The following is a 72,089-nucleotide window of genomic DNA, read 5'->3' on the forward strand; positions in this document are numbered from 1 at the left end:
AGTCAATAATAAATGTATCAGCATTGGCCCATCAACTGCAACAAATGTACCACACTACTAATTTGAGATGTTAGGAAAACTGTGTGTGTGTTTGTGCATGTACTGGAGCAGAGTGGTAAATACAAGGGTATATGGGAACTCTGTACTTTATGCTGGATTTTCTGTAAACCTAAAACTGATCTAAAAATTAAGCCTATTAATTAGGACAAATATACTGCTTCAGATTTCTCAGGTGATTTTATTTACATTACAAATTAGTTGAAATGTATGAAGAACATTTTTTAAAAGGTAAAAACAATAACAAAAGTTAAAGACATCAATTCATAAGGTAGAAAGCTAAGATGATTATTTGGATAATTTAATATGATGTTGAATACACACCTTGACAACTGGCCTTTCCCCTACCCCCTACAATCCTGTTCTTTACTAAAATGACTCAACTAACATAGAAGGAGAAATGTCATCCCCTCCAGTGGAAACTGGAAAGGATTCTTACACGTCTGAGATAGTGAAAGGCAGAATTCTAAGAGGGTTTCCCCCTAAGAGTCCCACCTTCGGTATACATGGCTTGGATAATCTCTACTCTTTTGGAATGTGGAATGAACCTTTGCATATGATGGGTAGTTACTCCCTTGGTTAAATGATGCCATATGGCAAATGGTGATGGAAGAGTCACTCCGTTGATTGCATTACATTTTATAAGGCCCTCTTATAGAGACTGGAAGGAGACTGGAAGTCAGAGAAACGTGCTTCTGCGGGCCTGGAGAAATGCAGATAGCCAGGTTGTGAACTGCCTTTTGGGGCCATGCGATAAGAGACCACAAGGGGCTTTATGAACTGAGAGTGCTTCCCAGCAAGAAAATAGGAACCTCAGTCACATGGCTGCAAGGAGCAGAATGATGCCAAAAACTCGACTAAGCTTGCGGGAGGACCGAGAGCCCTATATGAGAACGGCAGTTGTGGCCAACATCGTAATTGTGGCTTTGTGAGACCAGCAGAGGATCCACCTAAGCCATGACCGGAATCTTGACCCATGGAAACTATGAGATAATGGGATGTGTTAATTTAAGGCATTAAGTTTGTGGCAATTTGTTATGTAGTAATAGAAAACTAATACAGAGTTTGCACACGGGAGAGTCAGGTTACAAGAAAGACCATCTGGTTTTGTTCACCTCTCCTATGGGAAGCCTTTGGACTCTGTGGTCAGAGCATTGTCTAAAGGAGTGCCCTCACCGGTCTGAATCTCTCCAGTTGGCCAGAAGAATAGATCCAATTCCAGTTGTCACCTTGACACCATTGCTTCCTGTCTTGATAGAAAAGAATCAGCATGCCAGACCAGTTTGCTCTGTACACTTAGAAGGGAAACCACCTGCACCTTGCCGTCATCACCAATCCATCTAACGAAAGGCTCAATGACTCTGATTTGTCAACTCTCAGACCATTTCCTCCTCGGAAATCCCAGAAGCACATTTCTCTGACTTTTAATCTTGCAATCTGCTGTAGGAATTATGAAAGTACCAGAGACTCATACCAGCTAACAATACTAAATAAGCTAGACAATAGCACCAAATCGCTAACTACATAAGTAGAATCATCTGGTCAAAAGGAAAGCACCAAGGTGATTGTTTAGAACAAATGAACCTCTATGAAAGAACCAGGAGAGAGTCTGGAAGAAACATTCTTATTCATATTCACAGTGAAACTGGAGAGGATATCACATCAATTACAACAAACAAACCAGGGCACCTGGCTGACTCGGTTGGTAAAGCACACAACTCTTGTTCTCGGGGCTCTTGGTTCAAGCCCCACGTTGGGCATGGAGCCTACATACATACTTACATGCGTACATCTATCAAACCAACCACGCTTTCCTGAAAAAGAAACGCTCTGAAATAAAGAAATAATTCTTTGAGAGGCACTTGGGTGGCTTAGTCATTTAAGCATCAGACTCTTGGTTTCCGCTCAGATCGTGGACTCAGAGTTTGTGAGCTCAAGCCCTGAGTTGGGCTCTCTGCTGACAGTGCGGATCCTGCCTGGTATTCTCTCTCTCTCTCTCTCTCTCTCTCTCTCTGACCCTCCCCTGCTCACACTCTCAAACTCAAAAATAAATAAACTTAAAAAAAAAAAAGAAATAGTTCTTTGAAAAAAATTTCAACCATAATTAACAAAATGAAAATCTGAATGACACTGAAGAAACAATTCCAAAAACCAAATGACGTTGACAGAGCACACACATAAGGAGAAAGATCACGAGAAAAGAGGAGCATCTTGGAGAACAGATTTGGAAGTCTAATTTAAAAATAATCAGAGTTCTAAATGCAAGGAAAGGAAGCAAGGGAAAATGAGTAATTAATGAACTAATAAAATATAATTCTTCAGAGCTGGAGAAAGGATTGTGTTTGCAGACTGAAAATGTTCACCAACCAAAGATGGAATTGTTTTTCGAAAGCTCATTTTTGATATCAGGAACTATGAGGGATGCCAGGTTTTACCAGGGCTATAAGTTAACAAGGAAAAGAATTATAATTCAGAATCCTAGATATTCAGAGATTCACAATGTAATAGTATACCAACCAGGTACACTTTTTGGATAAATAAAAACTGAATCACAGTAAAAATCCCAGGAAATTAGGGGCGCCTGGGTGGCGCAGTCGGTTAAGCGTCCGACTTCAGCCAGGTCATGATCTCGCGGTCCGTGAGTTTGAGCCCCGCGTCAGGCTCTGGGCTGATGGCTCAGAGCCTGGATCCTGTTTCCGATTCTGTGTCTCCCTCTCTCTCTGCCCCTCCCCCGTTCATGCTCTGTCTCTCTCTGTCCCAAAAATAAATAAACGTTGAAAAAAAAAATTAAAAAAAAAAAATTAAAAAAAAAAATCCCAGGAAATTAAAAAGTTACAATATACAAGAAAGGGCAGCACTAGGACAAATTCAATAAAACTCAAATCTAAAAAAAAAATTTATTATTACATTTTTATTTATTTTTGAGAGAGAGAGGGTGCAAGTGAGCAAGGGGCAGAAAAGGAGAATCCCACGAGGGGCAGAGAGAGAGAGAGAGGATCCCACACAGCCTCCACACCCTCAGCATGGAGCCCAAAATGGGGCTCAAGCTCACCTGATGTGGGGCTCGAACTCACGAACTGTGAGATCATGACCTGAGCTGAAGTCGGATGCTTAACTGACTGAGCCACCCAGGTGCTCCAAATCTAAATTTTTGATAAATGAAGTATGTTGCAATTAAAGTAATCTTGAAAAATAAATCATGCTGTAAAATAATTATTAAAGCATCTGGAAAATTGGGCAGATTATTCAATAAAGCCTGGTAAAGGAAAATGTAAGGGAGGGAGGGAAAAGTGAAAGCTTGCAAAATGTCCCAATTGAGGTCTCCAAGTAGGAGAGAACATAATTCTGATGTGATGTTAGAATCTGACAGAGAAATGTGGGCCCACATTTCTTTGTTAAAATATAATAATGATTACTAGTAGAATTAAAATAACATGTAGAACTGCCTAGCCAATAAAAAGAGAAAAGAACACATGAAACCTGGTCTAACAAAGAATCAATCAAGAGAGGAGGAGGAGGAAGCAACGTTAACGGAGGGGGAATTTCTGCAGTGCTCCCTCGGGTTGACCTGCTGTCAACCATGGCCTTCCTAGCTTCCTCTCCAGAAGAGTTCTCTGTGCCAAATGTACTTGTGGACAGAGGAAGCACTGGCTGTTAGATGATCAAATGGTTGACTTCATCTCATCCACCTTATCTTTTTCCTGCATCTGGTAGGGAACCTGACTACAGGCCTGAGGAGGCCCTGCCAGCCCTCTCTCTGCATGCTTGTTACTGCTTCAGCACACTCAGAAAAGCGGGTGGGAACCCCACCATTCAGATTTGGGTGTGAGGAGGGTGGCTCATGTCTAAACTACGCTCTGGATACCAACCAGCTTTTCCAGAGTTCTGTATTTAGGTGCTTGTGTAGCAAATAGCAAAGGGAACACTGTTTTCCATTTGCCTGCTAGGGGAAGCCCATGGAAAGGGAACTGATTGGCTGGATCAGATGATTCATTTGGGGAGGGGTCTTTGATCATAAGAACATAATGCTAAATGGTTAAAATGTCAATCATACCTTAACCAGAATGGCTCCAGGAGCAGAGACAACGGCTACAGAAAACGGACACATACAATGTAGTAGGTGGGTACATGAAATATTTTTGAAGGAAGGAAGAGCAATTGAAACTATAACAGTATTTTTAAAGTGTATAAACTTTGACCCAGAAATTTCTCTTATGTAATTTACCTTTGCGGGGATAGTTAGTCCTGGGTAAGCAAAAATTCAAAGATGTTCACGGCAGCATTTCCCACAACAGGGAAACCACTGAGGGGACTCTTAAAACTTCAAGAGGAGACAGATTAAATACATTGTCGTGTATTCTGTCAATGGCTGCAGTCAATACAAGGAATGGGGTTGATCTATATATATTACTCTATAAAGTTACATAAAAGTCATTGCAGAACATTATCTTATGACCATACGGAAATGTACATGCATGTGTGTGGGGGAGTGTGTGTCTATCCTTAGAAAGAGGTCTGGCAGGATATTCTCTCTCTGGTCTCCCAGGAGAGTGGAACTATAAAGTGATACTCACATTTGTCTTTGTGCCTTTCTGAATTGTTTAAAATTTCCCCAATGAGAATGTTAACTTCTGTTTAAAAAATTAAAGATAGTCTATGTAGTGGAAAAATATTGTTTCAGAGGAAAACATTTTTTTCCTCCCTATTTTATGCAAAAAAAGATGCTCCCTGGGTGATTATTTGGCTTCCTATGTATGTCACCTTACTCAGTCTTATCAGCGGTTTAGAAGGATTTTTCTAGTTGATTTGCACAGAATAGATACTCCTATTTTCCCAGCTTTATGGAATCCAAGAATAAACCCATGGGCTCATGCTGGTTATTTAGTATGATGTTTAAACTTCCCAGTGACAGACTTATTATAATCTGATAATCAATATAGCCATATAAATATGTATATGCAACCTGTATATTAATTATTATCACTTGATAATATAACTATATGTAAGTTTTAAAAATGAGAATTTATTGCTTCCAAGGGGTTCAAAAAACCCTAGGGGCATAATTACATATTTTAATAGAGTGCTAAAAAATAAGTAGAGACAAATGTTACGACCATTTTATGAGTGGAAAAGTGAGGTAGTGTGAGGTACGCACATGCTTGCAAAACAGAAGAGTCAGGAACAGACAGACACAAAAGCTTTCTACTCTTTTCCAAACATTCATCCAAAAGTCCTTTCCCTCCTCTTGAGAACATTCTGGTCAAAATCCTTGGTAGTTCTAGTTTTTGGTTGCCAGTAACTATCACCTCGCAAACATCAAAGCCATTACTATACATATTTATAATAAACGTTTGGACTTGCCAGCAAGGTTGTTTTATGGCTATATTTGCATTATTTTTATACGTATAGCAATGCTTCAAAGGCACAGACATTTTGTCGTAGATCATAAGCTGGAATGCTTCTATTTAGAATATTTCTTTTTTTTTTTTTCAATAAAAAGTGAAACAAACATAGGGATAAAGGTAGTAACAATTATCATTTTTAAACATCAAGGTTGAGCAAAGTCTATCTTTCAAGTTCTCCAGAATTTTAATAACTTTAACTGACTGTTTTATAACTCATGCCAGTTGGATTTCCCTGAGTGCGCTGGCATTTGCAACACTTCCGTTTTCTGATCTGTCTTTTGAATCATCTGCAGACTTAACAGGTTAGTAATCATGTCTGCTGAAGGGCAGATTTCGCCCTGTCCCTCCCAGCAGGCACTCCTACTTAATGCCACTGACTCAGACTTCTCTGGAGCTCTTTTTTTCACCAGACACTTTTCTCCCTATATATGGTAATACTGCTCACACAGATGATCTTGCCTTGCTAGGAAAGCTGGAAAGTGAAATCACACCAAACCTTGAGACGACCATAGGCCACGGTAGTTTGTCTTCTAATAACGGTGAGAGTCGGTTACGAAAGCAGGGAGACTGACCCCGAGTTCCCCGGAAAGCCGCGTGCCCCGGCCGCGGTCCCGGGAGGGCGCGCGAACGGCGGGTGGCGGGGCGCGGCCGAGCAGCGCGCGCTCAGGCCGGCCGCACGCCCCGAAGCCGCCTGCTCCTGGGGCCGAGCTGCGCGCCGGATCCAAGCCGGGTCGCGCGAGCTCCGAAGTGTCAGAGCGGGCTGGGCGGTTCTCTTCTCAGCGAGCTTGCTGTCACTCCGTGCTGCCTGTTAGTAGGGCCTCATGGCACTGCCTTCATCTAAGAAACAGCCATTCCACTTGAAATAGAGCACAAAGAGGAAGTTCAAAGGGGGACAGCAAGCATGTGGAGGTCCCATTGCGTGCAGGCATACCTTGAAATAACCTGGAGGCTTTTTCCTAGTAGAGTTGGTCAGGAAAAAGCTATTTATTCACAACGACCAGAGATTTTAGGAAATGCGTAGAAATAAGTCTTCAATAGGAGCTTATTAGCTTTAAATAGCTGTCTCTTCCTTGACTTTTTTGGAGGAAAAACTGGATAACTAAAAATATCATAAGGAGCTTTTTCATCCGAATTTTATACTAAATAAAATATTTATTTTACTTTCTAGATACAGTTAGAAAACATGCAGGAGGAGGTTGAATGTTCTTCAATTATTGAAAAATATTTCAGTGGAAATATTTCAGGCTTCAGTGGATTTTAAGTTCCTTTGGGGTAGACGTGATAGCTACTATACAATGTAAAGGTAGGACTCACTGTATAGTGTGTTGCACAAAATAGACACAAAGGATGTTGACTAAACCTAGTTTTACAAAGGATGTTGACTAAAGCCACTTTTCCAAGTGATTTAAAATTAGTCAGGTTTGAAGTTCACTGTTAGTTTCTTTCTACTAAGTTGATTAAGTACAGTTGTATCCAGGAGCAGAAACATAACCTAAATGTCTCCTTAAAGTAACTTTTGATAATGTTTCTCAACCCTGGGGTGTCTGGGCACTTTTGAATGGCTGGCAAAGGTTCTTTGGTGGTGATGGTGTGTGGCTTTTGGTAATAATCTCATTGCTATTCATCATGATCGTGTGTACCTTCCACCTATAAATTCCCACTGTGCCCTTCCTACCCGATCTCCCCTACCCTGCCCTGCAAAAATTAATAAAATTAATAAATTAATAAAATTTAATAAAATTTTATTAATAAATTAATAAAAATTAATAAATTAATAAATAATGCATTATAATCAATATGGTCTCACTTCATAATGTCTTCATTACCACTTTCATTATCTGTTCCCTCCACCATTTCCTACATGGACAAAATAAAACAAAGTTAATTAAACAGAAAACTTGAAAAAACAAAAACAAAAACCACCAAAACCACCAAACCCCCCAAAAGCAAAGCATACTTATTCAGATCTGAGTATACTGAACCCCTCTCTCCCCCAATCACTTTCAGTGGAATGTGGATAGCTGTTATGTATAAAAGTTGAGTTTTCTTATATAAGCTTTGAGGACAAACAGAAATATGTGAGCCATAATGCTTCTTTTTTTCCATACTGTGGCTTTCATTTTTTTTTTTTTTTTAATGGGATGGAGAGAAAGTAGTTATTCCCTGCCATCTAGTGTACTAAGTTGGAATTGTGTTTTGCCACTAAGATCCAGTAACTAAAATTCATAAAGATCGTGTACTGATTCAAAAAAGGATGGATGGATTCTACAAACAATTGTGCTTCCAAGCTTCAGAAATCCACATATTAAGAAAAAACACACAGAAAAAGGACACAATGATAAACATTTATTGCAAAACTGGAGAGCAGGAGTTGATGCTGGAAAGAATAAAAAAACCCCACTTACAGAACCATGTAATGAATAGCTGTTTGTGGTGAGGAAATATTGTTGTAATTGATGAATTGATAGCATTCAGAATTCTCTGTGGAACAATTACTTGAAATGATCCTCCGAAAAATTTGTCAGTGTATACTGTCTTTCAAAGACCCATGACTTTGCTGACCACTTGCATGAGCTTTAATCCCTTGTATCTCTATAAGCATGCATCTGTATCCCTTGTATCCAGTCAGCTAGTCTTTCCAGTTTTTTCCTTCATGTTTCCATTACCACTACTAAGAGTGGGTAATAGAATTTTTTCCATATTGCTTTCCATCTTCTTAGCTCTTACCAGCTTACATAATAATTGCTATACAATCTTCCTTAAACACTGGGTCACTGTTGCTTGAAAAGCCCCTGGACCCCTATTTCTCTTTTTGCTTACATACCTCCTTCACCTGGTTGCATTGTTGCGTTAATCAGATCTCTTCCTACCTGCAAATTTCTTTTCCCTTTCTTTTTGAACATTTGTGCCAATCTCTTCATGGTCCCTTGAATAGCCCTGCTCATTGTTCCAGTCTTCACTGGTGCAGTTTCTCTAATGGGGAACGCCTGTCCTTCCTTTCTTTCTCCAGCCAACTTTGCTTCATCTTTCAGGATCCAGCCCAGCCGTAGCCCCTCCATGGATACCCTCCCTTGCCTGTGAAACCTTAGGGGAATTATAGGTTATATTCTGTAACTGAACACTTGTGCAAATACTACGCTATGGTTTACCATTATTTCACAGGTTTTAGCTCCAAGTCTTCCAAAATCTATTGTGAAATACTCTGGGCCACGTATTTTCTTAACTCTCTTTAAGCCCCCCTTCGGGTCTACACTTCTGGGAGCACTGGGAGCTCTTGGATACTTGTTGACTGGTTTTTTTCATCCTCAGCACAATTCTGCAAGGCAGATGGAGCTGGTATTGTTATTTCCATTTTATGAACGAAGATAGCAAGGCCCAGAACATTTGCAAGACTTGCTCTTGTCAATGATACTGCCAGGACAGGGGCTCTGGGGTCTTCTGTCTAGCACATCTCTTGGCACACTTTGCTGCAATTGGACTGGCAGGGGTAGATGAAGCAATGCATTAAACCCTTCTTTATTTTCAGCTACACATGCTATAGATAACTGTCATGAACTCATATTGTAGGAAGCAACCAAGCAACAGATTATAATCAGGGCGTGTAGTTGTGTCTCCTGCTTGGCAATTTCAGTTCTATCTTGGTGGTTATGCCACATTTTCAGCCCACACCCATTTGTCCTGTTTGAAAACCACAAACTGGTGTCCCGGGGTATATGACATTCTTCCACACAGCCCGAGGATTAAATGATTTGTTGGGACCTTAAAACAACTGTGACTCTGACTGTCTCTTGACATTTCTCACCCAGTGAAAGAAATCCTGGGGCACCCAGTCTCACACTGCTGCTGAACAGTTAAAAAAGTCACTACTATTAGTGTCTTAATCAGAGTTGTTAAGGGAGGATTTCTAGGTAGTTCCAACTCTGGCCACAGGATGGATTCATTTTCCTTGCTGTGTGCACCTTGGGTGACTTGCCAGCACAGCAGCAGAGTCTGCCTCCTTCCACAGACTTACACACAGGGGTCCCTCCACTATGCATTCGTTCTCTCCAGCCTGCTTAGCGTGGTGGGAGGACTCAGTAGCAAAATGAAAATATCATATCTACACGAGTCAAGCAGTTCAGAGGGATGGCATTGATGAAATCTGCCCTATTAAAGATCTGGAAAATAAATGCTACCTAGATTGTTAAACAGTTCTACCAGTTTAAAGTAACTGTGTATTAATTGAACAAAAAGCAGCAGGAGAAGGTTTAGATTCTGTAAAGAAAGTCTACATTCATAGGTGTAAGAAGGGACTTTTATAACTGCATGTCTGAGGAAATGATCAGAACTAATCTAAAAGTGTCATGAAATGCAATATTATTACCTTTATTTTATGATAACACTGTTAACACATAAAGAAGATTGGTTTCTACCTGAGCTATAAGACATTTTCATGATTGTAGTGGTGGGAAATTTTAAGCTAAAAATTAGATCCAGAAGTTTCAGTTTTACAAGATGAATCAGTCCTAGAGATCTGCTGTACAGCATGGAGTTTACAGTTAATACTGTATTATATGTTTTAAAAATATTTGTTAAGAAGGTAGATTTTATGTTAAGTGTTCTTATCACATACATGTAGATAAATAAAGAGGGCAGGAGGAAAGTTCTGGAGGTGATGGACATGCTTATGGCATGGATTGTGGTGATGGTTTCATGGGTGTGCACTTATCTTCAAACTCATCAAGTTAGATACATTAACTATGCACACCAATGAAATGGTTAAATTTTTTTAATGTTTATTTTTGTTTTTGAGAGAGAGAGAGAGAGAGAGAGAGAGAGAGAGAGAATGAGTGGGGTAGGGACAGAGAGAGAGGGAGACACAGAATCCATAGCAGGCTCCAGGCTCTGAGCTGTCAGCACAGAGCCCAACGTGGGGTTCAAACCCATGAATAGTGAGATCATGACAACTGACTGAGCCACCAGGTACCCACCCCTAACATGTTTTTTTTTTTTAAAGATAATTAGATCCAACTAGGAAACTGGCATATAAAGCATTAGATGCAGAATACTCATGAAGAGCCCAGAATTACCACCACTAACTACCTAAAAAACAATGACATCCCTTCTAACGCACACAAAAGATAAGCACAAACTTCATTGCCATCAGTTCTCCCAGGAGGCATGCGGAAAGGTGGACCAGCTCTTCTGATGCCCGTTTTGCAGGTTTAGAAAGTTAAAAAGCCTCCAGTTCTTACATGTCTCATACTATGGTGGTGGTGGTGTGGGGTGGGGCTGAGATCTGAAGCCAGGCCTTAAAACTTTTCTTCCATTAACTACCCATATACCAGTGTGTTAAGATATGAACTGCATCAGGATGTCATATTGACTATTCAGCCCTTGGAATATGTTTGCATAGAAGATTATTTTTCTAGTCTCGCGAAAATTTGAGTGTTCCCTGAGCAAATTTCTAATATGGCATCTTGGGGGAGAAAAGCATTACGAAATGCTTGTACTATAAATTTCACTTTGTGAGTCATCTAGATTTTATGAATCTTCCTACCGCTTCACACAAAACTTTATTAATGAAGAAAAAGAGGATTGGAATCATGCCCATGGTTTCTGACTCTTTTATTGGCCAATGATATCTGCAAAGCCACTTGCTCTCATAAGTAACTAGAATCAGAACCCCTAATGCCCAGAATTTCTCATCAGTCAACTTCGGACACAGTTCTCACAAAGCAATATAACCCAAGATGTGAGGTTGGACACACACTGGGGGCTATTGCTTGTCTTTGGTTCTTCACAAATTTATCAGAAACTCTATTCCTGAAGTCCTGGATGCAAACCACATCGTTTCCATTTAATGTGACAGATTGGCACTGATAGATGGTGTTGACATCACATGATATATTGAAACACCAGATTTCCTGCTGAGAAAATCCTGGGTAGGTTTGTAGGACCAAGTCAACTTAGTAGAAAATACTGTATTGACTTTTCATGTACTAAGGCTCTAGTTTCTGATTTCTTGAGTGCCTAGGGAAGCTTATTGCCATTGGAAATGAAAGCTTGATTGATTAGAACAGAGATGTGCCTTTTAAAAGATTGAATTGCTCGCCTTAAAGGATCAAATTCAACTCTCAAGAGGGAGACTGGCCTTATGATTCTTTTTTCTCCCTAGGCAGTTGTGATTCTTTTTTTTTTTTTTTTTTCATGCCTTGAAACAGCAAATTGTGGAAGATCATTCTGTGAGGATAATCTTGTGTAAATTGTCCCTCAGGTGTAGGTCTAGAGATTATAATCTATGAGAAGAAAGCTAAAAAAATCCACAAAATACAGGCAAAGCAGGAAATGTTTTCTCACTTCAAATGATGTTTGCAGGAGGGCATTCTCAGTGGGAGTGGACATTCAGTTATAAAGTTAAAAATTGAAGAGTACTTAATAATAGCTTCACAGCTTGTCCTAGAGTGCTCCTGGACACATCACCCCTCTAACTATAACTATGACTTCAATCTGATTTAACTCAGTTTCCTTGTGTCTGATCAGCATGCTCACAAATGATGGGCATTCTCTACCCTTCCCTCGAAGCAGGTGTTAGCTGGTGATCTGGACCATTTCTATCTAGATGATGGTGACATCTGCGTTCAAGTCCCTTCTAAGTCAAGTTCTGAAAGTGGGTCCAAGGCAAAATAAAATCTTATCTTTTAATGGGACACAAGCAAACTGGATACTCAGAGATGTTCTAGGTAGGGAATCATGTTGATGCCCAACCTATTATAAATTGGCACTTGCATAATAGGGTCAACAATTTGGTAATTGATATGATTTTGGTTAGACAGAATCTGCACACATACACCGTTTGGGAAGTGTAGAGGAGTACATGAGAAGTACTCTTCTGGCCTTCATCTTCCACTGACCCAATTTACCTGTCTGGTCACATCTGTTTTTACAAATTTCCTTGTTCTTCCAAAGATGGTATGTATCTACACTCATACACACATACACAGATTATATGTTATGTGTGCATATAATTTTTGTACAAATGGTTGTGTATTCTATACCTTATTTTTAAACCTAACATTATGATTTTGAAGCTGTGTCAATCTTTCTGTCTGTTGTATAGTATTCCATTTTGTGGTATAATTTATTGAATCAGTTGCTATTAATCAACTTTTAAATTGCTCCCAGGCTTTTGCTGTTACAAACAGCTGTGCAGTAGACATCTCTGTACATACCTCGTTCACATATATATGAATATATTTGGAAGATACATTTCTTAAAGTGGATTTGATGGATCTTATTTTTTGTCATAATTAATGATACACTTCTGTTTTTTTATTGACCTTTTTATTTCTACATTTCACTATGTGGTCTGTGTTTTTTCTTGCTTTTTGCTGATTATATGAAAAATATAAATTTTTCTCTAGTGGTTTGTTTTAATAAGCATGTGGTATACTTTATTTAAGACCTCTATTTCTTTGATCAGCATTCTTTGACTCGTTACCATATTAATGGTGAAATCAGCAATTTCCACTTCTCCCTAGTACTCCTTCTAGTAGCTGATTTTGATTTTTATTACTTTATTATATTTGTATATTTTAAAAAGTTGTATTAGGTGGTTTGTCAGCTTTGCTGCCTGGCTGTGAAAGTTAAGGAAGTCTCTATCCTTACATTACCTTCCTTTTTTTTTTTTTTTTTTTTTTTTTCTCTGAATTGTGCTGTTTATATAATGTTTCCATTGTTAGGAAATCTCTATCTTGGATATTCAGGGCTTCACTACGCTATGCCTTAGTGTTGACAATCTGATGTAACTTTGTATTCCCTTGAATAAGATGTGCCATTTAGGATTTAGAGTCCTCTCTCATTAATTCTGGATCCAATGAATGTGTCTTCTTTATTGATCATTTATCTACATTCCCTTCCAATTCTTGTTTATTGTCATTTCACTTTCTCGCTCTTGTCCACTGTCCTTATGTGTTCTCAGCAGTGTCTATTCTCCTTGGTGCTGCTTCCAAAATAACCCTCATATTTCCCTAAGGGCTTGTTTTTTCCACCTATCATTTCACTTTATCTTCCCTGGGCCCTCATAACCCAATGGAAAAATTCTTATTTCATCAATCAATAGCTTCATTACCTTTTGTGAATTCTTGGTGATACATGGACTTGATGCTAATTTTTGCCTGGGCTGTAGTGCCACATTTCTGGCATATTTCTGATGCTTTTTAATTTGTCACCACACCACTGCTCCCTAGCCCCCATGCTCTGTCTCTTTCCATCTTTTCTCTTATAGTATCTTTGTATACTACACCCCAGGATGATTCCATCTGGCTATCATTTCTCTTTAGGATGGGCATTCTGGACCAGCAATTGCAGGTGGTACCTAGGTGGCAGGAAGAGAACCTTGTAAGTCATAGGAAAGATCCTCCCAGCAGAGTCAGGTACAAGAGTGAGCTCTTTCAGACTTCTTCATGCCCAACAGAGACTGGCAGCACTGTGTGCCATGCACAGGCCTTCACCTCCATCTTGTCTGATGGATGGATGGGATAACTGTGATTGAGCATTCAGCTCTGCTTCTCATGTTTCTGGAAGACAGAGGAAAGGGGCAGTTATACCTTTATTCTGTCATTTAAATACTGGAAATCAATTGCTACTTTTTAATTGATATTTAATAATAGATAAAAGAACAATGATCCTGAGGCAAAATGAGCCACCTCTGCTGCTTACTGGCTATGCAACTTTGGACAAGTCTTCAAAGCTCTCTGAGCCTGTATTTTGTTATCTGTTAAATAGAGACAGTAATAAAGCCTGTGTAGTTTGACTCATGGGGTTGATATGGAGAACAATGACAAAAAAGATGCGAAAGTACTTCAAATTGAATTCACTATATGTTAGGTGATGTCATGATTAATAATAATGTAATTATTTTGAAAAAAAGAAAATCATCAACTCTTTACGCCCATCTTAGTTAAAAAATTTGCAGGCCTCAGAAAGAGGGAGGTTCAAGAAAGTATTTCACTCACTCTGGATTATCTTTTTATTTCCAAGGGGACATTTCAAATTTTAAAAGGATGTGCCCTTCCAAGGAGTCATCTTAATTTTTAAAGAGCCCCAAATAAATCCCTTATAATTTTTATTATCCACTTTTATCCCCCTTCTTTCCTTGCTACTGCAGCTTTAAAGTGAGCTGTCCATTATTTGTAGGAATCTTTTAAGTTCCAAAAATAAATGACCTTAGAACTCATCAACAGTATCTCCAAAAGTCAACTTGAGGGAATACTCTAAAAATCTCCGAAAGAATTTTTATGTCCTTGCTCTGGAATGACATTCTCAGAAAGCCCCATTAACCAGAATCTGAGTCTGTTTCAGGTTTACTGGGTACTTGTCACCAAAGCAACTAATGAAGCATTTCTTACAGTCCCAGAACTCATTCATACTAGAAAACCTGACTTTCCTATTTTGGAAGAGCAAAACATATTGGCCCAAAATATTTATTGGTGGGTTTTAAAATTATCATTCATATCATATACTTCTTCAGTGAAGGTATTTCAAATATAGATCAAGAAAGTATGTCCCTTGTGTTTTATAGGGTATATCACTAGATTCACAAGAACTGGGAAAGTGATTCTCTATTTCATTCACCTTATTTAACTTTATAAAAGCTATACATTTCAATAATCCGTCGTCAATCATTCAACAAATATTGAAGAATGCCAGTTCTGTTTCTAGAGCCGTTATAGGTGAATGGGGATATAGAGATGACACCAATGACAGAACTGAACATTTATTTTGAATTTAGGATGTGCCAGCCATTGCATTAAGCATGTGTTATCACATCAAATGCTCAAAACATTCTCATGTATTAACTTCTGTTGCTGTAATACATAATTTTTTATGGATTACAATAAGAAATATTGATTTCTGGCTCATATTATATTGAGGTTGGGGGTCAGCTGCAGCACTGCTGGTCTGTTCTGGGTCCTACATGTCTTCTCATTCTGAAAACCAGGTTAAAGCCACTTTCCGAGACAGCGAAAAGACTGATGGAAACTTGCAGTGCTTTTGAAATCATGTTTTCAGTCATGACAAACATCTCATTCATTCTGGTCCCTTTGGCCAAAGCAAATCACATAGCCGCACCCAGAGCCAGTGGAGTGAACAAGTGTACTCCATCTACCGAGAAGACTGGCAATGGCAGTGAGAAGACAAATAATTATGAATAATCATGCAGTCTGCCCCAATTTGTTCTTCTGCTCACAAGATTCTTTCACCTCTCCCCAATTTCCCCAAAATACCAGGCATTGGGCTCAGATGTCCAGAATCTGGTGAATATATATCATGTCTGCTGGCTGCTCTTCTTGATTCAGTGACCTATGAGTAAAGTGAAAAGTTGTCAGTCCTCTTATTCTCCTAAACCCAATATAATACAATAGTGGAGTAGGGACACTTTATTAAAAAATTGGAAGAATGGGGGCACCTGTGTGGCTCAGTCAGTTGAGCATCCGACTCTTGATCTCAGCTCAGGTCATGATCTCACAGTTTGTGAGTTGAAACCCTTCGTTGGGCTCTGCACTGACAGCGTGGAACCTGCTTGGAGTTCTCTCTCCCCCCTCTCTCTGCCCCCACCACTCTTGCTCTCTGTCTCTCTCTAAAAATAAATAATTTTTTTAAAAAATTGGAAGAATTGGAGGTACATACCAGTCACTGGTGAATAACAGTTCTGATATTCCACTGAACAGAAGTTGCAAGTTCCTCTACACTAATGGTAGGGACTGTTCCTTGATTTGCTCCAGTGATATTTTCTGGGAGTCATTTCTTAGTCTGTGTTATCCACGATGTTTGATTGGACAACTCTTCCTTTTCTGTTATCCTCCTTGGCCTCTTCTGAAGTGAGTATCAGAAAAGATGCCATTTGTGACTGACAGGCTATCTCAGATTGCTTCACACCTGTAGAAGACTAGGGACCCAAGAGTTATTTATGATTTGAATAGTTGTAGTCTCTTCTAATCCAGGCTGGGAGTACTTTGGCAACAGCTCTCTACAAAATTTCTTTTTTCTTTTTAATCAGTTTGATCCCAACAAGTTTCATGTGAGTCAATAGCCATGCCCATAACTTTTCAAGAAATACCTTCATAGATACTTTGATCTTATCAAGCTTCAGATGGATGCACCTTTAGTGTCTTTTCCCTGAGCCATTTGTCTAACTGAGATCATTTACTAAGGCCATGTTAATCTAATCAGTAGAATTGACCAAGGGTGTGTTGGATCTGTGAACAATCTTTGTCTGAATTTTAGATTCTTTAACTTGTTAGAAATAAGAAAGTTTCAATTTTCAATCCTAAAAGTTCTGAAATTTCTGGATATTTGCAGCTCTGCTGGACTCTTCTTGGCAAGGTTCCCTGTGTCTTCTCCTTCCCGAACCCAGGATGAAGAAGTAGCCGCTACATGAGACTTGATGGTCTCAGGGTGGAGGTCAGAACACAAGAGCTCATCTAAACACCTCTGTTCAGATGAGGCAAATGGTTCATCTATTTATGGCCCATCTCGGCAAGTCACAAGGCCCTCATATCCAATCAGTGGGATGAGGATGTCTACAAGGAAAACTGGAAAAAATGAAAAGGAAATGGATAATTGTGAACAAATGATACAATTTTCATGCCTCATGAGGTAGATACTGCTATAACTCTCTTGATAGAGATGGAAATTGAGGCACAGAGAGGTTGAGGACCTCTCTTGGACCGTGTCCTCTATCTTCTTAGTAGTAGAGCCAAGATTTCATTTTAGAGAGTCTAACTTCATGATGTTGAATCATTTTCTAGACTCTTCCTCTGGGAAGTCTCATTTTTGTCGAACAATCTGTATCATCTTGTCTAAATTTTCAGCAGGCTCCAATGAAAACAATTTTCGTGGAAGACTCAAATACAGGAATAATAACACTTTTTGTAAAAATGCTGTGACAGATTTCTTCAAGAAATAATTCATTAAATTGATGCCAGTTATAACTTGTGAGATCATAAAGCTCAATGCAGGAATACTGAAAACATGACAGTACTCTTAGGGCAGCATATTGAATAATTGGATCTCTTCAGAGAAGCTCTCAGCTCCCTCTCAGAATTGCTATGCTACACTCTCACCTAGACTCTGAGAATATAAAAACTTAAGGTATCAAATAGTGAAATGAGTTCAAATTCCTGAGCATTACACTCAGTTAAGGAAATATTTTGTGACAAATCTTAAAAGATTTGTCATTATTAGCCCAAGTCTCTGGATTCAAAAGTTCTTTTAAAATAACATGGTCAGAAAACAGCAATTAAAGCTATATGTTACAAGCCCGTTGTAGCAAGAATTCCAAGTGAGGTGTTTTTGTCCTTGACCCTTCATCCTTTTCCTACTCTCATTTCTTCAGAACTGGCTCAGATTTTCCTGGAAGAAGAATTTTTGTAAATTTCATTCAGGCTCATCTCCAGAGAGGCACGGAGATCAGACCTACTATAGACTGCGGCTCCCAAACACTCCCTAAATAAATATATTTATATACACATTAAATAAAATTAAAATAAAAGCAAGAATGGCTTTGAGGAAAGTCATAAAACACAGCTGACACCCTGAATGATGTGTACAGGATAGGAGGAGCAAGGAGAGAAGTGATTTGGTTTTATGGAACTGGTTCTACACTGCCTTATGGAGGTAGCCAATCAGGGCAGCAAGAATGAGGTAACCACTGCAAACCTATTGGCAGTAAGTTAGTCAGAGATAATCTGGGGCTAGACATATGCGCTGGGAGTCCTTCTGGAGAAAAGCGAGCCAGCACCATTGGTATTTATTCATACAGTGGAATATACCATGTGCAAGCAGCTACTTTTTCCCTGAAAATTTCTTCACCCACTGAATTAGCATAGATTAACTACAGGATGGACGATATCCAACTCTTTGTAGCTTTAATGGCATAGAGAGTTTATTTTTCATTGGAATCATAGTCTATTTGGTGGGTGGCCTCCCATGCATCAACTTTGGCACATCCCCCCCATCCTTCCATCTTGTGACTCTGCCATCTTTGGAGTCTCAGAGTTTTCCACCAGAGGTTTCTGGTAGTGGCATCTTTCGCATTTGCCCACGTGTCATAGAACTCAGTCACATGGCTCCACATAACTGTATGGGACACTGTGCAATTCAGTTTTCCTGGAGGACTAAGAAGCGGGTGTATGAGTTTGAAGAATGTATTACCAAGCCTTGTAGAGGGGAAACCCCCTACGGGTAAGAATTGAGTGATGTCTACTTACCTCGAAGAAGAATGCAACTGTTAAGTCAGAGGAGTTCTCTGCTCTTTGGTAAAAGAAATTTTGAGCCCTTGGCATCTGGTACAGAGCTCTTCACGGTTCAGTTCCAACCTACCTAGTTTCACCTCTTGCTGCTCACTGCCCAGCCTCCACCTTCCCTACCACATGCATGTAACACTCCTACCAGATCAGACTAGTGGCTATTCTTTGAATGTGTCACATATCTTCACACCTTTGGGCATTTGCAAATGTTTCCTGTTTGAAACACCAACTCACCCTACACATAAGAACAAGCTCAGACAGCTATTTTTCTATGAGACTTTCCTTGAACTCCCTCCTGCAGGCCCAATTAATTACCACCTTCCTGACACTCCCAAAATATCCTATATATTACTTTACCATAACTTACCATGTTGCATCTTTCTTATTTGCTTGCCTACATGTCTTTTCCCTGTGCTGTAAAATGATAACTGAGTGAATCTACACCTGGGAGTCCTGAAGGCTGTCACTGTCTCACTGAAGAAACTCTTAGTGAACATAAGAATCAAACCATAAAAGACTCTTAAATACGGAGAACAGAGCCGGGGTTGCTGGAGAGGAGGTGAGGAGGGATGGGCTAGATGGGTGATGGGCACTTAAGAGGGCACTTCTGGGGAAGAACACTGGGTATCATATGTAAGAGATGAATCACTGGGTTTTTCTCCTGAAACCAGGACTACACTGTATGTTAGCTAACTTGAATTTAAATAGAAAAAAAAAAAAAAAGAAAGAAAAGTAAACAAAGTCATATGAAAATAGAAATGAAAAGAACTTACCTTTATGCTAAACGGATAGAAGAATATGACATACCTGATATTATTCTGCATTTTTAAAGATGTACATGTCAAGCTATATGAATAAATTGAGAACTCTTCTTAAAAAAAAAAAAAAGGAATCAGCCAAAATTTGGAATCAATAAAAAGACTGAGTTTTATTGAAGAAAAGTTGTAAGCTGTTTGGAAATGTGTTCTAGATGCATTATTCATCTCTGGAGAAATATAAAAACTAAAAGTGTAAGTAATGCATCTCTGAGGCCAAGATAATCATGATGTTGTGTTCTTTGCACTGCTCACCACAGTGCTGGTTCAGGTGCATGGAAAAGAATAAAACCAAGCTCAGGGAGAGCCTCTGATGAAACGCAATCTCCACAGATTTTCATGGAGGAAGCCTCAAGTTTTGGAGAAGTGCAGAAAAGAAATAAGCTTATATTAACATTTCATTGCATGATCCCTGCAAAGGGTGCCCTTCCATGGGGGACTGTTCAAAGCTCTGAGCTGAGCCCTGCTGAGACTTACTCGGAATCCTTCTTTCCCAATAAATAGGCCTGAATTTCCACCTTACCAAAGTCAACACAGACAGCTAGAGTTCAAAAGAAAATTTTCCATTACCATAACGGATTGTAATAAAAAGCATTGGCTGAGCCTCTTCCTCTCTCTTTATCTTGGCATTTATGACTCTAGGTTTAGTAACTTTCAGGGTAAAATGAGTTCACTCCTTATTCAGATTTTTTTTTTATTTTTTGCACTCCTCATTTCATGTGGTTGTATTTATACAAGCTCACAACCTCTCTCCTGGCTCTGATTCCTCAATGCCTCAGGCCAGACCTTCTAAGACAGACTTTCCCAGCAGTCAATGCCGTGGTTATTGCTCCCAGTTTGGTTAAAAATAGACCTTGTACTGCTGCTTCAATCCTTAAAGAATAAGAGGTGAGGTCATTTTCTGCTTGGAGAGTGGATCCAGACTGAGTGATTGGCACTAGCACATTCGATTGCAGAAGAAGCAGGTGTTAAAGTGACTTCTCCCATCCTATTAAATACCCTTTTCACACATTGATTCACAGACATGTTTCCATTCTCATGACTGAATAGGCAACGCTGTAATTTGTCCGCTCCATCCATTTTTTCCTACCCCTTGGCATCAGAATCTGCCTAGATAGTCTATTGTCTCCCTAAGTTTCTGCCCAAGGTGAGTGCTAGAGGGATGATCTTATGAAATTAAGCAGCGAAAAGCAACAGGCATGTAATTTGCCAGGGCTAGCAGGCAATTGGTAATGGGCTTCCTCCTACTGCTTTTCATAAGCTTTCTGACAATAGCTCTAAGTTACTAAAACTTCAAGCCACAGAAATGACTCCACCACAAAACTGGGGACAAGGCAGGGGCATGTATAGAAAGAGAGAGAATTCTTAAATGAAAGTACCAGACACTAGAAATAAGGAAAGTATCAATTAGACTTCTTTCAAGTCTTTCAGCTATTGTATAACATATTATGCATAGGATGTGTGGAAACCAGCAAAACATGTTTACACTTGAGCAGGCTAGTTCTTTGCAAACCTCCTAGTACAAAAATCAGGGTTAAGAAGACAACTTTAGCTGTAAGTCCCAAAACTGGGCAAATGAGGACAGAATAAAAAAAAAAAAAGGTAGATTTTAAAGAAAACTGTGTCCTAATGCCAGTTTCAATATTGAACATATCCCTGACTTTGAACAAATTACTTCATTACTTGAGACTTCAATTTCTTCATGTGCAAATTGAGGAAGTGAAATTAGGTGATCTCCAAGGTCACTTCTGGCTTTAATGTTCTGTGCATGCCACATCTGTATATCATATCATCTGGAAAATCAATTCCATTGTTACTGCTTTTAATTTATGTCACTAGAAAATGGCCATAACTGTGAAATTAATCTCTTGTTGGTTTGTCTTACTATTTTCAATTCTGAAAGAGTCTGTGTCTGTGTGTGTATATGCATGTCTAGGATATGTATTTGTGTAGGGTGCTGTATTCAGATTTGAAATCCTTAAAGTAGCCAAGTAAAACCATTGTGTTTAGGAGACTAAAAACCAGAGTGTCAGGCTCAGGGAAACTTAGTACTTTTCTTTCTCTCCTTTTTAAAAGTTTTCTTCCAATGACCCATCCCCTTCTCTGGCTTCTCTTTCAGAATCTGAGAAAGTCTCCTGTAGACCACGGTGCTGCTGGAGAGGCCTCTAAGCACCAGGCTTCTACTGCTGCCTACAAAGATCACGATCATCCACTCAGGGAAGGTTAAGGGTAGTTAACAGAAGACCCGGAAGTGTACCAGACTGGAGAGGAGGCTAACTGGGACCAGGGGCAGCTAAGGATAACACCGAAATGGTGAGGAAGCAGTTTTGAATTTTCAGGCCAGTAGACTTTTTGTAGATTCAGAAGTACCCTAAGCAAGATTCTTTGATGACTTCTTGTTCTACAGTTGGAAGTATTTTGGTGTCAGCTGGCTAAAGTACATAAAGCAAAAATCAGTATTTCTTTGAACATGTGCTTTTGCAAAGTTTAGTCTTCCTCAGCCTGGTTATTTGAACTTGTGCTATAAATTCCTCTGTATGCATGTTTCAAATAACAGACATTTTTTCCCTTTATTCTTACTTAAATATAGACAGGAGAAAAACAGTTTCAAAACAAGAATTAAAAAAATAATAAAATTCTGTGGTACAGATTCAACATAATGCTCCAAATTATTTTGTTTATATAACTGGGTTAAGATAGTTGGCCTAGTGATCTTTAGCTGGATTTTATGTGTGTGTCCAGCAGAGTGCTATTAAAGAAGTTAAAGCAGATTCCATCTTGCTGCTAAGCTGATGCTGGTGTTGGAAATAAGACCTGGCTGGTGAGTGGGTAGGGGGCTCATTAGGTGTCTACTTGTTTGAGGTACTGAGGGCTCCTGGAAGGAAACCAGCCTAAGGAAAAAGGCAATGGGATCCAGACTTAACCCAGTAATAAAACCTTATTACAAGTTGGATGAGGGGAATACTGAGTCTTTCACTCTGCTTTATTCTTGGCTGCTTTCCACTAAATTCATATCCCAGGAAAAATGTTTCCCTACATAAGGACTGTTGTCCTAAAAATTCTCATAAGATGCGGGGGGCACAGGGAACAGATCCAGGGGCCCCAGTGTAATGAGTTGATGATCAGTGGCATGATGACCTTCAGGGAGGGCAGTGAGTGAGCTCAGCAGACATGACGTGAATGACGGTGCAGACAGCAGAGGCAGGTGCCTGTGGATATGCTTCCTGAAGGCAGCATGGGAATGTACGGATGAGGCTGTCTTGGACAGGTATTGCTATGCCCCACAAAGGCTAGATACAACAAAAGAGAAATATTAAAGAACCCTGGAGACACATTCTGAAGGTCCCTAGAAATACCTGAAACAAGGGGACACTGAATGCAGGGAACCAGGCAAGACCAAAAAGCAGCAAAATTATAGTGACAGAGGATAAAATTTTTAGTTTGCTCTCTTGGAGCTTATAATCTAGTTGGGAAGACAAGACTATCACACCTGAAAGACTAGGAAATGATAAGAATAGGAAGTGATCAAACACTACTGCATTTTGAGATTACATTTGGCCTAATCATAGTGGCCTTTGTGAAGAGTGTGGAATATGACATGGTCTTAAAGACAGAGTGGGCATTGAGTAGGCAAAGAGTCTTCTAGAAGGGGTGACAACTGCAGTCCAATAACAAAGCCTTCTTACAAGTACACTGAGCCCTTGCCACATGCCATGGAACTCATTAGGAATTTTATGCGGAGCATGACTAATCCTCACAAAAACTGGTAAGGAAGATTTTATTTTCATCACTGTACAGAGGTGAAAAATGGAGGTTTGGCTAAATTAAGTGATTTTCCTTATTTGCAGTTAGCAAGGGGGACAGCTGAGTCAAGAGCGGATCACAGATCCACCTGTTTCCTAAAACAGTGAGAATAAGAATGTGACACAACAGTTAGGATCCAAGCCAAGCCAAGGTTTGTGTGCTGTTGTGTAAGGAAAGGGAAAGTCGCTGGTGACTTTTTGGTGGTGCTGGGTGGGGGGAAGACCACCATGGTATTAATCATGGTTGGGCTAATTAATCAGGAATTGAGATAGGAAGAGCTTGAAAATAAAGACAATCTATATAAGGTACACTAAGTGCACGTATATAAATAAAGGTGCATTTAGTAATCTAGACCTTATGGAATTAAAAGGAATGGTGAATTGAACAACATTTGAAAGGAAGAAACTACAGGCTTTGGTGACTTCCTCTTAATAAGGACCATAAAGCCTAAAGAGAATTGGAAAACTCTCAGAAAATGCTGCCTTCTATTTGGTAGGCCAGGTTCTGGCAAAGCTGGGTCAAACCATAAATCCAGGTCAGAACCAGAGGCCAGAGATCCTCAGACTCATGAAACTGGAACTCAAATCAAGCTCAGGAATTGGTCACAAGACTGGGCCCAGAACCAGGCACTGGGTGGGATGAGAAGGGCTGGTGATAAGGACCCCTCTGATATCCCAAAGTCCTTGTCAGGCCCAATCAAGGGTGTAGGCAAAACAAGAGATTTCTATAGACCAAAACCAGAGTCCCACAGAGTATAAGAAGCACAGAACTGAGATGAAATCAGGAATTTCATTTGTCTTTGTTCCAAGCAAGGAGACCAAGGGAAGCAATCAGCATCCAGCCTTTTAGAATTATAGTTTTAACTGAACTGTATTTTAGCATTGTCTCAATCTTTAAAAGTGGTTAGGTTCTACTTACATACATGATATTCCTCAGCTGAAATACTTAATAAGTTATAGTGCCCTAATTCTCATCCTGGATTGTGTGTGTGTGTGTAAAATTGTCTAATGTTAAAATGTATCACTAATTTATTTTCTAGTGTCTAGGTTAGAATATAACTATGAGATATATATCAAATGAATTTCATGGCTACAGTCCAAATGTAACAAATGAATCATTTAAAACTATCCGCATATTGGTGATGCCAAATTTTTCATTTTCTTCCATTTTATAAATGCATCATATCTCAGCTCAAAATCAATCTATTAACCTTGAAAACATTTTGAGCTGGAATGAAGGTTAGCAGTGAACTTTGCGACCTTCCACGTGATATTAGTCATATTTAGCAATTATTATTGGCTTTGAGTAATGAGCCAGTTGAGACAGGAACAGTAACATGGCGGTTACCAATAAACTAGACTTCAGAGACCACAGGGAAAATAAAGAGTATGCAAAATCAGGCTTTTTAAGCCTCAAGCTTGTCTGCCCTAAAGCTCCTGCCTTTAAAAAGAAACTGAACATCTTGGCAGCTATTCTGATAAATTACACATAAAATACTCTAGTAAAATCTTTGTTATGAGATAAGGAATTCTGTTCAATGAATTTGAAAGGCAACCGAAGACTAAAACAACGACGTGTCTGCCTTCTAAACCTCCATTGGGATGTGTCTGATGGATTTCCCAGGTGCCAGGACTGTTGATCCTGCCATGAGCCTGGAGGAACAATACAGGTATGAACTGAGCAGCATTATTTTAAAAATTAAAGCCCAAGTAAATGCCTCAACTAAAAATGCCTTAGGAATACATAAATATATTATCCTCTGGATGAATTTTATATTACATTATATTGATTTTAACACAATATAAAATATAACATAGGTACTTTTGGATTCATAATGTGAAAGAACAGTTAATGGTTTGCCCATATGGGACATATGAAAATGCTTCCCTTAAATTCTTTTGCCGTGTTTTATGGATATTTGAGTTTCATACAACTAACAGTTTGGAGACTTGTTGTCATAAATGGAATATTTTTCATCTCTATTATTTGTTAGACATCAAATAAAACAGTGCCATCTTTACTGTAAAAGGGCCCAACTTCACAGAATTTGAAAAGTATGTTAGTTGTGTTGTTTTCTTAATTTTAAAATATTTTAGATATAAACAATCTCATTTCATCTGTGGTCCTTAAAATATATGTAATTTTATAATACTACTCACAGAGGAAACACTAGATTTACCTCTAATGCCAAATATCAAGTATCTTCTACTTCTAAATTGGACGAAGTTTTTAAAAAGTTAGTTTCCTAGAATCTTTGCCTATGTTAACTTAAAGGTGAAAAACATTAATTTACATTAATTAAAAATTAATATAAAAAGATAGTCAAACCACAACTGTAAGCTGTGAAATCTAGAAATTTGGTACAAAAGATAAACCATCTCTGTTAGAATTGTGGGTAATAGAAAGTCACTTCTGGTAAATAAACTCAATGACCCTTCCAGAGAGAGAAAGAAGTTACCAATGGCTGCTGACTCCAGAAATTCGTCCAAGAAACCTAGAATCATGAAAATTCATTCAGTGGAGTTAGGAGACATAGTCCAATTATCTTGGGAACCAGAAATTTTTCTACCAATTGTTGGGAGATTCTAGCCAAGTTTTTTTTTTTTTTTTTTTTCCTTTTCCTGTCTTTTGGTTTTGCTCACTGTTGCATTGTATTAGCTGAAAATGTTCCGAATAGCTATAGCAAAAAGAACGAAGGATGGGTGGACAAACCTGGTATACTTTCGGTGTATCCCACTGCCCATCTACTACACTACTAGGTTCATTGTAGGTGCTCAATTCTTATTGCATTAAAACTATCCCCACAGAAAATGGAACTCCTCAGAAAATGGAAGCCTCCTCTTCCAGAAAAGATCCAGATACAGATCTTTGGGAGGGATTTCAGAATGAGCAATGGATCTGACCTATTGAGGCCCCAGAATACATTGGTTCCTGGCTAGGAAAAGGATCCAGAGGCCAGGTTAACCAAAACAATTTGCAGATAGATTTGAGTCTTATTGTACAAGACAACTGATTAATTCTGGGGTACACTAGTGGAGGACTGTGGCTGATTCAGGTTTTATCCCTACAATTTTCAGCAATAGACAGCAATAGAGGATTAAATCACAAACTCGTCTTGAAGTTAGTGTTTCACCAAGACCATGTTTATAAAGACATATTAGAATTTACTTTTAGTCTTTCTTTGTGGCAAGTAACAATGTACGTGTTTTGTTTAACCTCTTCAGATGTTTTGAAATGTTTTGGTTTAACTGGCGTGTACTTTATTAATGGCAGTTCATCTCATAGATCTCTTAATGACTTGGCTTAAGAACAAAATTAAACTTCCTGAATTTGATTTCTCTAAAACATATCCACCAAATGCAATTGCCCTTTCTGTCAAATAAGCCCTTACTGGTTTGTAAGTCTGAAGTGATTTTTTTTTTCCTCTCTCATTATGGTTGTTCCAAGACTCTTGACATTCTCTAAATCATCTTTCGCTGAGTACAAGAGGTCCATGAGGAAGTCAAGATCGATGATAGACTTCATCTCTCTTGAATTTTAATGCAAATGTCTGTTCCCCTAATCAAACAAAGGTTAAAAAAGGAAATCAAATTAGCTTATTACAAAAGCCAGCATAACTGAACTGACAAGAAAAATGCTTTCTGTATGAAAAGCTTTTAATCAATACCTTAAATAAGAATGTCACTGGAAAGAAGGGTTCATATGTGGTCAGTTATAATCTGCAAATCAATATGTTCTTTTTAATAAATATTTGACCACAGTAGCTCAATAGGCATTGCCCATAAAAGCTTCTTTCTTTAAACCAAAATGAAACAAAATTACAGCATAAATGTAATGTTCGGGGCATAACTAAAGCTGTGAGGGAATTCAGGGTTAGGGCTATTTCACCTTTTAATCATTGCATATTAAAAACAGATTTTCTTAGTACCTTGTTTCATGTACCAGTCCCTTATGTAATCTATCTGTTCAAAAGTAAAATGATGTTGGAAAAGAAATTACTTATTAGAGATAGATCTAGGTTCAAGTCTCCTATTCTAGGTTTAGTTTGACTATCTGGAAGTATTTAATCAAATACTCTACATGCAATAAAGCTTCAATTTTGGCAGGTTTTTAACTCAAGTCTATAAAAATGAAGCCATGTGGCAGGTGACTTTTTATAAATAAGTATACTTCCATTGTATTCCATCAAATCACAATCAGTGAATATCTAAGCACTTTCTTCATGCATAGTAGCATGTGTACAGGTTGTTTGCATTGTTACCAACATGACTTGGAATCTTCCACTTATTGGATGTGTGATCTTAGGCACATCACTTAATTTTCCATACTAGAAAGTATGTTAACAGGGATGCCCGGGGGGCTCAGTCAGTTAAGCGTCTGACTTCAGCTTAGGTCATATCTCATAGTTCATGGGTTCAAGCCCCACGTTGGGCTGTGTGCTGACAGCTCAGAGCCTGCAGCCTGCTTCTCATTCTGTATCTCTCTCTCTCTCTCTCTCTATTTCTCCCCTGCTTGTACTCTCTTTCTTTCTCTCTCTCAAAAATAAATAAACATTAAAAAAAAGTATATTAACATACTGTCTGGCTCATTATAAATGACAAATTTTAACTTTTACTATGAATTATTATTACTTGAATTCTGATGGTGGACATAGAAAGAAACATAATTTAATGCACAATTTTGGTTTTAACAGCTCAGTAGCATCCAGGAGAATTAAATAAAATATACCTTAGAACAACCCATCGGACCATTGGAGATACCTAACCATAATCTATAATTTTACTTTATGTCTTTAATTTGCTTACTTTCACTTTTGACATCAAATGAGAGAGTGGAAAATATGTTTTTTTACTTCTCTTTATCAGATAGTAATTTAGAAATAACTCATAGCAGCTTATTAGGGAAGTCCAAATCATCTAAGTATGCAAAGGGAATAGAATTGTTCCTAAGTTTGTGCATATAAAGTTACTCTACACGCAGAATACATAGCTTTTGTTCTTTTATTCTCCTTTTTTGAAATATAATTTTTTTATTCTTTCATAGGAATTTCTTTCTTAAAGAAGTTTTGCAAAGCAGATTCCCTAAAAAAACATGGATTGCTTAGCAGGATCAGTGAGGATGCAAGATTTATTTCCTCCTACACTTGAAAAAATAGGTACCATTCTCGCCTTTCTGAGATAATTTTGAAGTGGTTTCTGCATAAAGTAAGAGGTCTTTCTCTTGAAGTATCAATGAACCTGACAAGGAAAATCTAGAGTAAATTTACACATCAAAAGCCTGCTACTTGGCAACATTCAGAAGCCTCTAGCTACTGTTGCTGTGGCTTCTACTGCTCACTTATTTAATTATTCTTAGGTGACCATGTCAAGATTTCTAGACAATCTCCTTGGGAGCTAAGTGCTTTGAATGTTTTGAACTATACTGGTAAGTGGAAAATCAGTGTCCTTGAGTATTAGAGACAGTGTTCTGATGAATTATAAAGTATATTAATTAAAATAAATGTTTTTTAATGGGACTCTTTCCTGACCTATTAAGGGTACCTAATTTAGGGTCATGCATACATTGACATTATGCCTTTTTAAATGAAGAAAAGTGATGATGGTGACCAACATATGTGCAATAATTTCTAGTTTACAAAGTGCTCTATTTAATCATTTCCATATCTGTTATTTAATTTATCTCTCCCAGCTATCCTGTGAGATAGGCATTATTATTCACATTTTACAGAAAAGGAAAATAGATCCTTGAGAGTTCAAGAATATGTCCCAAGTTATACAGCTAGAAAATTGTCAAAATAAGATTTTAATCTAGACCCTTTAGCTCCAAATGATTCCTTCTTTCCTATTACGTAACAGTGATTAACATTTTCCAACTTTTCTCCCTGTGTATTTGAGAAGGCTGAACATACCAGAAGTCCAAGATAGAAATGGTTAATGCAATTGTGTGTTTATGATTTTTCAAGTAATGCTATTTTAAATTCTCACATGTATGATTTTGAAGTCAAATCTATGGTTCAAAGTATTGGTATTTGAGGCCCATAAAAGTTGTAGATGTTGTATTTTGACTTTGAAACTGCAGGGATCAGGATTGTAAATAGAAAAGTTCAAGTTGCTCAGGAGTAAACTTCCTATAGTAAAGTATTTTGTGAGTAATCACGATGTTCAGGACTTCAGCATTTCCAATTGTCTTGTAAATTTAAGATGCTCCCAAGTAATGAAGGGTGACCTATGGAAGCTTGCAGATTAGATATCAACTAATTAGATTTGTTCAAGAGCTTATCTGCTACTGAGCAAAAATTGCAAGCTTAGTCTCATCTGGGATAATTCCTGTTTGCTTCCTGTCTGCTAATTTGGATAAAGCAAGGTCATTTCACTCAGTCTACCTTCTTTAAAACACATCTACCTTCCTGAAGGGCACTGCTTTCTTTAGTGCAGGGCACAACAAATGAATTATCATTATTTGGGGTTCTCATTATGAGATGCCAGAGAGAAGGCATTACTTATTCATAGATTTGGATAGAAGTGAAGCTGTTCTGATGTCAAGGATAGAATTACATAGCGCTTCAAGTATCTTGGCAGTGGGTGTAATGCTGAGAGAGCAGAGAGAAAAAAAATGATCTGACCTCTATCTGGCCTACAGGCTTCCAAATTATGTAACGTGTGGGATTTGTTGAGGGTCTCCATCAATTGATGAATGAAAAATAACCATTGATTCCCTTGTGTGTACATAACACCATGTTCAAGACTAAGGGAGATGTACATGACAGGACAAAAACTCCTACCTTCTAGGAATGCATAATCTAATTGAGGACATCTCAAAATATTAAAGAGCAGTCAATGATATGTCCCCAATTAATAGTGTTTGAATCCTTGCTTTAGAAGCCAAGGGACAGAAAGAGCAATCCCAATGGGGAAGACTCAGGCAACCATTTACTGAACAAAGTTGTATGGAATGTGGGTAGGATGTAGAAAAAAGGATAGTCCTGAAGAGGAAATCCACAATGGAAGGAAAATTATATGAGTTTGTTTTGGGGGACTGGAGAAAAAAAAAGTCTGGGATATTAGGATGAGACCCACTGGGGGAGGGCCTGAAATGATAGCCTGCAAAACCTTCAGTTCACGACATATACAGCAAAGTGCCCTTTTTGAGGGGCAAACATTTTTGAGGGGCAGATGCCCAGATGGAGGTGATGTGTCAGAATGGCTTAGCTGGTGATATCAAGCATGAAAAGGTGGGTGAGTAGGGCCAGTGACTGGAAATAAGGAAACCTTCCAGAAGATGCCACAACAATTCAAGACCACTTTTGCATTGTTCACATTAATGAAGTCTTAATATGTATCTAAGGAATTTCAGCACAAATTATGTGATGGTCAAGTGACCAAACCATCAAGAAACTTGTCGAGATAAATGATGGTTGATTTCTGTACGGGAAGAATAACAGTTGCATGAATGGTGGCCTGGGGTGGGAGAGGGCCATGGCTATGAATGGGAGAGGTGCTGGGAACGACTTCCTAGTAGTAACTCCTTTCCTTCTCTGGAAGGATCTCTGTCGACCCCATTGCAACCTTGTGGCAAGAAAGCCAGTCTGACGTAGTAAGATTAGTTACCCTAGGATAGCTCAGGAGCCCAGCTGGGAGGGGAAGTCAGTAGATAAGTACAGGAGATTGGCAGGCCCAGGAATTTCCCTACTTCCCCTAAGGGCAAGGTCAGTATCACAGACACAGAAGATGGTACGCTACAAATCAGGGCTACAGAGAGCAGACGCTTGGTTGAGTAACTATGAGGTTCCCTTGGAGAATGGTAGGATGCCTGAGGAGAACAGGGATGTCTGAACTGAAATTACAATTCTAAAGTCTCTTTTTTTTTTTAATTTTTTTTTATCGTTTATTTATTTTTGACACAGAGAGAGACAGAGCATGAACGGGGGAGGGTCAGAGAGAGGGAGACACAGAATCTGAAACAGGCTCCAGGCTCTGAGCTGTCAGCACAGAGCCTGACGCGGGGTCGAACTTATGGACCGCGAGATCATGACCTAAGCCGAAGTCGGCCACTTAACCGACTGAGCCACCCAGGCGCCCCTACAATTCTAAAGTCTCTTTGACCTGAGTCTATTCTCATAAGGCAGGAACTAGATCCTAGGTTTTCTTCTCTGGGTAGACACCACTAACTAAAGCAATTGTTAGTCCTAAGAGGAAACAAAATAAAATCATAGGTGAAATTGCCAGGGATTTGACGAGTACAAGCATAATGAAAAAAAGAAAAAAAAAAAAAGGCAACAAATGGGCAAAATTCTCCCAGAGGAAGCAGAATTAAAAATCTTCTTTCCCTCTTGGCCACTATAGTGAGAGGAGCTGCCGCCATGTCTGCCTACCTGTGATGGATGGTCTCCAGTGGAATTGCTCTGGCTTCCTGATCAAGAGGAATAAGCAGTCATACAGCATGAACCCAGTCATCTGAAGGCTGCAACTCCTTCGCTACAATGAGCTGATTCACTGTAAGACTGTGGGTGTGGAGTTGGGGCTATGGCAGAGGTGTAGTGGTGGTCAGGATGCAGAGATCTGGCCAGTGAAACCCTGTGACTTCCTGGTGCAGACCACCTTCAACAACACACTGGCCACCCTCAACTTCAGGCATATGACCTAGGAGAACATGTACCACCCAGATCTGTACTTGGCTGCGATCCACAGAGCCAGTGCCATCCTGTGCAGCCAGAAGCCTGTGATAGTGAAGAGGAAGCTGCCTGCCCCACCAACAGCTCCTGAGTACCTGCCCCCCCCCAACACCTCCAAGGCAATAAAGATGTTAACCACTTAAAAAAAAACCTCAAAACCCGATCAAGTACATAAATACAAGTACAAAATAAGTACAATTAACATCACCACAGAGATATGGAAGACTACTGAAAAATGCCACAGGAACAAGCAATTATAAAGAAGAATCAATTTGAAATTTTGACTTTGAAAATATAATTGTTGAAATAAGGGAATTAGTGGATGGTTGAATAACAGAATTGATACAGCTGAATAAATAAAATTCTCTTAAAAACATCACAATGGGATAAAAAGATAGATTGAGAAACAAGCGAAGCTATAGAGAAGTAGAAACAAATATCAGGACAAGAGACTCAGAAATAGTGAAAAGGCAAAATAGAGGAGATAAAATATTTGCAGGCATACCGACAAAAGTTTTTCCAAAATTAAATGGTCAATCTGGGATTAAAACCCAGGAAGCTCACCTCTAGTCTTTGGACTTTTGGATACTCGCTTTCTGCTTTGGCAACCATTGGGCAAACTTTGAACTGGTTGAGAATTCAGCAAGCCTCTGGGTAGAAGATGGACAGTGTTGCACCATACCAGCGTTAATCAACTTCAGCATGTAGTGGAAAATAAGACATTACATATAATAGTGACACAAAGTATAACTCAGAATTAACCAGAGAGGAAAAAAACGGACTATTACTGAATGTGAAGAGCTACTTCTTAAAAGGTTTAGCTTGGGAACGGTGCAGTCATTTCCATGGGGCTTAGTCTTGAAAGAGGTTGAAAACATTTGCCAAAATACTGTGAAAAAAACCTGTCAACAATGGTTGTCTGAATAAAATCAAATATCCTGCTATTTCCAAATATCTGTCTGAATTATGTTATTGGAGTATCAATTTTTTTCATTGTCTCTCTTCATCTGGGAAATGGGCACACATGCAGATTTGTTTTAGTTGTGTTTGTTAAGGCATGGAAGTCAGAGCTAGCAGACATACCTTGTGAGCCTTCCTGTAATGTTTGGTCATGGAAATCCCCCAAAGACAACCTCTCCTCTAAGGCAGTTGGTGATGCCCTAGTGTATTAACTTACTGCATGAGAGTATGCAGGGGAAAATATGGCCAAGTACCTGGTGCAAAATGCATAACTGTGTGGATATGCAAATTATGTGCAGACATACCTAGAACTTTAATAAAAGTGTGATGGAGCTCAAATACAATTGACTAGAGGTTCCCACATGTGGTGCATCTGGAGGGAAGCCTAAAGGAGAACTGACCCCCCTGGCTTCTCTTTTCTGTTGTATCATGGACTATGCATCCCATGGAAATGCCTGGCACTCGGATAGTAAGTAATAAAGCATACTTATATTCATCACCTCTTTTATCTTCTTAGCAGCCCTGGACATGATTTATTTCATACTAAAACTTAGAGGGGTAGGGTTTCAAAGTTGGGAGGAACCTCAGAGAGCCCAGAATAATCCCTCCATTTTGTGAGTGAGAAAAGAGTTCCAGAAGAAGTAACTCACTCGTCTGAGTCCACAAGCAAAGGTGGTGGTTGAAGATTGGGGATTATTTGCCACTATAGGGATTCTTCAACTCTCTCCAGAAGCAATGGGAAAATGCAGCTATGACCCTGTAGTGCAGAGCTCCAACAAGCTTTGCAGAGCTGTGGTAGAGAACGAAGTGCTTTGTGAAATTTCAGAGGCTCCTGTCTCAGACACACCCCTGTTAAAGGCAGGAATTCCTGCCAGGGCTCCAAAGGGAGCTGGAGCCAGAGTCAGCTGGTAGGCCTCCAGCTTCCTGAGTGCTAGGCAGGGCTTCTACATTCTCACTTCCATTTCCAAGAAAGCTTGTGAAGAAGCTCAGGCCAATCTTATTAGAAACAGGGTTTAAGGGCAATTTGAGCATCTCGTTCCCAGTCTTGAGGCTGCTGCTAAGGGTGAGTCTGAAGGCTCACAGGTTTATTACCATAGTCTCCTCCCTCAGAGTCTTGCATAGGACCTCAGAACAAGTTTAGTGGGGAGCCTGATTGTCATCCCATTTCCTCTGCTCTTGCACAGGGGGGTAAGCAAGAATTGTCTTCTTACCGTTTTTTATACAGTGTCATGCATAACAAATGGGGACATTTTTATGGTGTTGGAGAAAAGTATAAATGGTAGTTGTGCCACTTCATTCAGCAGAAAACTAAATAAATATGTTTTGTGTTTTTTTTTTTCAGTGAACTATTCCCATGATCTTTTTTTCTGACTGCAAAACATCAAACATTGTTAAGGAATTATAAATAGCATGCGAATCAATCTGTGGCATTGCCTTACATAGGCCCTTGAAATCTCAGTAAGGATTTAATACACAAACATGTTCAGTGCACCTGCCTCAAAGAAATGCAGTGATTTCCCCTGCTGACTGGTGTGTGGTTCCCTCCCTCTGTTCCAACTGTACTGTGCTTTCTTTTTTTCTGTCCTTGTTTCTGATCCTACCAAGCTTTCCAGTAGCTTGTGTTTATCTTGTGCATTAGGTATGCCTCCAAAGTGATTTTCTCTTCTGCTTTATTTTGCTGAGGTGGTGTCTGCAAATGTGATTAGGCAAAAGATGAACAGCCTCGCAGAAATGTCCTTCTTTCCAACTGAGCTAGGGTTGGGGGATCTCACCATCTCCCCTTATGAATAAAACACAGGGCCAGTTTTGCTTCTAACGCATAATTCAGGATTGAATTTATAATGCAGAAATAATTTGTCTCTGGTGAATAAAAATCGTGACTGGACTGGGCTCCACATATTTTTTTCTCCTTTCTTGTTCTTTGTGTTAAAAGGCAGAACGCAGGGGGAAAAGTCTTTTAAAAGCAAGCACAAAACTCTAGGCTTGCTCACTGGGTGGGCTGACATGGGATGCCAGATTTGGGTGATTAGGTACAGAAGGTTTCCATTTTGTTCAGGTTCTGCTCTTTAGAATTAGTTTGGAAACTATTTTAATCAAGTCAGTTGAAATGAGCATGGTTAGGGAAGTGATTCATGAGTCGACTAAATATCCAAGGCTAAGTAGTCTATGAATACATGATGTGGTTAGATTTCCTTTATTACTCAAAGGATGTTGACTGAGCCTCCAGTTTATGCATGAAGAACCTTTAGCCTTCCCAAGGCCAAGGCCATCCCCTGGTGCTGTCTGGCTTGTGTTCTTAAATAAATTCTCCTGTTCTCAGGCAGCATCTTTCTCAGAGCTACTGTACGACTGTTTCAGTTGATCCTGGCTGTTGCTCTGGACACAGTGGTTCTTCATGGCCTGCTCCCGTGCTCTGCCATGACTCCAGAAGAGACCCTATTCCAAGAATTACTGGTAGGATAGTTTATGCCAGGCTATTATGAGACACAGAGAGAGCAAAAGCCTTTTGCTCAGTGGCTCAAGTTTAAGCGCCACTCCCAAGTCCTTGGTTCCTGTCCCAGAATTTACTTCTTCTTCCTTCAATAATTAACCAGAGAAATATCCACTTCCCTCAGAGAAATCCCACTCCTATGCACAAGGATGTGTAAAGGTTTGATATCGGTATATTCTGAGTTAATAGTTAATTATTAATTAATAACATCATTTAGGAGAGTTGATACTCAGGTCCAAGTTGGACTATGTCAAGCCCAGGCTGAGTTCTTTCCATGGATTCTGTTTTGCTAAGAGGACTGTTTTGTTGGGAAGCACCATTCCTTTCTATCTTTTGCTAGTTCTTCAATCTAGATTCTTTTGCAATCTCCAGACTACATGCAGCAGTGTGTACAACGCCCTCTAAAGTTACACAGAGCTAAGAAACATTCCCAGTACCCTTCCCTCAAAACCCTCAAAAAAGGCAAGAAATCTTAAATGGCTTTGGCTCAGTTGATTCTACCAATGTTTCAATTCTTCAAACAAAATGTCTCTCAGTGTTGAACACTGCATTCAGGTCAATGGTCATTTCGAAGTACCAGGAACAATAATAGTGTACCTTCCTTCAGATCCACACAGTTAAAGGGCCATTTAAAGATTTTCCCAAAGCAAAGATCAGTCTTTAAAAAGGTGAATGCACATCTCCAAACCACAGTATAGACAGAAACTCTTTGTATATTAGAAAGGTTCCTTCTTCTAGATTCTAACCATCAAGTTCCAAAACCAAATAATAACACAAACTTTAATTGGTAAATCACTATGCAATGAAATTAATAGGAGAAAAAAAATTCATTAGGTTGTTAAACATTTTTTTTTCCTACTTGGGTTACTAGAGGAACCGGGATTAAAATAAAAGCCAACAGGTTAGTGTGCCAGGACGAGTCGAGAGGAAAACCTAAACATGTGTTGGACATCTACTACGTTCAGTGCTGAGCTAAGTAATTTACATATGATGTTTTATACTTCTCAAACATCATGTGATTTAGCCATTATTGTAGCCACCTGGTGGAAGAGAATATAATACAGACTCAGGGATATTAAATATCTTGTGAAAGGTCACACAGTTGGTTTCTAAGTATGGAGTTTAGATTCAACCAGGTCTGAAAGATTCTAAATCTGTTCTCTTTTCTCATGGCTGCTATAAGTTTAGAGGGTATGTTAATTAAGCTGTGGAAGCCTAATGGGATCCCCTTCTCCATCCTTGTCCTATACTCCATATACTTTGTTTGAGAAGACAAGTGTGACCCTGTACTTTGACTTAAGTAATTCATTCCTTTGAGTCCTTACTTTGTACCATACACTGGGGGTATTGCAGGCGCAGAGGACAGTGCTGGTGGGGAAGTCATTTCAGCACAATACGTTTCTAACTCTCCTAAATCACACTTCATCCCTGTTGCCCATCCCCCCTCCACACCACGGCCTGAGGAGAGACCTAGGGTTGCAGCCTTGTGTCATTTGGGACATTAAGAGAGCTTGAACTATCTGAAGACTCATTCCCATGATTCTTTGCTGTGATGTCTTTCTGTAACTCTGCATAATTGACTGTGGATTTTTAATTGTTAGGAGGGTAAATTTTTAATCAGGAGTAGGATAAAAGTAGGTGATGGAAGAGATTTATAAGGCTTTCAGGAAACTTACAGGAAAATCCCTGAAAAAGTCATCATTTGTTATTCTTAGTATTGACTTGTTAAAAGTGAATCTCATTACCTTTGTTTTATCTGGCATATTTATGGAATATGTTTATTTATTAATGAATTTTTTTTAAAGCAAATGTAACAGACACATAAGGGCATTCTCATGATCACTTCACTCTATGGCTGTGTATATTTATTACTAGCCTCTAGAGACTGTTCAGAAATGGAGAGTTCCGGGAAAACAACAAAAAGCATTCAATTCCTTAAAATGCACGCATTCTATGAATCATTTATTCAAAGGATTAAGAAGCAAATATATTTCTGAGTTTGTCTGTGATCACAAATAATCCTCCCCAGCACCCTTCCCAGAATCGTTCAGAACAATTTTCTTTTCCTTCAAGGTGACAGCTGTGGCTCTGAGGTCGCGGTACAAATAGGTGGGTGCACCTGACAAGGGTTTACTACAGAAATTTCTCTCCCAAAGCCTGATCTGGTTAAGCGAGGATGTGGAGGAAGCTGATCCTATTCTCTTCTTCCTTAGATCTTTGCACTCATTCTCCACTGCTTCCACTTTTGCAGATGTTGGTAGGCATCACAGAAGCCCACAAGTGACACTGGCAGTGACGAGGCAGTCATAGAATCAGAGACTGTCACATCAGGGAGGGATCTGCAAGCCATTTCACAATCAGTTTCCTTGTTCTATAGCTTTGGAAACTGAGGCCAAGGAAGAGTCACTGACTTTTCCATGGTGACCTGATAGTTCCTGGAAAAGCTGAGTCTCTAGCCTGGGGCTTTCCCCCATTCCATACTGACATGTGAGATTTCGGGGGGTTTATCGGATCTAAATTTCCATCCCCTTAAGTCTACAGCTGAAAGAGTAGCAACCACATACTTCGCCTGAAAATCTGAGAGTGCTCTACACACCTAGAAGGGTGCATCAGTAACACTTTGTCATCAGAAATCCCAGGAAGTGAAGAACACACGTTTGAATGAAATATATCCATGGCCAGTAAACAAACATGTGCACATTAATAATGAAGACCGTGTACTGCAACAAGTTCCAAGCAGTATTTCTTACTTGATACAGTAGTTCCCCCTGATTCACAGTTTTAGTTACGCATGGTCACTTGTGGCTTGGAAGCAGAATCATTAGAAGGTCAATAGTCATAGCCTAAGACTATGTCACAATGTCCATGCCACTCGCCTCACTTCACCACATTATGTAAGCATTTTATCATCTCACATCATTACAAGAAGGGTGAGTATGGTACAGTAAAATATTTTTTTAAAATTTTTTAAGGTTTATTCATTTTTTAGAGACAGAGACAGAGCATGAGTGGGGGAGGGGCAGAGAGAGAGGGAGATGGAATCCAAAGTAGGCTCCAGGCTCTGAGCTGTCAGCACAGAGCCCGATGCGGGGCTCGAACCCACGAACTGTGAGTTCATGACCTGAGCTAAAGTTGGATGCTCAACCGACTGAGCCACCCAGGCACCCCGGTACAGTAAGATATTTTGAGAGAGACCATGTTCTCATAACTTTTGTTATAGTTTTGTTTTTTAATTGAAATATAGTTGACATGTAATGTTACATTAGTTTCAGGTGTACAATACAGTGATTCTACAAGACTATACATTATGCTGTGCTCACCGCAAGTGAAGCCACCATCTGTCACCATACAATGCTTATCACAATGTCATTGACTATATTCCTTATGCTTTGGCTTTCATCCCCGTGACTTATTCATTCCATAACTGGAATCCTGTGTCTCCCACTCCCCTTCACCCATTTTGCCCATCTTCCCACCCCTCCCCTCTGTCAACCATCAGTTTGTTCTCTGTATTTATGGGTCTGTTTCTTTCATTTGTTCATTTGTTTTGTTTTTTAGATTCTCCAAATAAATGAAATCATATGGTATTTGTCTTTCTCTTTCTGACTTATTTCACTTAGCATAATATTGTTTTAATTAGTCTTAGTTATTGTTGTTAATCTGTTACTGTGTCTAATTCATAACTGAAACTTTATCATGGGTATGAATGTACAAGGAAAAACAGTATACATAGGCTCGTTTCAATACTATCTGCAGTTTCAGGTAACCGCTGGGGGTCTTGGAACATATCCCCTGTGGATGAGGGGGGACCACTGTAATTGCGGGTTGAAGACTTAAGTCAAGTTCTAGGATCCATAACTGTCCTTGAGCTCTGCTTAATTTAGCAATAGCACAAGAAGAGGGTTGTGTTTTCTGGATGCTGGGGTCTGATAGTAGGCCTAACCTGTTCCAAGATGTGATGGTTCTCAATTTTGTTCCTTTCTTTTTCTTTTCTTTTCTTCTTCTTCTTTTTTTTTTTTTTTTTTTTTTTTTTTTGGATAAGGCCAACAGGATCTTCTCATCAGACTATGTGCTTCTACATGTGTGTGTGTGTTTCTGAAATGGCACTTCTCCTCTTCCTTTTTTAAGTTCTGATAAACTAGCAGTTCAAGTACTTCTGTAATCCATCACCTACTGCCCTGGAAACTAAGGGAGGCTGAAGAGGAGGCAGCAAAATGAGAGTCTTGGGCTGAATGTTTCTGGCAGACATATTCTGTTGGCTCAAACAGTACTTTAAACAATTTGAGGCAATATTTACAAACGGGTGGCTTTGTTTGAAAACCTGGATTTGGGATGTCTCTCTCTCTCTCTCTTTTAACATTTACTTATTTTTGAAAGACAGAGCATGAGTTGGGGAGGAGCAGAGAGAGGGAGACCAAGAATCTGAAGCAGGCTCCAGGCTCTGAGCCATCAGCACAGAGCCCAACCCAGGGATCAAACTCGTGAACTGTAAGATCATGACCTGAGCCGAAATTGGACATTCAATTGACTAAGCCACCCAGGCACCCTTGTGGTATGTCTCTTTAAAAAAAAAAATCAGGGGCACCTGGGTGGCTCAGTCAGTTGAGCATCCGACTTCGGCTCAGGTCATGATCTCACGGTGTGGAGCCCTCTTTGGGTCCTCTTCCCCCCCCCCCCCCCCACCACTCTCTGTCTCTCCCCTGCTTAGACTCTCTGGTAAATAAATAAACATTAAACTAATAATAATAATAAATAAAACATTAGAAGTGCTGACCACACACAGGAACCAAATTCCTCGTGGCAGAATTGTCAGGGTCTGTGCCTTGTCCTCCAGCCATGCATTCTCTTACTGAGCCGCTGGTACTGCAGGGATCTGGGTTTGCAACCTGTATTAAAGAGGAAATAATTAAAGCCACTAAATCGCATCTTCACCACAATTTATTTATTCTTCTATTCACTCACAAATATTTATTGAACCCTGATTCTATGCCAGAGCCTATTCTAACACTGGGGATAGCACAGTGAATATAGACAAGATTCCTGCATTGGAACTTACCATCTAAGAGGGGAAAACAGTGAATGAATAGTAATCAGGAGAAACCCAGCACACCAAACGGCACTATGCAGGGTGATCTGATAGCGACTTCAGATGGGGAACCAGGAAGACTTCTCTGTGGGCTGGTGTGGAAGCTGAGATCCTGAGATCAGAATGCAGGAGAGGGGTTAGCCAGGCAGTCGTCAGGGAGAAGAGGGTTCTAGCAGCTCAGAGGCTCACTCAAGGATCTGAAAGAAAGTCCATGTAGCTGGACAGAGGGGTCATGCAGAGAGCCACGTGGCACTTTGCAGCTCAGTATGAAGATCAGATTTTATTCTAAGATGGATGAAAACCACTGGAGAATTTTATACAGGGGAGTAGTGTTATCTGCTTCAAATGACTGCTTCAGAATGTGTCATTTTCCATTTCAAAACAGAGAAATTAAATCCTAGAGGTCTAAAAGAAGTAAGCACTTCTCAAGATGCTTCAGTTTTGCTAAAAGAATGACTTATTCAGTATAAAAGTATATTAGTTTCCTGGGGCTGCTGTAACAAATTACCACAATTTGGTGGCTTTAAACAACAGAAATGTATTCTCTCACAGTTCTGGAGGCTAGAAGTTCAACATCTGCTTCACTGAGCTTAAATCAAGGTGACAGGAGGGCTGTGTTCCCTCCAGAGGCTCTAGGGGAGCCTTGCCTCTTCCAGCTTCTGGTGGCTGTAGGCATGCCTTGATTTGTGGCCTCAGAAGCAGACCCCAGGACAAAGATTTGATGCAGGTAGTTTTACTTAGGAGGTGATTTCAGAAAGCACGGGTAGGGGAGTGGGAAAGTGAGAAAGAGAAGGGAAGGAAGCCAACAAACATGTTTTTGGCCATATTACCACTATGGGCAGCCAGGGCTCCATCCTACTGTGGAATGCTGGAAGACAATGTAGAATGGGCCTTGGGGTTCTCTCATCCTAGAGGTGAGGGCTTAGGTATGTATCCTAATTCCCATCAGCCATTGGCTGAGCTGTGAGCTGGTGGCCAGAGAAAGCCTTTATCACATAGTAGAAGGAGCTGTAGGATTGGCAGATGCAGGGGTAGACACAAGTGCTCTGGGCGACGCCCAGACATCTGCTGTAGTAGATGGTATTTTTATGATTTCTCTTGGGGGCACCTGGGTTGCTCAGTCAGTTAAGCGTCTGACTCTTGATTTCGGCTCAGGTCATGATCTCACTGTTTTTTGGATTGAGTCACAGCGTTAGGCGCCATGCTGATAGCACAGAGCCTGCTTGGGATTCTCTGTCTTCCTCTCTCTCCTGCTCCTCTCTCCTGCTTCCTCTCTCTCCTGCTCCTCCCCTGCTCACGTTCTCTCTCTCTCTCAAAATAAATAAATAAACAACAACAAAAAAGATTCCTCTTGAGCCTGTTTCATTTTATATTAAAACCAGTGGATGTATTGCCAAAAAGATTTCCTAAAGAGACCAGTGTGAGAAAATTTATAAATATGCTACTAAATAGATGATTTCTTTCAAATTTACATTTATCTGTGAAAACTGAGAACATTAAATTAAAACTTTTTTAGTAGTTTGACTCTTAAGTGCATGTGAGCATGCATCTAGTAGGTTTTTACCTGTTAGATGTATCTAAGCATGCACCTATTAGGTATTAGGTATTGTGAGCATATAAAATAGATTTGGCCCTCTTGCTCAAGGAGTTTATAATCTAGTTGGAAAGACAGAGACACATAAATGATTTTCATAAAAGCCTTCATAGTACAGGTTCATGAAACAAGACTCATTCTTTCATTCATGAAATATTCATCGTGTCATACTATTTTAGGTACTGATGGTCCAGGGATAAATGGCAATGAGAGCTCTGCTTTCATGGAACTCACATTTTTGCCTGTGATTCTTTAACATGGTATTTCAGGTTCACTCACGCTCTCTCTCCTTTCTCATTTCCGGCCACTTCCTTTAAGGTGCTGATGCTTAAGCCACATGGACAATTCATGAATTGTTTCGTTGAAGTTTACAGAGCTTGTGAACAGCAGAGCCAGGCCGGATGGAGCCTGCATGATCCTTGTGCTGATGCTCTAGGTTCTCACCGCCACACTCACCGAAGGTAGACAACATTATGTCAACGGACAGAAATATTTTCCATGAAAATGAAATATTTTCAGTGTCTTGTTTGCAACATTTCCTTTTTTTGGCAACAGCATAGTAGGCTGAATAATATCAACGGCCCCGATGTCTATGATTGAATCCCTGGGACCTGGGAATATGTTGCCTATATGGCAAAAGGGATTTTGAAGATGTGACTAAATTAAGGGTACTGAGATGGAGAGATGGTCCTGGATTATCTGTCTGAACCCCATATAAATGCACAGGCCTTTACAAGAGCAAGGCAGGAGGTCAGGGGGAGAGAAATGTTATGCTCTTGACTTTAAGGGTGAAGGAGGCAGACAACAGCCAGAAGCCTCTGGAAGCTGGGAAAGGAAAGGAAAGGAATTCTTCCCTGGAACTTGCAAAAGGAACCCAGCGCTATGTACATATCATAGACTTCTGACCTCCAGAGCTGTAAGATCATTATCTTATTATTATCACTGTGTTGTTTTAAGTCACTAAGTTTGTGGTTATGTGTTATAGCATCAAGAGGAAATGAATGAAGATGGTGTAGCAGAAAGGTGTCTTCATCTATGAAATGTGAGCTTTGGACCTGTTTACCCCACGGCTCTTTCTGGTTTGCTGTCTATGCCCACCAGGTTTGGATCTTCAGCAGGAGACAGACAGGATCACTCAAGGACCACAGTCCTGCCTGGGAAAGTTTGGAGTTTGAGCACTCAGTCCAAACTAGGAGCCCAGGAGTTAATCTAAGGCACAAATGCTTTCAGTGATCAGTCTAAAATGCAAGCAGCATTTTACTGGCAGCTTCTTAAAAGCAGATGACTCATTCAGAAATATAACATTTGGTCGATGGCTATGTCAGACTTTCAGGTAAATTTAATCAATGGACAACCACTATTTTATTTTTCTCCAAACCAGAATTTCATATTACATTTCATTCCATTAGCCTTGATATAAAGTGGCAGTTGATAGCAAGCCATATTGACAGGCCCTCCTGGGCATAATCTAGTAGTCACCTTAAATCACTTATTCACGCCATGATTCATGGCACGCAGAAGAGCAGGTACTCATTGAATATTTAAATATAAAGCTAAAACAACAGAATGCTCAGAATATTCTATTTAGGTTATTTAATCCACCTTAATTAATTAGGAGGCGTTTGACTGCCCCTCAGCATCCCAGTCATAACACATGAAGTGTGTGTTCTTACAATAATAAAGGGAAACAGGCAGGTGATCCTCAGGTGGGGGAGGTGGATGGGATGACAGTGTCTGACTTCCAAAGTTGCTGTCCCCAGGGGCTAGCGCCTGCAGTGGGCTCCCACTAGGGACAGCTGTCTTTCTTCGGTGCAGGGGATGATGAATATCATTGTAGATTACAAACATTTCTTGATCACCTAGTAAATGTCAGGCTAGTCATTAAGGGTTTAAAGATTAATAGGACCCAGATCCTACCCTGCAGGGTCCTCAGTCTCAGAAGGAAGAGCAGAAGTCCTAACCCCGGGAGTTTCTCTGAAGTTTTTGAATTATCTCCCACTGATGAGTAATTTTAGTTTAGCAGTGCTGGTGATGAGAAAGCTAACAGTGACTTAAGAAGCTAGCTTCTAGTGGATCTTTACTTGCAGGAGGCTAACATGATAGGTTTTGAGGTTGAAGAAAGACGCAGACCTGGAGGTTCTTCCCGGTCACTGGAAAGCACTGCAGTGAGATGGATGGTACTGGTGGCAGAACTCTCACCCGAGAATAGGTGACGTCACTTGGAGAATAGTTCTGCGTGGTCTCCTCACAGCATTCAATTCCTGTTGGGCACCATTTAGCTCACAACAACATGTCGTTTGAGAATCTGAGAAAGAATTCAACCAGACCAACAGAAAATCCAGCTATGAACGAAAAGTTCTATGTTGGGCATACATGAGAGTGACATGCAAACCTGCCACAAAGCAAAAGAAAGCAGACCTCTGCTGGCCAAAGTGAGAAGAGGGTGCTTGGATCCCCTCAGGTTTTGCTTTCAAGAAGCATGTGATGCTATAAACAATTCAATCCAATCTGATTCTTATAGTATGTGAATGCTTTGGGTTGGTCACAGCAGGATTCTGCCCACGAGGTAGATGTCCAGCAGTAGCGAGAACACAGAGATGTGAACAGATTAAATCCCCCACCCCCATTGTGTCTCTTCTCCTGCCAGGTCTTGTTAGAATCCCAGAGCCATGGCCCGTGCACAGCCTGCAGCCGGGGGGAGCGGCATTCACTGAGGGCAGAGTTCTGTGTGTGAGCCGAGGTCCTCGGGATTGAGAGGTTGCTGAGATACCAAGCAGGCTCTGCCATAGAAGAGTTTACCATCCATTTAGGGAGATTTGCCATATCAATGCAAAGATAACCATATGAGTTGGAAAGTGAAATATTCATCAAAGTTTACAATTTGTCCTGCAAGAATTGAGGGCAAGGAGTTTAGCCTTTTTGGAAAAAGTGGGCATTGGGCTGGATTTTTAAAGTACAAACCAGGAGGCCTTGCGCTGATAAGAGAACCCACACATCTTTTCTTGCATGTGATTTTTACACTAGCTGCTTCTTAGAGGCAGGATGGTGTTGTGGGAAGACCCCAGAGTCTAGTAATAAGATAGGCCTGAATCCAAATCACCACTCCTAATGCTGCCATTTCCTACCTTTGTGGGTGAGGCACTAGAAGTGTCTCTGAGCCTCAGTGTTGCTACTTATAAAACATAATAAGATTTAACTCAACATGTTTTTTAAAAGGTTATATGAAAAATATGTAAGGTGCCTGATTCTGTCTGAATATTATAGTCTGTGAAGGTAATGGTTAAGTGACTTCAACAAAGACTTCCGAAGCTACAAACACTTAAAGAGTAGAGATATTCATGTCTTTCTCATGATAATCCATCCCTAATAATGCTTTGATTTGGTAGGGTCCCCTACTCCATGAAGTCCACTGGGGAACCCATGCACCTCTTATCCCAGTCTTCTGTTATTTCCTAGGGTAGGGATCTGCAATTTATGGCCCTTAGGTTGTCTTTGTAAGTAAGTTTTATTGGAACACATCCATGCCCATTTGTTAACATACTGTCTGTAGCTGCTTTCATGGGTAGAGTTGAATAGTTGCAATAAAGACTAAGTGGGCCATAGAGGTAAAAAAAAAATTACTATCTGGACCTTTAAGGAAAACATTTGCTGACCCCTGCTATAATCCTCATGTGCATGGTGGAGGCTCAGATATGGCCGTGTCCATGTTCCAGCTCTCTAAAAAAAGAAAAGAAATTTGAGGGCAACAATTTCCTTTTAAGGTGGAAGTTGCACACATCACTTCAGCTCACCTGGTCACATGGTCATATCTGACAGCCAGGTGTGTAGTCTTTAGTTGGGCAACCATATGCCAGGCTGCAACTGCATGACTTTGGAATAAAGGATGAATGAATTTTGGAGGAAAACCAACAATATCTGTCACACTATGAATTTCTTTTCTTTCCAGGTGTCAGTGTACTCAAAGGATCCCCAGTTCTTGTTCCTCCAATACGATGTCCTATAGCTTCTGTTTCTTGCTTTCCAGAGTGCCTCAATTTTTATTTCTTAACATTAATATCACTCAGTTCTCCTATAATTTTAGAACATCTGGCTGATCCCTTTTAAAAACTGAGAAACTGGGGTTTCTGAACCTTGGCACTTGACATTTTGAGATGCATAGTTACTTGTTGGTGGGGAGAGGTGTAGGCTGTCCTGGCTACCATAGGATCACAAGCAACATCTCTGTCTTCTATTCAGTAGTACACGCCGTTGTCACAACCCAAAATCTCTTCAGACATTGCCATATGTCCCCTGGGGAGGAAAGAGGAACCAAGTCATGTAGCCCCAAACTAGGACATCTACCCTTTACACTTCTGCATGTTTAATGTTCACCAATCTTGTGGTTCCCTCTTGGTTGAGATCGTCCAAGATAATGACTTTTTTTTTTTTGTATTAGAAAGCAGTGTTATTTGACTACATTTAACATCTTAGGTACTGAGCATCTAATAAGTCCTTATCTTTATGTGTGAAGCCTTTTAACTCTAAAGAGCTCTTGGTAATTATTCCACCCAAGCACCCAAGTAATCCCATGGGTGCTAGGATCTCTTCTAGAATATCTGCAAGGATTGGATCAGGACCCTGGGTTAGGGGAGACTTTGAGGCAGTCAGAAAAGAAGCCATTTGAGTTAGTCATCCAAAAGCGGGCTCTGAGGAACAGAAGCTCCCTGAGAAACAGTCAAAGTGGACTTACTAAGTTCTCATACTCATGGCAAGAAAACCACTAGCCATGTTACTATGAACCACACAATAGTCTAGACCCCAGACTTTAGGATGCATAAAAAACATCTTGGAGCTTGTTTAAGCTCCTATCTGGGGCAGGCTGGGCAGAAAAAAATATTTTTAATACCTATCCCAGGAGATTCTGATGTTAGTGATCCGATCCATGGACCTCAATTTAAGAAACACTGTGTTAGATGAACTTTTCGGAAATCTTTAAAATATAAGTCCCTTAGTTTATGTGAGGCCAATGGTTTGGACCAGCCAGGCTCCCCTTGACACCGAACAGGAGATGTTCAGGCCTCCTGTCCCAAGGAGAGAGCGATCCTTTCCCTCCTATCATACCGGCAGTTGAAATCCAGAAAATGCAAGAGAGGAGAAAAGCCACACTTGCAAGGGAACTAGCCTTTAGCATAGCTGTCCTGACCCATGAATATCAGGCTTTCACAAACAAGACCAGTCTCTCCCTCAGGTTCATGCAAGTAAGAGTGTGGGGAAGGGTCTAAACCGTGGATGAGAATCGGCTTCTCTATAGACTAAGTCCAATATGGGATGCTACGGGTAAAAGACTGCCCTTCATCCTCGATTCTCTTCTTTTTGTCCACTTCTCCTCCCATTTCCTTCTTTTCTCCCTGCCTTCCTGTTTCTTTCTTTTCACAAGTCAATTACAAATTCTTCATGAGAAGCACCATTAAGACAAGGTCAAGGGAGTCCCACCGTTCATATCTCTCCTTCTCTTTAGGTTTTGAGATGACCCCTTCATTCTAACAGACTTTCTGACACAACAACTGGCACTGAGCTGAGTACACAGTTGGAGCTTTGAGAAGGCACAAGGTCAGATGCTGGGCTCAAAGGTGTGCTTCCCAGATGGATAAAGGCTCTGTGGGGATAAAGTAGTTGTCGTCTGATGGAAATACTAAATGTGCTTCCCCTCTCCCATGGCTCCCCTTTCTTTGACCACAGACACACCCTCAGAGTTTCCTTCCTCTGACATTCCTGGCTCTGGCATTTTCTGGGGTTGCCATGTCTGACAGTTATCACAGCCCTAACTACAACTCTACTGCATCCTCCCTACAACGAACCAACTCTTACCTTGTATCCCTCTTAGCCTCTGGAGTTGGCTAGATATTTGCATCTCTGGGTTGAGAGCTGATCTGGTCTTCCCTGGCTACAGGGTTAAAACAGGACACTTATGACTAGCTGGTATGGGGGTGCTCTCTCTCCTTGAGACCAAGGATGGTGTATTAGTTTGCTACAGCTGCTACAACCTGGGTGGCTTAAACAGCAGAAATTTACCATCTTGAAGATCTGGAGACCAGAAGTCTAGAATCGAGGTGTTAACTGAGTTAGTTCCTTCTTAGGACTATAGGGGAGAATCTGTTCCATGCCTCTCTCCTAGCTTCTGGTGTTTTTCTGGCAATCTTTGGTAGAGATGAGCCACCCCACCTCTGCCTTCATGTTCACATGACATTCTGTGTGTGTGTGTGTGTGTGTGTGTGTGTGTGTGTCCAAATGTCCCCTTTTTATAAGGACACCAGTCATACTGGATTAGGGGGTCACTCTACTCCAGTATGATCGCCTCTTAACTACATCTGTAACAATGTTATTTCCAAATAAGTTCACGTTCCAGGGTACTAGAGGTTTGGACTTGAACATTTCTATGGGGGCACAACTCAGCCCATAATAGATGGTGATTTTCCCTGCATGAGTACATATTAGGCTCTTTACCAGACTAGAGGGAAGACTGAGGCACTCAAATAGAGTGCTAAATTTGGGGGATATAAAATAGCTCAGTATTCAAGGTAAATACTACACTGATATATGTTTAAAAATAAAAATTAATCAGGGCATCTGTGTGGCTCAGTCAATTAAGCATCCGACTTCAGTTCAGGTCATGATCTCACGGTTTGTGGGTTCAAGCCTTGTGTTGGTCTCTGTGCAGACAGTTTAGAGCCTGGAGCCTGCTTCTGATTCTGTGTCTCCCTCTCTCTCTCTCTGCTCATGCTCTGTCTCTCTCTCAAAAATAAACATTAAAAAATAAAAAAAAATAAAAACTAATAAAAAAAACCCCAAGATAAACAAAATATCAAAATTTTAAATAAAAGCAGCATCTGACTCCACAGTCGCCTGCTCCTGACTCTCACTCAGCGGCCATACTGACCTCTGCAGGGAGAGGCCTTGTCTCTCTTTACTCTTGAATATAATTCCACTAAATTAAAAAAAAAAATTTAATGTTTATTTATTTTTGAGAGAGAGAGAGAGAGAGAGAGAGAGCATGAGTAGGGGAGGGGCAGAGAGAGAGGGAGGCAAAGAATCCAAAACAGGCTCCAGAATTTGAGCTGCCAGCATAGAGCCCAATGCAGGGCTTGAACCCAAGGAGGTGAGATCATGACCTGAGTGAAAGTCAGATGCTTAACCCACTGAGACACCCAGGTGCCCCTAATTCCACTAAATTTAGAACACAACCAAAGACATTTTTTGGATTTTAGAATTCAGAAAGCTCATTTACCACTAGGAGTGAACTTTATTAATTTCCTACCTCAGTAATTCTCTGCCAAGTACTTTAACACTTCTTTCAAACTACGTGTTTAATTAGAATACCTTGATTTCTCAGACTCACTTAAACACCTCCTGGAGGGGGGTCTCTCCATTGCAGTTTGATGTCATTTGGCCCTGTCGATGTTCCCCAGTCTTTGGTATTTTGTTTTGTTTTCTTTAAATACCAAATGATGGTGTGCACTTAATTGAGCAGGGCTCTCTCTGCACCGCCCTCCCTCCTTGGCCTCCTCTGGAGGTAGACTGGATCTCTCTGGATGCTTATTCCTCCTCACCTTGAGGGCAAGATCAAATCTGGGGCAAGATTATGAAGTAGCAATTTCCTCAAGACTCATCATACCCACATAATTATAGAAAAACCACCTCAATTCCTGAAAGAAGATTGGCATTAGGGTTTTCACAGGGGTGACCATGAGCTATTTTGCCAGAGTAACAGAGAGAAAGGTAATAATAGCAGGCAGGTAGGCTAGAACTGGTCTTTATATGTTATGGTGAGCAGGACAATGCTTTTGCAGACTACGTAGTTTGTGATCGTCTTCCTTATGTCTTCCTTATGATCGTCTGGGCAGATGAGGTGACTGGATGCAGGCCCGTTCATTCTCTCTGTGCCTATGCTTTTCCAACTCCCTCCTGGAAAGCTGTTTTTCATTCCCATCACCCAGCTTCGTTCTAACTTCACTTCCTATAACACACACACACAACCAGCACACACGTTTCCATACCTACACCAAATTCATTGGCCAGCCCCCTAACTCAGTAGCTGAGAATATTTCTTTAAGCCCTTGATTTCTTTTGTGAACTGCAAATATTGACCAGGCTAGTTTCCATGGTTATATCAAGGGGGGAGATATTCTGTGCTGCAGCTTTGTTTTATCGATGTTCCCATCTTTTTCCTATGCCATTCACCAATCTCCTAAATCTCATAGCTTGGAGGAAAATGATAGCTCTCTCACTGCATTAATGTGAACAAAACAGCACAGTCCTTGACACCCAGTTGGAGCCTAATAAATAATAGCTCTAATTATATATCCACTAAGGAAAGTCTAGGAATCAGTTTGTTTCAGAATAAGGAAGTTTCACAGGGCAAACATGCTGTATTGCAATATTAAGAAGACCAACATCTAGGAGGCTGCAGAGATTAGGGGAGACAGCCTTTGGCTGGGAATCAGGCTTGCTAAGAGCTAATTGCAGCTTGCTACCGGGGGACTACTTAACAAGTAACCTAACTTCTCTAGGTCTGTTTTTTCATGTGTAAAATGAGAGGGTTGGCACAATGGTGGTGAAGAGCACTTCCCCCTCTGTCTGTGAAAGTGTGATGGCTCCTGTTCCTGGATGAAGGGACACACCCGGAGAAATTGCTTTCTCTGTAAGTCAGCAAACTGGAACGAGAGCACCTTTGATTCTCTGTAAAGGTCGGTGCTGCCGACGGCCACAATTCTCGTGCACTCAATACACTGTGCAATATTCTGGAAACAGCTGCCTCTCAGGAATGGTGTTTAAGTCATCCAATTGGGAAAACAGAGAACAAGAAATAACCGTAAAATGCTTTCAGGGGGACAAAAGATGATGGAAATAGAAGCCGTGCTCTTTATAGAAAGAATCAAAAGCTGTTGAATGACTATTTCTGTGAGCTGTGCCTAAATGAATATCTTTAGTTTTTTGGCTTTGCTTTCTTTTTTTTTTTTTTTTTTTCTTTTCCTTAAAGAGCCAGGGCAATGAGAAAGGGAGAGATTTCTTTGGAAGTCAAAGAGAAAGATGTGCTTTGCAAGAAAGAGAAGGACCCAGGGAAATGAAGCGAATGAAGTGAATGAGTGAATGAAGGTGGCAGCATGTCTGGGCTTTGCCTCCAGCACTGAGCACACTGCGACCCAATCTTCAAGCTCTGGCAAGCTTGTGGCGAAGATTCTGGTGCTGTCTCTTCCCATTAGTTTCTTTGGAAGCAGGACCGGCTGGGAGAAATCAGCTCAGTAGTGCACCAGTAGTTATGTTACACAACAGCTGTGCAAAATTATTAAGCTACCAGAGAGGCAAATGGCTTGGGAGTGAATAAAGTTAGCAACTCTGGAAATCTCAGTAACAGTTCATCATGTTGGTCTTCTGCCTAGATTAAGATCCCAGTTCCTAAATGAGAATCCAAATTACAGTAAACTTTTTACTTTACTCAACTCCCTTTTTTACCCTCTTGTTTTTATTTTGTCAGAGCTCAGAGTACACGGCTTCATCTCATTCCATTTCTTTCCTCTTGGCCTTGAGCCATCCTCTTTGTCCCATCATCCCAAACAGAGTCGTGTTCACTCTCGTGTGGTGGTCTCTCTCTCACACCCCTGCACACACTCACCCATGTGCACTCCCTCACACTTACCCACGACACACCTCACATGCACGCACACAACATTTGAACACACTCTCACACATGCACATGCTCACTAATGTGCATTCCTTCATACTCATGCACCACACACACTCCTCACACTCGCACATGCAAACACACTAATTTGTGAATGCATACAAGCACACATAGTCACCCATGTGCATTCCCTCACACTCGCTCACCACACACTCCTCACACACACTCACATGTGAACACACACTCTGTCACACATTCATGCATGCACACATGTACACACTCTTGCACACATTCATGAGGCTCCATGTCTGGGCTGTGGTCATAAGGCCAGTCTCTGAATTTCTTCCACTCTTCGAGGTAGCTGGAACTGCATGTGTCTACTCCTAAAAGCTGAAAACTTACTGTGTTCATATGTGTAACTGGTTTATTAAATGGTATAAATGTGGTGAGGAACACACATGAAGTGGTTTTATTATTTTTCCAAACACAACCTTTCACCATGCTTTGTCAAACCTCCATTTCCTTCCCTTAATGATAGATCCCACAGCTTCTCAGTTATTATCAGGCATCCAAAAAACCATAGTCTGGTCTAGATGAAAACATAATATATTATCAGCCTTAGGGCTCATTCACTCCCTTCCCTGAGAGCTGTCCAGGCACCCAGGACCTTGTAGAGAGGAGGAGGGTGCTTGGCATTTTTGTTGCTTTCACCTCTGCTTCTAGCCTCTGTTGGGATGAAGGAGGTATAATTAGAGAAAAGGAGCAAAAGCTTTTATGTAGCTGTTGCCACTGGAGTTTTCTCCTGGCTATTGATGGTCCCTGTATGGAGACTTCAAAGGGCCAGCTCTGGAATGGGGCAGGTGGGTGCTCTGGCAGGGGGGTGATGTGCTGCCTCCCCCCACAAAGTCTCCTGATGTGGAAATCCAATTGGCTTGATGTTTTTTTCTTTTTAATGTTTATTTATTTTTGAGAGAAAGAGAGAGAGAGAGAGAGAGAGAGAGAGAGAGAGAAAGTGGAGGAGGGGCAGAGAGAGAGGAAAACACAGAATCTGAAGCAGGCTCCAGGCTCTGAACTGTCAGAACCAGGCCCAACAAGGGGCTTGAACCCACAAACAGTGAGATCACGACCTGAGCCGAAGTCAGACACTTAACCAGCTAAGCCACACAGGTGCCCCTGTTTTCTGACTGTGCCCTCAGCTCCTATGCCCTCCAGCACACCTACAGCAAACTGCTTCCTGAAGGCCACAGTGGGAAACCCACTCAAAACTGACCACATTCTGCAGTGTTCATGAGCAGCTCACACATCCTGGTGAGGCAAATGATGGGGTGCAACTTTGCTGGTCTGGCCATCCTGTGGTGTCTCTCGGATAGGACTTAAGGGCAGACCAGCATGTCAACTGAAGAATGTCCACCAGTAACTTTTCTTGCATTTGCTCTTATTCTTCACAAGTGAGACTTTGGAGCTCTTGGCTTTTTTTGGAGGGAGTATCTGTCTTGGGCAGTAAGACAGCCCCAAGATCCCAGCCCTGGTGTATACCTTCTGCATTATCCCAAGATTGTGAACATGATGGGTTTTACTTCCATGGTTAGGTCAGGTCATATGGCACTGTTGACTTTAAGAAAGAGAAACTATTGGGGGTGCCCCTGACCTAATAAGGGGAGTGTTTAAGAGGGATCAGGCTCTTCCTGGAAAGAAACTTGAAGTGGGAGAAGGATTGGATATGGGAGCTCTGGTTCTGCCTTTGAAAGTAGAGAGGAACACATGGTGAGGAGTGTGGATGGCCTATAAGAGCAACCCCCAGCTGAGAGCAAAGAAACAGGGACCTCAGTCCTACAGCTACAAGGAACCAAATTCCGCCACAACCAGGCAAGGTTGGAGTTGAACACAGAGCATCAGGTGAGATTATAGCCTGCCGACACCTTGATTTCAGCCTGTGAGCCCTTGAACAGAGAACCCGGCTACACTATGCCTGGGCTTCTGACCTACAGAACTGTGAGCTAATGAGCTCCTGCTGTTTTAAGCCATTAAATTTTTGGTGATTTGTGACAAAGCAATAGAAAACTGTTCCTTCTGCTAACAGGGAAGAGGGAGAAGACTCTAGTGGTCTCCAACTAAGTCAACAATTCCCAATTCCAACTAGTGGGTTTTGTTTGTTCATTTGTTTTGCACATACAGATTGGAGGTAGATGGTGGGTTGATGGTAGCAGGGTCAAAAGGCCCTTGAGAAAGGTCCGACTGCCACTGGAGTCAGCTCTCTTTAGAATGTAGGGGCGGTTAGCACTATTATTTCCAACTTTGAATTTTAGCTGCAATTCTCAGGCAAAAGAAAAAGACTTGCTCAATATCCCGCCACCCAAGGATGGGGAACCGGTCCAGGTATCTTCATCCCTTTGTAACTATTATGTTGACTAAGTGTGACTCCAGGGTGTAATTGTTAAGCGATTTTATTTTCGCTCCCACCACTCCTTTGTTCCGTGGAACTAATTAGTCTCTTGCTCCTGGATGACCATGACTTTTATGGTCACCTTCAGGCAATAAAAAGTCTTCTAATCAGTAATTAATGTGTCCAATTCAGGGTAATAGCCCAAGCATTCAACTTGGCTCAAGGTTACAGTAGCACCTCTTTCCCAGCTGCTGTGCCGGTTATTTGCAGCATGCAGGGGAGTGGCTGACTTAGTTTTTCTCCAGCTTTTACTTTAATCCACCAGCTCCCCTTCCCCACATTCTGGTTTCTCACCTCTGTGAAGTTGAAGGAGAGAAGAGAGGAAAAGAGGAACATTCCAGGCTTGTCTTTACTGTAGATAGAAGATCCCCAATAGAGGGAACACAGAGAGAACCCATGAGAGAATCAATTGTAAACTCTGCCAGGCCAGAGTAAGAGGCCAGCCCAAGACAGCCCGGGAACTTTCCCTTCCCTTCCCTTCCCTCCTTGTTTTTTATTTATTTCACCCTGGATTCCCCTGCTTCTCCAGCTTCAATGTGCCCTTGTCCATCATGTTGCATAATTTCCTTCTTCTCTTCCCCTTTTCCCCCCTCAGGTATGGATGTTTCTCAGTCTTCTGCCTTTGACTTGCTTCTCTTGTTTCTACTCTGGCCGTTGATTTTCATGCACTCCCAGGGCTTCAACATTTATTTCCTTCTGGATGACTTCCAAAGCTGCATTGCCAGCTCTCTCCACCCTCTGAGCTCTACTTCTGTGTTTCTGAGTACCTGTTGGGAATCTTGACCTGAAGGTCCACAGTCTTGTACAGTTCCCTGTGTCTCAAGATCAGGTCATCTCTCTCCCTCCCCTATTCCTCCTCTCTCTGACTTCCTTGTTTTTATTAACTGCACCACTGTTCTCCACCCAGGCTGCCTATCATCTTTTGCTGCCCCTTCTTCCTTACTCTCTGCATCAAATTCACTGTCAAGCCTTTACACTCTGCCTTCACAATAGCTGTGGGTGGGTCTCCTTCCTCAAAGCTGCTTCTCCTCTACACCTGCTTCTCGGAGGTAATAACTGCTAATATTTTGGTACGTTTTTCCAGCTTTTTTTTCTATCACTATAAGAAGCAAATGAGTAAAGATTATGCACATATTTTTATAAATTAGGATCATACTGTTCACATTGTTCTCTAAACTCTTTTTTTTTTCAGTTAACAATGCATTGTGAAAATCTTTCTAAATCATTTTATATCCATCCACAATATTCTTCAAATGCTATAGTAGTTGAGGATTTGAGGGTTTGTCTTCTATTTTTCAGACAGAGTCCCTATGGCCTTTTTCTCCTCTTCAGTTAATGGTGACCTAAATTCCCATGGAAGAAAGAGGAAAATAAAATTATGCTTCACATGTGGCATAGGCTGTTCCTGGCATACCAAATTCATCAGGAGCAGGGTACAGTGTGAGGTGGGCCTGGATGTTGTCTGACTGTAGAATGAGTGTCTAACGAGTATTTAATAGGGGAAAGGTGGTATGGGAGGCAAGATTAGTTGCAGAGCCTGGCTGATTGACAGATCTATCCCCAGGCCTGACCTGATCAGGGGACCACTCCACAAAGGCCTCGTGGAACTCCCACGGAGACACCCTGCCAAACTCATCTTCCTCTATGCACTGTGGAGACGTACTAGGTGATTGTTGACAAACAATTCCAGTCTGGGGCGGGGGGGCTCCAGGAAGGGAGATTTTCAGTGATAAAAAGGGATAGTCCCAACAAACCAGGACAGATGGTCGCCCTACTCAGTGGGTCCCACCCTGGGTTCAAATTCTTCTCGAAGGATGCAGATTGATTCCAGAAACTTTGCAGCCACCACCTCACCTCTGCAGAAAACTTCAGTGTGGTTTCTGAGGGGGAGGGGGGGCTATATCTTCTAGCCAGAATCCTTTTATGAGGAAGAGAAATAAATGCCAATTATGTTTTACACCTCTGTTATTTTGTTTTTTTTTCAATATATGAAATTTATTGTCAAATTGGTTTCCATACAACACCCAGTGCTCATCCCAAAAGGTGACCTCCTCAATACCCATCACCCACCCTCCCCTCCCTCCCACCCCCCATCAACCCTCAGTTTGTTCTCAGTTTTTAAGTCTCTTATGCTTTGGCTCTCTCTCCCACTCTAACCTCTTTTTTTTTTCCTTCCCCTCCCCCATGGGTTTCTGTTAAGTTTCTCAGGATCCACATAAGAGTGAAAACATATGGTATCTGTCTTTCTCTGTATGGCTTATTTCACTTAGCATAACACTCTCCAGTTCCATCCACATTGCTACAAAGGGCCATATTTCATTCTTTCTCATTGCCACATAGTACTCCATTGTGTATATAAACCACAATTTCTTTATCCATTCATCAGTTGATGGACATTTAGGCTGTTTCCATAATTTGGCTATTGTTGAGAGTGCTGCTATAAACATTGGGGTACCAGTGCCCCTATGCATCAGTACTCCTGTATCCCTTGGGTAAATTCCTAGCAGTGCTATTGCTGGGTCATAGGGTAGGTCTATTTTTAATTTTCTGAGGAACCTCCACACTGTTTTCCAGAGTGGCTGCACCAATTTGCATTCCCACCAACAGTGCAAGAGGGTTCCTGTTTCTCCACATCCTCGGCAGCATCTATAGTCTCCTGATTTGTTCATTTTGGCCACTCTGACTGGCGTGAGGTGATATTTCAGTGTGGTTTTGATTCGTATTTCCCTGATGAGGAGCGATGTTGAGCATCTTTTCATGTGCCTGTTGGCCACCCGGATGTCTTCTTTAGAGAAGTGTCTATTCATGTTTTCTGCCCATTTCTTCACTGGGTTATTTGTTTTTTGGGTGTGGAGTCTGGTGAGCTCTTTACAGATTTTGGAGACTAGCCCTTTGTCTGATATGTCATTTGCAAATATCTTTTCCTATTCCGTTGGTTGCCTTTCAGTTTTGTTGGTTGTTTCCTTTGCTGTACAGAAGCTTTTTATCTTCATAAGGTCCCAGTAGTTCATTTTTGCTTTTAATTCCCTTGCCTTTGGGGATGTGTCAAGTAAGAAATTGCTACAACTGAGGTCAGAGAGGTCTTTTCCTGCTTTCTCCTCTAGGGTTTTGATGGTTTCCTGTCTCACATTCAGGTCCTTTATCCATTTTGAGTTTATTTTTGTGAATGGTGTGAGAAAGTGGTCTGGTTTCAATCTTCTGCATGTTGCTGTCCAGTTCTCCCAGCACCATTTGTTAAAGAGACTCTCTTTTTTTCCATTGGATGTTCTTTCCTGTTTTGTCAAAGATTAGTTGGCCATACGTTTGTGGGTCTAGTTCTGGGGTTTCTATTCTATTCCATTGGTCCATGTGTCTGTTTTTGTGCCAATACCATGCTGTCTTGATGATTACAGCTTTGTAGTAGAGGCTAAAGTCTGGGATTGTGATGCCTCCTGCTTTGGTCTTCTTCAAAATTACTTTGGCTATTCGGGGCCTTTTGTGGTTCCATATGAATTTTAGGATTGCTTGTTCTAGCTTCGAGAAGAATGCTGGTGCAATTTTGATTGAGATTGCGTTGAATGTTAGGTAGCTTTGGGTAGCATTGACATTTTGACAATATTTATTCTTCCAACCCATGAGCACAGAATGTTTTCCTTGGATCTTCTTCAATTTCCTTCATAAGCTTTCTATAGTTTTCAGCATACAGATCTTTTACATCTTTGGTTAGATATGTCCCTAGGTATTTTATGCTCCATGGTGCAATTGTGAATGGGATCAGTTTCTTTATTTGTCTTTCTGTTGCTTCATTATTAGTGTATAAGAATGCAACTGATTTCTGTACATTGATTTTGTATCCTGCAACTTTGCTAAATTCATGTATCAGTTCTAGCAGACTTTTACACCTCTGTTTTTTTGGATACTCTGTTACCAGTAGCCAAACCTAATTCCTACTGATACAACTGTATAAAAGTAATACTAATTAAATTCATTTGCATAAACCCACCAATTTTATTCTTAATTACTGTGACATGCAATAATAATGAAGTATGTACCCCAGAGTACCATTGTAAGTTTTATTTGATTATAGCAGTAAACTTAATTTATAGGTATACTTGGCTTTCTTCAATAGTTTGTTGATTAGAGTATAGTCATCCATTGACAACTTAGAATCTAACACAGGAGGACACATATTCCTTTTAGCATGTGAATGGAGAAGCAGAGCACCAGGCCCCACTATTAAATTGGAATAAACAGTGGAATCTCTTTTGAACAAAGTCTGGGAGACAGCGTTAACATACACCTCATGGTCAAAGTGCATTTTACCCAGGCTTCACAGCATGCAGTTGTTTTTAGAGACATGGTGTGACCTTTAGCATATTTGTATCTGTGAGATAATAAGCCGTTCTTTACATCAAGATTTTGTTGCATTACAGATGCTTGGAGAGGGTTTTCACAATTATTATTCTAGTGCTGGTCTGCTTCCCTTCATCTCTTAAATAATCTGCTTTAGTCATTCAAAGGGTCTCCTCATCCCAGGACATGACTATAGCTAATTTGCTGAGAGCCTCTAAACATACCCCAAGCCTGCTTAGGACATCTGCCGGAAGTTAAATCATTTTAAGTGGAGGAATTAGGCTAATGTCTCCTGCTAAGAGAAAACCTTGAATCTGGTATTCTGCACGGGGTTTATAATGGTGGAAACAAATTATGCTGCAGAGATACAAAAGAAAAATAAATCCATCTTATTTTACTAGGAGCTTGACACTTTTATTTAGAAAATTTATACTTCTGAACGCTTCCTTCGTACATTACAGATGCATTTCAAATGTGACTCTCTTAGGTTAATAGTCTATGCCTTAAAAACAGATTAGGCTGAAAGTGGGGATTGGGGCCACTTTGAAGTAAGAAAGAAAGGAGAGAATTTATCTAATGATCAGCTGAATTGAAGTGTTTAACAAATCCTTTTCTTGCAAAATCAGGGAAATTCTGAGATGCCTGAAAGATTCGGAATAGAGAAATATTTGCTTGCAAATTGCTTTGGCATCACCACTAATATATCCAAGACATGAACATGGAAACCTAGGTGGGAATTCTGTATAATGGGCCATCATTCACAATCTATCAGTTATGGATGTGCACATAGTGTGTGTTTCTACGATGCTGTATTTGTAGGTTCATATTGAATGCTGTTTGCTGTCCACATAAGATAACCGGTGAGTAGAGGTTATTTGCTGTAGGCAACTTCGGGGAATTCTAGCAAAGGGAACAAAAGGCAGCGATGAGGCATTCTGACTGGTTTTCAAATAAATGCTACAGTGGGGCTATGATGCTGAGAGAGGTTTGGTTTTGAACTAAATAGGCAGTTACCCTTCCTCATTCACTCCTGGGCCGGAGTGAAAGCTGTTATCTTCACTATGATTCACCTGTATTGACCAACTCCATGCAATCTTTTTTCCTGGGAAATAGCTGGGGAATCATAGGGCACCATCCACCTCTGGCTGTATACACTGTACCTTGCTCTGTGGAGTTAAAACACAAATAAACAAAAATTAAACCTGTCCTCACTGATTGTATTGCTCTTTTCTTTACTATTAGCACTTTTTTTTTGAATCTCAGTCTCCTGACATGGAACTTTCTTTCTAGAGAGACATCTGGTAATTGACTTTCTCACATTGCCAAACCACTGTGAGAAGGGGTAGGTGAAGGCTCAACCAATTTGCTCCTGGATTTTCCAGGCTGTAAGATCTGATTAGCCTCCTAACCATATGTATGGCCAGGAGGCCAAGCCCACAGGTAAGACACCAGTCCTGCTGTGTCAGACTCTGGGATCGCTTAGGGTAACTGGTAGCTCATCTATAAAACAGTGATTTAGAAAGATCGTGAACTGCCAGCTGAATCCTTTGTCATTGTGAATAAGCATCATGTTCTCCCTCCATGCCAGGTAGCATTATTATTTTTCTTAACATCTAGCTGGGGAAGGATGGTGTCAGGGAAGTTTCAATCTTGCTCTCACAAAGGGCACCCCAGTGTGACAATGAGCTCATTCTTCCAAGGAGGGCCTATCTTAACATTTGTTTCCTGGTCGTGATTCATGGTCCTGAATATCTGTGACCCTGTGATACTCATTCTGGCTGGATTTCTCTGCTTGGCTAATTTAAAATGCAGAATTTCATCTTGCGAGAAAGTTCAACATTTATTGTCTTTTACTCACCCTTCCAAGGGTGACTGCCAGTGGTGGGGGGGTTGGGTGGGCAGGCAAGCAGACTTCAGTGACTAGAGCCCATTTGCACAGCTACTGTGAAGAAGAATAGTAAAATGTGTTTATCCAAAGAAGAGCATAAAATGTGCAACACCCCCAGCCCCCACTGTCTCTCACAAGAGATCTGTCAGAGAAAGAAAACTTCATATTACCCTTAGAAGGATCTTAAATTGTTTTTGATTTGTTTGTGGTTTCTCATTTCCTGAGACTTTGGGAAAGTTTGACCCTGTTTTTTTTTCTTCCCTTTTTAATATATCTTATTGGAAGGAGAGAAGGTGATGCTCTTGTCACTAAGCAACATGAATACAGAAGAGAGCCTATGGTTGTTTGTTGTATAAACTGTGTAATAATGAAGATAAAGAACTGAAATCCTGACCTTTTTCTGTTCCTTCATAAACCAGCCTGAAATGCCAGTGCAGTGTCTGAACACGTTAATATAATGGGAGAGACACCATTTACACCCTGAACCTTGACCTTCACAAGCACAGGGAAGAATGCTAGCATGCTAGTTGTTTTATGAGAATGACCAACCTAATTTTTATCAGTAGGCTGGAGGCACAATATACACATAATCTGTACTTCAGATATTCATTCCAGGATTTTGTTTTCTGGCTCAATTTCAAAAGAATCCTTGACCAACTATTCTGTGCCTGTAATTGAAAATTTTGTGTGGAGTTGTTTCTCAGCACTTAAAGACTGAGAGGTATGAGGGCCTGTTTTCTTATCTAATAGTTGAAGAAAGGGAGAGGTTAATTGGTTTGCCCAATGTCACCACACTGAACAAGCTCCAGAATTCTGTCACTAGAATTCATTAGTATTGTATACAGAACTTGGAGATCCTAAATAACAGATTTCCCACAGTGAAGTTTCTTCTCTGAAATGGGTGGTAAATGTGAACATAACAAGATGGGGGGAAGGCCTTAATCTGATATTCATTCCCTAAATATTTATTCAGTGGTCATCATATACTATCTGGTAACTAGTAGCAATAGGATCTTTAAAGATTTTAGCATGGCTTTTGGGGAGAGGACTTCTCTCTGCCTCAACACATAGTAATTTTCATTCACTCATTCATTAAGTCAGTCATGTTCATCCAACATTTACTGGCACATTCCATAGGCTAGGTACTGAGTTGACACCTGAGAATACAAAGGTTCTGAATAGGTTAGTCTCTATGTCAGGGGGTTCAAAACCTATCATTTCAATTGATATGCAACATTAAAACAAAGTGCAAGATGTTCTAGAAGCATAAAAAATGTGTTTCTAATGCTGTGCCAGAATGGGATGGTGGTTTGGGAATGCCTTCCAGGGAATGCTTGAAAGAGATGATCTGACTTAGGTCTTAAGAGAAGGAGTTATCTGTGGGGATATTGAAAGAATAGGATATGAAAAGCCCTTCCAGGCTGAGAGCTTAGCATCCACAAAGCTGCCAAGTCAGAAAAGGTGTACTCGTGTGAATATGCACTTGATGTTGGTGTGATAGATTGACTAAGTTGGTGTGGACCTCATGCAGAGATTCTGGTTGAAGAAAGCTCCATCTCTACATTCCAGTGATTGCCAAGGGGGGAAAGGGATAGTGGGGAATTGAATACTGGCTCTTAAATCCTCCACTTGAGAGTGCCAGAGTGCCAATGTTCTTGCTCACATCTCAAGTCGCATGGCCATGCCTAACTTTCAAGGGGGCAGGAAAGCACAATCCTCCAATTTGTGTGGAAAGAGGAGAAATAGAATGGTTGTGTTTACCACGGCAGCTCAACTAGTTAGATAATATAAGAACAACTCAAGATTTAAAGCTATTATATTTGATGGGTGTTACCTATTTTTTATCTGGTCCATAATAACTCCCCCACAAAAAGTAATTTCAATTTGCTCCTTGGGTCATATTTCCAAGTAATTTATTTTGGAAGTCAGGCAAAAGAGCAGCCCTATTCAGAATGAAACATTCTTTTGATGTGACTAGTTTGCCTGAGGTGATCATGTGGTTTACCCATTTTGTAAATTGTGTGTGTTTATACAATTTTATTAGTACCTTGGAACCATGCTCTCCCATTTTTTGTGCATTTACAAAAAGCTGTCAATGAATCTCCCGACTTACCTGTAATGGAAGATGGATGTACAGATAACTACATATTTGCTAGGGAGTGGTTATATTGCCCAATATTTATGAGAAACTCAGTGGATCAAAGTATGCTAAACCCATTACTTCCCTCAGAAATTAAAAAAATTTTTACTCCCTGGATCAAGTGGTATAGTTGGAAACTGAAGGCTTATATTACACTCTAATGTCCCCCTAAAGAATTGCTTCTTCCAAAGAACATTTTGGTGTAATGCCATACCCACTAGAAGTAGGTTATTATAAAATGTAGCCTTGTGTAACTTACTATGACTTTGCTGTAAGAATGGTGTCCTACTTAGAAGGGCCCCTCCCACTTCCTGAGGAGAAAGTTGTACTTCCTCTAAGCAGTGCTTTGTTTTTAATGTCATGGACACTGTGAATCACCCTTTTGTCATTAACTGTTGGAGGACATAAAGAACTCCCTTGCAGCCCAACAATTATAAGTGAGGAATTCATCCTGGAATGTACACTGTCACCTCCCCTGGTTCCACCTATATTACTCTTTTTGTTTTCTTCTATTCTTCCCTTTTAATTTCTGTTACCCTGTATTTTATATTTTTTTCTTTAAATATTTTCTGGAAAAAGGCGGAGCATAAATATGTAATAGAAGGGCAAAATATTCATATTTCTTGTAATTGATCTCATTCTTGCTGATGGTGAAAATATAAGCAACTCAATTAAAAATAACAGCCTCTTTTAGTGAAAAATAACATTTCTCTGGTAAATATTTTTTATTTTATTTTATTTATTTATTTTTCTTTTCAGTGTTTATTTATTTTTGGGACAGAGAGAGACAGAGCATGAACAGGGGAGGGGCAGAGAGAGAGGGAGACACAGAATCAGAAACAGGCTCCAGGCTCTGAGCCATCAGCCCAGAGCCTGACGCCTGGGCTCGAACTCACAGACCGCGAGATCGTGACCTGGATGAAGTCGGACGCTTAACCGACTGCGCCACCCAGGCGCCCTATATTTTTTATTTTAAAGTATAGATTTACTTTGAGGAGTATTTTTCCCAAATAAGTGATTTCTCTCAACCTCCCGCCTTTTTTTTTTTTTTTTTTCAGAGAGCACCTGGGTACAGTGAGAGGTTGTGGGAGTGGCTGGGAGTAGGTGTTTACTTTTATTTTTCTATGCATATGTATTTGTGTGTGGAGGGATAGGTCATATGTAGACAATAAATTAAGATAGGGGCATATTGAGTTGGAATTGTCTGTGAATAATCCAGGAGGCAGATGGCTGTCTGAGATTATTGTTCAACAAATTCTAATGAGGCCTTATTATCTCGATTTATGAGCTAATATAATTTTGATTATCTTGGGAGTTTACCACTGGAAGCAAGAGGCAGCCATCTTTGTAGTACTAGAATTCATCTTGAAGAGTACTAGGGTTTCTCCAGCTTCCAAATAGACCTCTTTTTCTCTACCTTTGTAGCTCCCATTTTCAGGTCACTGATCCATATCTCAAAGCTTTAGAATAAACTTGTCTATGAAAGTTGTTTTAAAAAATAAAAGTACTTTAAGTTAACACACATTAACAAATCAGCACAGTAAGATATTACTTTCTGGAGAAAACTGACCGAAGTGGATGGCATTTAGTATAGTTAGGGTGGTGGTGGAGACCTGAGTGTCAGGGTGAGTCTGGACACAGACTTTGATGGTAAGGGGCTGGAGCTCCTTCACAGCCAGAGGTCAGAATTAGTTGAAAAGGGACAATTTGAAAAAAGGAGGAAGGATGTGGAAGGGAAAGGCAAGAATTTCCAACTTTGTTGAGATCCTGAGGATGGTGACAGACCCTAGGGGTTGATTTTTAGGTAAAAATGGAAGGCTTTTTGGAGCAAATGTGTCTCCTCTGTGACAAAGAAAAGAGGGAATTTTATCCCTGAGGGATACGTCACTGTATGAATACCTAACTCTTGGATGCATCCATGTTCCATCATGTTCTTGAAGGAACCAGACCACCTTCACTTTCAACTCCAATCTGAGCAAGGCTCAGGAGTAAAATACATGTGAGGAGCTCCATAGAAGCAGGATTGAATGCCTCTGGTCTTTTTGCAAGTTATTTCCACCCAGTCGTAGCAAATATCATGTCGCAAGCCATCATATGACAAGACATTCTGTAAGGAGTTTGCTCATTATTTACTGAGCATGTCAAAGTGTTGGCTGCCTCCAGGGCTCTTGGGGAAGCACATACTTGCCATAGTATTTTCATGAGAAATATAAGCAAGAGATAAAATTGCTACTTATTTTTAAGACTGTCACTGAGAACACATATTCTGTTCCTTCTCTTGCTGAGTCTTCTGGGTACAGAGAAAATACCACTAAGAAATAAATGTAACATAAGCATCCTAGCCTGGGTGCTTACTATGCACTGTGTACCCACCTAAAGTATGCATATGGTCTCTTCTCCTTTGTGTTTTTCAACGAATTACTTCAACCTCCGCATACTGTATCAGTAGGATGCACGGTTGATACATGGTCCTCTTTTTTTTTTTTTTTGAATATATGAAACTTATTGTCAAATTGGTTTCCATACAACATCCAGTGCTCATCCCAAAAGATGCCCTCTTCAATACCCATCACCCACCCTCCCCTCCCTCCCACTCCCCATCAGCCCTCAGTTTGTTCTCAGTTTTTAAGAGTCTCTTATGCTTTGGCTCTTTCTCCCACTCTAACCTCTTTTGTTTCTTTTTTTTCCTTCCCCTCCCCCATGGGTTTCTGTTAAGTTTCTCAGGATCCACGTAAGAGTGAAAACATATGGTATCTGTTTTTCTCTGTATGGCTTATTTCACTTAGCATCACACTCTCCAGTTCCATCCACGTTGCTACAAAAGGCTAGATTTCATTCTTTCTCATTGCCATGTAGTATTCCATTGTGTATATAAACCACAATTTCTTTATCCATTCATCAGTTGATGGACATTTAGGCTGTTTCCATAATTTGGCTATTGTTGGGAGTGCTGCTCTAAACATTGGGGTACAAGTGCCCCTATGCATCAGTACTCCTGTGATACACGGTCCTCTTGAGCTGTTTTCCCCTGAGCCTGAATAGAAAAAAAATCCCTGGAGTTTTTGACAGGTCGCCTTTGATTCCCACTGCCAGAAAAGATTTGCTGTCAAGAGCTTATCCTCTGCAGGATGACTGGTGATGTTGGTTTATTTTGCAGTGACGTTTTGGTGGCACAGATCCCTAAACAGGTTGCCCTGGACCTTCCAGATCCATGATCCCAGGATCATACTTTAGCTCTTCATGTTATAATTTTTCCTGTTGGGATCGTTGAGTAACCAGCTTCCAGAGTGCCAGCTGTCTTAGGTGCACATGTCAGGCACCTAATGGAAAACTGAATGAATTGAACATCTGCCCTTTTGCCCATGTGGACTCATAATCCTCTTCACCTCTCTCAGAGATTTCCCTAAACAAGCAGTTCAAGGTCTTGGGGATGCAAGAGTGTCTGAGGTAGACATCATTTTTTCTTGGTGCAATCTAGTGGGTAGGAAGGATCCTAGGGCAGAGTAACCTGAGAAATGCCAACGTGGAAGGGATGGGCAAGGGAAGATGAACCTTCAAATATGACTGAAATGGTATGTAAGAGAATATTCAAGAAGTAGAGGAGGTAGAAAAACAAGAGAATACTGTTTGTTTAAAGGGAATATTATGCTTTGAAAAGGAGGGATGGTCAACATTGATGAACACTGCAAAAGGGTTAAGATAAAGACACATATCTGCTGCATTTAGCAAGAAGGAGATCATTGATGGAAACCCTAGTAAGAAGAGTTCTCAGGGAGTAACGGGAGTGGCCAAGGGAGTATGCTGGAGGTAAGGGAGCAGACACACACAAGTATTGATGATTCCTCAGGTTTTCTGTGGAAGTGGGGATAGAACTAGAATGAATGGTAAAAAGAGATTTTGTTTGTTGTTTGCTCCTTAAGATGGGAATGCCTGCAGGGTTTCCAATGCTGACTGAAGAGAGTCAGCAAGTGTGAGGTACAGATGCAGGACAGGGAATAATCAATCCATAGGGTCTTGACCCCAGAGAAGGCAGCTGCAGCTGGGGATGTGTGGGCAAGTTGCAGATTCACTTATGAGGAGGAAGCATGTCTTTCTTTGTAATAGGAAGCAAGAAGAAGAAAGTGGATGCTGATCTGGTGAGTTGGTACATTTGGTGTGTGGAGACTGATGCTGTTTTAATACTTTAGCAAACAGGAGACAAAGTTATGTGCTGAGAAGCAGGGCCAGAGGTAGGTGGCTAATGGATGGGGCTACATGTGACACACACACGGCTATTTCAGACCCAGTGCTGAGGCCTTTTGGGGATCTTTTTCCACTGAATCCAGGTCTTGTGAGGTGGGGCTTATTTGCAAATGTATGAGATGAATTCCTAATCTCATGTTTGTCCTCTGACTCCCTCATGTCACATATACACTTGATAAATATTTTGGACTTTTTACTTAGTAAATTCAGCTCAAAAATGTATTTAAAAATGTTTATTTAATTATTTTGAGGGAGAGAGAGAGAGAGAGAATGCATGAGTTGGGGAGGGAAAGAGAGAGAGAATATCAAGCAGGCTCCTCGTTGCCGGTACAGAGCCCAAGGTGGAGCTCCATCTCACAAACTGTGAGACCATGACCTGAGCCAAAATCAAGAGTCATTCGCTTAACTGACTGAGCCATCCACGCACCCCAGCTCAAAAACTGTTTATAGGACATCTCCTATGAGCAAGGATTTGGGGATACAAAAAGGAGTTATTGGTGTTTTCTACCTCCGAGGATCTTGTCCTCGAGTGACATAAAATGCATTTCAAAGGGCAGGTGAGTTTCTAAAATTAACTTTTAAATTATCTGCTCTCTTTGAATATGTAGTGTATGACTCCTTTCAACAAATATAAATGATAAGTAATAGCTTCTTTGGGAACGCTGTGCTCTATTAAGATAAGCAAATTAGGACAAAATTAATTCAGTGAATTTATATAATAATTAATAATGAAAATTCGCTGCTTTATGGAGTGCTTTACCTTTCAAAATGTTTTATATTTAATGTTACTCTTTAGAGCATATAGGACATTTTCTTTTTTTTTTTTTTTTTTCCTTAATTTTTTTTTTTCAACGTTTATTTATTTTTGGGACAGAGAGAGACAGAGCATGAACGGGGGAGGAGCAGAGAGAGAGGGAGACACAGAATCGGAAACAGGCTCCAGGCTCTGAGCCATCAGCCCAGAGCCCGACGCGGGGCTCGAACTCACGGACCGTGAGATCATGACCTGGCTGAAGTCGGACGCTTAACCGACTGCGCCACCCAGGCGCCCCATGTAGGACATTTTCATATACATTATTTTAATATTTTATTTTAAGTCTATTTATTTTTGAGAGAAAGAGAGAGAGAGAAAGAGACAGAGTGGGCAGGGGAGGGGCAGAGAGAGAGGGAGAGAGGGGATTCCAAGCAGGCTCCACACTGTCAGCACAGAGGCTGACGCAGGCCATGAACTCATAAACTGTGAGATCATGACCTGAGCCAAAATCAAGAAACAATGCCTAACCAACTGAGCTACCCAGGAGTTTCCATATTTTAATTTATACACCATTTAATAAGTACAATATTCATTCTTAAAATGAATTCACTTCCCGTTGGAAGAAAAGGAAAGGGTTAAAAAGCTAACATTTATTTTATGCCCCAAATGTTGCAGGCATCTTATATTTTTTAATCTTTACGAACCTCCATGATGCTGATATTATCCCCATTTTACAGACAGATGCGTAGAGGCTCAGGTCTTAACTAAGGTCATATAGTTGGGAGATATCTGAAATTTAAACTGAGGTCTGCTGATGCTATAGCCCTTACTATATTTTCTTAGGGAGGTATTAAAATTATCTTCTTTTGGGGCGCCTGGGTGGCTCAGTCGGTTGAGCATCCGACTTCAGCTCAGGTCATGATCTCACGGTTCGTGAGTTCGAGCCCCACGTCAGGCTCTGGGCTGATGGCTCAGAGCCTGGAGCCTGCTTCCGATTCTGCATCTCCCTCTCTCTCTGTCCCTCCCCCATTCATGCTCTGTCTCAAAAATAAATAAACATTTAAAAAAATATCTTCTTTTTTTTTAATGTTTGTTTATTTTTTAGAGAGAGAGAGAGAGAGAGAGAGAGAGAGACAGAGTGCGAGTGGGGGAGGTGCAGAGGGACAGGGGACACAGAACCCGAAGCAGGCTCCAAGCTCTGAGCTGTCAGCACAGAGCCCGACATAGGGCTCGAATCCACAAACTGTGAGATCATGACTTGAGCTGAAGTCGGACGCTCAACTGACTGAGCCACCCAGGTGCTCCATAAAATTATCTTCTGCGCCTTTGCAGCCATCTTTGAAATGGCTAAGAACACCAAAAGGTTAGAAGTCTGATCCCAGGCAGTGGCCAGGCCAGCCTGAGTCCTAGTCTGGAGCCCTGCCCTGACCCTTCCTCATTGTGACTCCGTGTTGACCATGGCCATCATCCTGTGATGATCTGCTAGAGAGTTCACAGCACTCTCAGGGATGTCTTGTGGATCTGACCTCAGGGAGCAAGTCTGCGTTGGGGAGAATCTGGCTCACTGGCTTATTATGTGCACAGCATCTGGATACTTGCTTCATTTCTGTGCTTGACAGACACTAATACTCATGTTTCCTTCATTTCTTACAAAACTTACAGGTGAGTCAAAGGGGAACAAAAACAACAAATGAGGGAGTTTTGTTAAGGGCTGGGGACATATGAACAGATTGTGGCAAAGCTCAGGAAGAGTCCCAGAAGTGATGAATGATCTGAAGGACAGATTCATGAGGGAAACGTAACAACAGTACTAACAATAAACAGAAACAAGGCAATTCTCAACTACATATTACTTGACCAGTCCAGGGAATTCATATGGTTCTCTCTGAGGCTAAATGCCAACATATTTGAACTATAGTTTAGAGGCCTAAGCTGTAAAACAAATAATTATACAATGGTATTTATTTATTTATTTATTTATTTATTTTTCAACGTTTATTTATTTTTGGGACAGAGAGAGACAGAGCATGAACGGGGGAGGGGCAGACAGAGAGGGAGACACAGAATCGGAAACAGGCTCCGGGCTCTGAGCCATCAGCCCAGAGCCTGATGCGGGGCTCGAACTCCCGGACCACGAGATCATGACCTGGCTGAAGTTGGACGCTTAACCGACTGCGCCACCCAGGCGCCCCTAGAATGGTATTTAGATTGAACATTAAAAGAAGGTCATCTGAAAAACTTGAGGGGTTAGATGGATCTCTTAATGAACTGGTCTTAAAATGCAAAATGGGTTATACCCATTCACATGAAGCTTTTCACTCCACAAGCTATTATTTATTTATTTATTTGAGAGAGAGAGAGAGAGAGAGAGAGAGATAGAGAGAGAGAGGAAGAGGGTCAGAAGGAGAGAAAGAGAGAGAGAGACAGAATCCTAAGCAGGCTCAGCATGGAGCCCAACACAGGGCTCAATCCCATGACCCTGGGATTATTACCTAGGCTGAAATCAAGAGCTAGATGCTCAACTGACTGAGACACCCAGACGCCCCTCCACAAGTTAATTTTAACTGGAGTTCCCCTACTTTAAAATGGGTAACAATTCTGCCATCAACTGAACTGACATCTGGCCTGCCCTGTGCTGGCTCTGGACAATGCAGTGAAGGTGGTCCAGTTGGCTCTTTGCCTGTGCCTCCATGTGAAGATATCGCTTTCCCTCCTGGGTTCCCCTATCCCCTCATGGAGGCCCAGTCTTTCCTCTGTCCCTTTAGGGCCCTCTAACTGGACTGGGTCTTAGAGATTCCTAGTACTCTTCTTTCAAACATGACTCTCTTCTGTCCTACTTCCTCTTTCTTTCATAATAAACAACAAATTCCCTACCATTTCAGTAATATATTGATTATCCAGGAATCTTTGCATTTTAAACAAGCTCCTCTACTTCCCCTCTCCCTTGCAAAGGAATTAAAGCCTAAAAAATAGTTTAAAAGGGAAGACTGTTGATTCCTCTCTCACTGATCTCTTAAAGACAAATCCTAGCCTTCCCCAAGATTGCAAACTTGCAATATATTCTAAAGACCTTAAGAGTGGATCTTTGTTAATAGGTAATTTGTTAAGCAGAGCTCATTTTTTTTAATTTTTAAAAATTTTTATTCATTTTTGAGAGACAGAGCGCAAGCCAGGGAGGGGCAGAGAGAGAGGGGTCACAGAATCCAAAGCAGGCTCCAGGCTCTGAGCTGTCAGCACAGAGCCCCACCCTGGGCTCAAACTCAAGAACCATGAGACCATGAGATCATGACCCGAGTCGGCGCTTAACAGGCTGAGCCACCCAGGTGCCCCAAGCAGAGTTCATTTTTAATGTATTTGCTTCACTTTCCTCCGGGAACTAGAATAAGCTCATCTTAATCACTTCATGAATTTAAAATGAATACTATGCATTTAGGGGGAAAAAGCACATAATTTGGTATTTTTATTAGTTTGGATGTTGCCCCCATCTCTGAGTTAATATTTACTTTCCGTAGAATAAACATTACGGAAACATGTTGCATTGGGACAAAACACACTTTTAAGAGAAGTATCTACAGTATACTTTCAGCGTTTCTGGCTTTACGTTAGAGAAAAAGTTCTGCTTGACTTAAGCCAGAGTGGAATTGGTTCCATGATGTTGGGACCTCTTACAATCAATGGAAAGACTCAAGAACTAAATGATGGGACCGAGGGAAGCTGTGTAGCTGGAACCACAGCCAAGGCACAAGCCAGGTAGGCTCTTTCTGGACATATTGCTGCCCTCCCATGGCCATCCCGCACACTGGCTCCTGGAACCCCAACAGAACCGTGCCTGTGAGCCCTGCGCCTGCCCAGGTTGGTGCTTCTCTGCTCCACTATGATCACTGACTTCAGTTTTAAAATTCAATTGGCTGAGCCCAGGCCACATGCTCATACCTTGTGGCTAGCAGGTGGAGGAAGGGGATTTGCCCTTGCTAGTTTCAGTGGTGGGAGCTGGTCCTGCTTTGCACCAACACCTAACTGGGGAATTCCCCGGAAGCACAAGGGGTCTTCTTAACGCTGGTTATATAAAAATACACAGAAGCCTAAACCTAGCTCAGGCAAAAAATTCAATACCCGTGAAGGTAAAATTCTCAAGCAAGTGCAGCCAAAACTTGGCTTGTTTTAATAATTCACCCCGATTTGAATTTCTTTTACCATATGGAGATAAACCTGAATATCTCTATCTTGTGCACTTTGGGGGCATGCTGGTTTTTTCCCCAAGGGAGGCAGTTCCATTATATACAGGGCACATGTGAAATAAGATACATAATTATGAAAGAGTAAACGGGCTGTCCTATATTCTTGCATTTGAAATATTTCCTTTAGAAAATTATGCAAAATAACAAATAATGTTAGGGTACAGCAGAGATCTGGATTGAAATGGACAATTCCTTTAGGATAATAAGAATTTGGGGGGC

General features: G+C 40.7%; 1 long non-coding RNA gene across 2 annotated transcripts; it reads right to left on the reverse strand.

The window, feature by feature from the left end:
• Nucleotides 1-13,306: 13,306 nt before the first annotated feature.
• LOC123590501 lies at nt 13,307-31,844 on the reverse strand. 2 transcript variants are annotated; one of them, XR_006708800.1, is made up of 4 exons: nt 31,745-31,844; nt 16,134-16,319; nt 15,731-15,806; nt 13,307-14,020 (listed from the first exon to the last, which is right to left on the reverse strand). It is a non-coding gene; the product is annotated as an uncharacterized LOC123590501 (long non-coding RNA). The 2 variants fall into 2 exon arrangements; XR_006708799.1 differs by lacking the exon at nt 13,307-14,020 and having other exon boundaries at nt 15,204-15,806.
• Nucleotides 31,845-72,089: the final 40,245 nt, after the last annotated feature.

This window comes from Leopardus geoffroyi, chromosome B4, assembly GCF_018350155.1.
Source record: "Leopardus geoffroyi isolate Oge1 chromosome B4, O.geoffroyi_Oge1_pat1.0, whole genome shotgun sequence".
Lineage (NCBI taxonomy): Eukaryota > Metazoa > Chordata > Mammalia > Carnivora > Felidae > Leopardus > Leopardus geoffroyi.